At 38.2% G+C, this 70,914-nt stretch overlaps 6 protein-coding genes across 7 annotated transcripts; 2 read left to right on the forward strand and 4 right to left on the reverse strand.

The window, feature by feature from the left end:
• Positions 5,975–11,955, forward strand: LOC109223830. The gene is made up of 10 exons (XM_019388270.1): positions 5,975–6,335; positions 7,076–7,186; positions 7,469–7,567; positions 7,759–7,845; positions 8,011–8,119; positions 8,275–9,047; positions 9,817–9,981; positions 10,068–10,310; positions 10,536–10,754; positions 11,543–11,955. The coding sequence occupies exons 1-10, from the start codon at positions 6,096–6,098 to the stop codon at positions 11,786–11,788; spliced, it is 2,292 nt and encodes a 763-aa protein (XP_019243815.1). The 5' UTR covers positions 5,975–6,095; the 3' UTR covers positions 11,789–11,955.
• Positions 12,323–28,184, reverse strand: LOC109223831 (signal recognition particle 54 kDa protein 1). Its single transcript, XM_019388271.1, has 9 exons — positions 27,662–28,184; positions 27,470–27,569; positions 27,156–27,309; positions 24,930–25,080; positions 24,715–24,863; positions 23,722–23,822; positions 23,471–23,628; positions 12,939–13,053; positions 12,323–12,851 (listed from the first exon to the last, which is right to left on the reverse strand). Exons 1-9 carry the CDS (start codon positions 27,890–27,892, stop codon positions 12,526–12,528), a joined length of 1,485 nt encoding a protein of 494 aa, XP_019243816.1. The 5' UTR covers positions 27,893–28,184; the 3' UTR covers positions 12,323–12,525.
• LOC109224673 lies at positions 29,404–30,336 on the forward strand. Its single transcript, XM_019389206.1, has 2 exons — positions 29,404–29,738; positions 29,917–30,336. The coding sequence occupies exons 1-2, from the start codon at positions 29,463–29,465 to the stop codon at positions 30,106–30,108; spliced, it is 468 nt and encodes a 155-aa protein (XP_019244751.1). The 5' UTR covers positions 29,404–29,462; the 3' UTR covers positions 30,109–30,336.
• LOC109223832 (chaperone protein DnaJ) lies at positions 31,003–45,749 on the reverse strand. The gene is made up of 11 exons (XM_019388272.1): positions 45,295–45,749; positions 44,381–44,449; positions 43,880–43,972; positions 42,616–42,734; positions 41,647–41,842; positions 39,696–39,871; positions 38,070–38,199; positions 37,277–37,437; positions 37,103–37,194; positions 31,868–31,973; positions 31,003–31,413 (listed from the first exon to the last, which is right to left on the reverse strand). Exons 1-11 carry the CDS (start codon positions 45,622–45,624, stop codon positions 31,368–31,370), a joined length of 1,518 nt encoding a protein of 505 aa, XP_019243817.1. The 5' UTR covers positions 45,625–45,749; the 3' UTR covers positions 31,003–31,367.
• On the reverse strand, positions 46,759–50,899 carry LOC109223833. Of its 2 annotated transcripts, none has more exons than XM_019388274.1 (5): positions 50,400–50,899; positions 49,932–50,052; positions 48,965–49,185; positions 48,464–48,637; positions 46,759–47,129 (listed from the first exon to the last, which is right to left on the reverse strand). In XM_019388274.1, the coding sequence occupies exons 1-5, from the start codon at positions 50,604–50,606 to the stop codon at positions 47,043–47,045; spliced, it is 810 nt and encodes a 269-aa protein (XP_019243819.1). In that variant the 5' UTR covers positions 50,607–50,899; the 3' UTR covers positions 46,759–47,042. The 2 variants fall into 2 exon arrangements, with proteins under 2 accessions (XP_019243819.1, XP_019243820.1); XM_019388275.1 differs by having other exon boundaries at positions 46,763–47,129; positions 49,965–50,052.
• On the reverse strand, positions 51,516–53,204 carry LOC109224674. Its single transcript, XM_019389207.1, has 3 exons — positions 53,037–53,204; positions 52,783–52,937; positions 51,516–52,476 (listed from the first exon to the last, which is right to left on the reverse strand). Exons 1-3 carry the CDS (start codon positions 53,063–53,065, stop codon positions 51,773–51,775), a joined length of 888 nt encoding a protein of 295 aa, XP_019244752.1. The 5' UTR covers positions 53,066–53,204; the 3' UTR covers positions 51,516–51,772.

Genomic DNA, 70,914 nt, shown 5'->3' on the forward strand with positions numbered 1-70,914 from the left:
CGGCCAGGTAGACGAGGAGGCATTTTCCAGGTTCTGCTTTGGAGAGCAGTGAGGGTGCCGATAGGCATGCCTTTAGCTCCTTCAGGGCGTCGATGCACTCGGAGGTCTGTTGGAGGCCGTTATTTTTTTTAGTACGTCAAAGAACTTGTGGCACCTGTTGGATGACCGCGAGATGAATCTCGATAGGGCGGCTATCCGGCTGGTTAGCCTTTGAACTTGATTTTTGTTAGTTAAGTTCTTGTATCCCTTCTATAGCTTTGATTTGGTTGGGGTTGACCTCGATGATTCGTTGTGATACTAGGAAGCCTAGGAATTCCCCTGAGGTCACGCTGAATGCGTACTTTTCAGGATTTAATTTCATTCTGTATCGCCTAAGTATGTCGAAGACCTCCTTCAGGTGATCGATGTGATCCTCTTTCCTTTTGGACTTGACCAACATATCGTCTATGTAGACCTCTATGATTTTGCCGAGTTGGTATTTGAAAATCTTTGTCACCAACCTTTGATACATCGCCCCCGCATTTTTTGGTCCGAAAGTCATCACCCTGTAGCAATACGTTCCTTGGTGGGTCATGAAGGTGGCCTTCTCCTGGTGTTCCTCTCTATGAGGGTCTGTTATAACCCGAGTATGCGTCTAGGAAGCTTAGTAGCTCGTTCCCGGCCGTTGCGTCAATGAGCTGGTCTACATGGGGTAGCGGAAATGAGTCTTTTGGACAGGCTTTGTTCAAATCTGGAAAGTCCATGCACATCTGCCATTTTCCATTCTTTTTTTTCACCATGACCACGTTGGCGACCCATTGGGGGTATTTTGACTTCCTGATGGAGCCGTTTTCCAGCAGTTTTTCAACCTCCTCGCGAACTGCATCGTTTATTGCATAATTGAACTTCCGCCTAATTTGTCTTACTGGGGGTAAAATGGATCGACGTTCAGCCTGTGTATCGCTATCTCCTTTGGGATACCGGGAATGTCTGCATGGGAAAAGGCAAACAAGTCTGCGTTATTAGTGAAGAAATGATGGAATTTACTTGGTTCCTGAAGCTTGTGGCCGATGTAGGCTTTCTTGCTGTGGTCGTTATCATCAAGTTGGACGGGGTCGGGGTCTTCAATGGTTGATCGCGTGGCTTCTATGATTTCGGGGTCCTTGATCACGTCCTTCCTTTCATCACTGCTCGACCTCGACCCTGTTGATTGCTATGCTTCTTTGGCTTTGCCCTTCATTTGTTAGGTGTATGTACAATCCTGGGCGATGCGATAGCATTCTCGGGAAGTGCATTGTTCTCCTTGAATGCATTGTTCTCCTCGGATGCTGCATACCCCCCATGGGGTGGGAAATTTGATGACTTGGTACAAGCTGGAGGGAATGACCTTCATGTCATGTATCCAAGGCTGACCTATTATGGCGTTGTACGCCGTGTCCTGATCCATAATGTGGAATGTGGTTTCCAAGGTGACGCCGCCGGCTAGGACGAGGAGTGTGATTTCTCCAGATGTTCGGTCAACTGCATTGTTAAAATCGGTTAGTGTGATGCAGCGTGACACTATCTTATCCTCGAGTTTCATCTATGCAAGTACTCGAGGGTGGATAATGCACGCGTCGCTTCCATCATCCACCATAATTCGTCTCACATCTTTATCTAATATACGTAAAGTGATAACAAGAGCATCATAGTGAGGAAAAACCAAACCGTGGGTATCCGACTATTAAATAGCTAAAATAGCTAAACATCTTGGTCCTTTTCCGGTAAAAGTGGCTGGAAAATTCCAAATTTTTTTTAATTTAAAACTTAAAAAAAGCTCCCATCATTAGTTAAAACCGGTAAAAGTGTGATTTCTCCAGATGTTCGTTCAACTGCATTGTTAAAACCGGTTAGTGTGATGCAGCGTGACACTATCTTATCCTCGAGTTTCATTTGTGCAAGTACTCGAGGGTGGATAATGCATGCGCCGCTTCCATCGTCCACCATAATTCGTCTCACATCTGTATCTAATATGCGTAAAGTGATAACAAGAGCATCATAGTGAGAAAAAACCAAACTGTGGGTATCTGACTTATCGAGATGATACTTTCTTTGAGTTCGTTGTACCGTTCATGAGTAATCGACCGTTTGAGTTTGTGGGTGGTGGTGAAATTTACGCTGTTGATTGATGCGTCATCGTCCCCTTCGATGATCATTTGAATGGTTCGAGTTGGAGAAGGTGGTTTAGGTGGGCCCTGGTGCTATTCACGTCCTCGAGCGAAGTTGGCTCTTCCTCGGTCGCTCAGCAGCTCTTTCAAGTGCCCCTAGTGAAGTATGTTCACGACCTCTTGTCTTAGAGCGATGCGGTCCTCAATTTTATTGACCTCGTTCTTCGCAAAGGGCGTTTGACTTCCTGGTGCTTGGGTCGGACCTCATCTTCTGTGGCCACTTTACTTTTAGGTCGAGCTTCCCCAATGCGTAGACTATTTCTGAGGGTGAAACACAAAAATTGTGAGCAGATAGTAAGGGAGGCATACCTCTCTCGTTTTGGTGAGTCCCTGTTCTTGGCCTAGATGGGCCTTCGTCGTGGCGAGAAGGCGGCATGATGGCGCCACTGACGTACGGTTAATGTCTTTCTTGGTTGGGTCGGGACCTGCCAGATCCCTTCTGTTGTCGTTTCTCCAATCCTTTCTGGACTCGGCTTGTATTGAGGTCGGGGACCTGCCAGATCTCTTCGAATGTTTCAATAGAGCACGCAGGTAGCTGTGAATACCAAGTTAATGCACCCCCGGTGAGGGTTTCGCCAAACTTTTTCAATAAGATGGAGGATACTTGCTCTTTGGCGAGGTCGTTGCCTTTTACTGCGGTGACATAGTGAGTCACATGATCCTTAGGGTCTGTCGTACCGTCATATATTTTTAGTTACAAAGCATTTTGAAGGTTTTAGGTATGGAATGTGGTGCGGCTTCATCGTTGTACGGGTGCTCAACGAACCGGCCGGTGTCTCTTTTTGGTAAGAGTTTTGAGGCGCTTGGTGTTTTGTCTACCCTTTCTTGATGCTCTTTTATTTGGTCTCGGAGCATTTTGTTTTCAGTTTCCATCTCTTCCATTTTCCTTAAGATGGCTGTGAGGCTGTCATTACCTGCATCATTAACATTATGAGTGATACCTACTGCGAGCGGAGGGGGGTCATGCTGTTCGACTGCTGCTGTTGGTGCAACGCAGGTCCTTGCACCCTCTCCGATTGCCTTTTGAGCGGGTTTGTCAAGGTTGCTGGTCAACGTATTCGTCAGCCAAGCTTCGAGTAGCTTTTTCACCACTGATGGCGTCTCTTTCGTTGTGGACGTGGAGGCTACTTTACCGTGGGACATTGTGATACTACCATGAGGAAGGGGTGAGCCACTTCACTTGGGTGAGGCGTTTGGCGTTTCGTCCTCACCCTCCGTTTCAGAGACCTCGTTGATGGTATTTAGGAACTTGGTGGTGAGATCGGCTACCGCCTTCATCCATCCTTCTCCGTTACCTGCCATGTTAGATTTGTTTGCACAAAAAAGTGTAAGGTTTTTGTGTTTTTTTGCTAGTTATAGATCTGAAGGAAACTACAACTTTGACTAGGAAATCCCCACAGACGGCGCCGAATTATTTGACCAAAATATATGAAACTTTGGTTAAACTAATTAATTAAAAAGATAAGGGGTTAATCCTAGTTAAAGATAATAACTTCAGATCTAAAATCGGCCTACGGGGATTACGTATGACAATGTCGGAACATATTTAATGCAATATATATTAAATGTTCAAGGTCAATAATGGGATGAGAGTAACAAGCATTAAATAATAATAAATGGCACTAAATGTAAATAAGGAGAATGATTCACCCAATATTGAATGAGGTGGATGATTCTTCCTTCTGACAATGATGTATGACAAATAACTATGGGAATATTGGAGACTTTCTCGGATCTGATGTGAAAAGTGTAGAATAAACAACAAAACGAATCTCTTTAGAAAAGTGGTGTTTGTATTTATCTAGAGAGTCAACTTTTCAAGAGAGTTCTTATCAGAATCAATAATACATGCCTTTCACCTTATCTGTCTTTCTATTTATATGGGACATACCCCTCATTAGCCCTAAAAGTATACGTATAGAGAATATCCTATGGAATATTCTCCTAAAAAGGTCATATTACAAAACTAGCTTTTAGTGTTGCTCTAAGCATTTGACCTCGGCCACGATCGACTGCTCGGCAGTAAGTTCCATTAATCATTAGTCAACCTCGGCCAAATCACTTCTAATAATACCTCTTCCTGCCGAATTCCCTTAGTTAGATTTTGACCCATACAACCATGACTTCATAGATAAATATTTTAGGAATTTTTACCACCTATAGCAAAGGTTAACACCTTATTTATTTTAAATAAATACCATCTAAAAAAATTATATTCTATAGATACCTTTTAATGTTTAAAGCAAAATATCTAATTTTGGTTACCTCCTACCCTAAGCCACTAAATACGCTATTGAGTTACACTATTTTCTTTCTCTCTCTACTTTGATACATGCCATTCTCTTCCCCACACGATGCTCAATCTCAAAATTCCTCTCACCCACATCACCTACCATTAGTCACAAGATGGTCACGGGTCCCCAAGCAGTGTTAGTAATTTCTGCAATCGAAATTGAATCCAAAGGAGATGAAGCCTCCGATCGATGGTGGCGTGGGAACAGTGAGATTCAGGGTTTTTGCTCGACGGCGGATTCGCCGGAAATTAGGGTTTGTTCTTGAACAAAGACGATGGAGTTTGGTCAATTTGTATTGGATTTTAATTATTTTACTAATGTGTTAACATTCGTTCTGCAATGGTAAAGATGCAATTTTCCAGAAACCTTTGCTACAATTTGAGGAATTTTTGATGGAAAACTTGAAGTCATTCCGTTCTTGCGCGCATCTCTGTTCAAAGTCCTCCTAGGCATATGCTTAGTTGACTGTATCCCCTCTTTTTCTTTCTGCAATTGGACAAAGATGTAATTTTCTATAGAGATTTCCAGAGAACGATACAAGAACTATTACTTATGATTCAGAAACAGTGTGATTCTGGCATGATCTTTAGTAGCTACTTCATGCAATTGGACAGATTTTCTGTTAATATATTTCAATATTTTTTCAACGTATCACACTGTATTTTCATGTATTTCATTGTATTCATTGTCTTTTTTTCATTGTAATTCAATGTATCTCGCTGTATTCCATGTATTTCATTGTATTCACTATTTTTTTTTCTGTTGTATTTCAATGTATCCCGCTGTATTCTATGTATTTCATTGTATTCACTGTCTCGCTATATGCCATGAATGTATTCATATGTTTTTTTTAATTAATATAATTTATGTATTTAGATGTATTATATAATTTCTCTAAAGATTGCTATATTTTTGGGATATTTTTCGATGAGAATTTTTTTTATAACTGGAAATATAAATTTTGTGTGTTATAATTGAGTTTGTTGAGTTATATTAGGAGTCTATTATGTTAATTGATTCACTTTCCGTTTAAAAACAGTGTAATCCCCTGTTTCACACCGTGAATACAGTCGAATACAATAATCTGTCCAGCTGTAATCCCATGTTTCACGCTATGAATACAGTCGAATACACACAACAACCGATTAGCTGGACTTCCCTGATTCACGCCTATTTTTGCTACTGTATTCATGAATACAGTAGCTTAAATATATCAAATACATCTTATAACAAAAGAAAAAGTATCTACAATCTGTAATATAGCAAATGGTATCTATAGATAGCTAATTACCACTAAAAGATAGTATTTTATGAAATCATTCTTATTCTTTTAAGTTGGAAGTTGGAACTAACCATGGGTCGTTGCCTTGGGTCATGGAAGTTGGAACCGATAGGTCCGAGATTAAAACGGGTCGGTCCTGGTCCAGTCTCTCTCGGTTTTGCTCCGTTTCATTTTGGGAAAATAACGGGATTTTAATTCTTGAGGATATTTTAAGTCAAAGAGACAGAAACAGGAGTACAGGACCGTTAGTTGAGCCTAAGGAAGAGAAGAGAGCTGCCGGAGCTGAGTTGAAGTTTACCGCGAAAGAAATTGAGACTTAATTTGTTATTTGCGATGAACCTCTATCGTAATTACTCATTTCTGGACTTGGGATTTAATGATCCCACTTTCATCGAATCCCTTTCGCTTTCTCGCACTTCGTCGATCGTTGACGACGATGAATTACAGCCGGCGTTGATTTCTTCATTGCTTGACAAAGCTAGCAAAAGTCTAAGGAGTCCACCTAAGCATCGGCACGACGGCACCTCGCCGCTTCCGTTAGGGATGGATTGGAGTCCTCCCCCTCGCGTTTGGGTAAAAAAATTCTCCGTTTTCCTCTTCGTCAGCTTTGTTTCTGTTTGTTCTCGATATGCGTATTGATGTGCAGTAATATTTAATTTCGTGCCTGGAGTTTCGTGTAGGTTCCAGGCTATATATGATTATGTTATTATCTAGGAACATAGTGTTGGTTAAATGAAAATTTAGCTGGTTTGCAGTAGCATATACATGTTTTTTTCTAGTTGCTTAAGGAAAGTTAAATTCTTCTTGGCACAAGTGTGAAATTAATGATATCCTTGAACTGCATACCGTAGAAACAGGAAAAGTCACTCAAGTTTATTTAACTTATTTCTTAAGAGAAGTGAGTTGCCAGGATTATGGATAAAGACATTGAGTTATCCAGACAAGATAAAGACACTGTTTCAGCCTAATTGAGGAGTATCTATGCGTGTTACTTCTCTTTGTTTTAAATTTGCACATTGAGGCAAAAGTGTGATCCACTAGGTTTTCTCTAAGCAGTAGGTCAATGCTAAAATCTTTCGGAAATCATTAGCTCCTTCAAATCTGGACAAACTATTGTTAGCTTGCTCTGTCATATTTGAAGATTCTATTGGCAGTTTAATCTGATTTGGAGTTTGTCTAATCTTTTGCTAATACATATGGGTCCCTGATTAGTTGTGAAGATAAGCTTGAAGTGATTGTCATAGACATTTGGTTTAATTTGGTACAAGAACTTTCATTTCTTCTTCAAATGAGTGCTCCCGTATTTTACACAGGATGGACATGATACTATTTGGCCACATGATTCTCATACAGGATGGAGTTACTGTGCCACTATTCCTTCTTGGACTATCTTGTCACGCCCAAGAGGTTCAGCTACTGTAGTGGTATTTCCCTGTGAACTTTTTGAGTCAGGTTCTTTAATGCATTGAGCACTTAAAAAGGAATAAGCTATATTAGCATTCAAAAAGGGCTGTTATTTCCATCCAGGATTGGAGTTTAACTTGAAGATCTTTAGGTGTTTTCTTTTTCTTTTTAATGGTGAGCTGTACCTGGTCAAATGGGGGATTACCGTAGTGTATTTTCTTTCAGGAACGAAAAGAAACTCCGTAATAACTTGAACAACTTATTGTTTCTTGCTTGAGATATTGACATTCGAATTGGGACAGTTGTACAGGGTTCAAATTGGTATACAATCACCTGATGGATTCACAACCACGCGAGAGATACTACGAAGATTTAGTGATTTCTTAAAGCTATCTTCAGAGGTAAGCTAGTTTCTTTGAGATCCTGCATAGTGTAACAAGTAGGATAATATTTCTACCCTCTATTTGTGCATCTATGGCTTCATTAAGAATTGATTGGTTATTGGACTAAATCTCCATACTTTCTAGATATGGTATTAGTTGACCCACTTGATCACTTAAAATTGTAGTTTCACACCTCTCATTTGTTGCAGCTGAAGAAAGAATTCCCAAAGAAAAAGTTGCCCCCCGCTCCTTCAAAGGGGCTTCTGAGAATGCGAAGCAGTGCGCTTTTGGAAGAAGTTAGTAACATCCTATTTCTATCCTTCTCTTTTAATTTTTAAAAATATAGTTGCATGATGACATCAATCCTAACCTGATAATTATTCTTGAGGAATGAGCTGGTATTAGGTGGTTCTTTAATATGGAATAAATCTTGGTATGTGCTCAAGCTGGTTTCATCTCAGCGTAGGTGTTTATTGGAGGATTGGATGACGAAAGTATTGTCTGACATCAAGTTATCAAGAAGTGCTCGCATAGGGATCTTTCTTGAGCTTGAAGCAGCTGCAAGGTCATGTAGGTGTCTCCTTGCTCAAGTCTTGTGCTTTTTTCCTTGTACTTCCACCAAACAGTTGAAAGTTGTGTAATCAACCAGTACGCTATGATTTATCAACCAGATCTTTGTTGAATTGATGTAAACCTTTTTTTCTTTTCTTTTATGAACTTCTCAGCATTCACTGAATTGAATCAGAACGCTGCCGATGTGAATTCATCCATCAGCGTAGTTCCATCGATCCAATTCTCAAATAGTTCAGATGTTTCTTTGCTTGCTGGTCAATCATCATTTGCTTCTGATTGCGGCAATGATTCTGCTTATGGGACCCCTGAGCTGGGATCACCAACAGAGGGCATGAGCAGGTTCCGTGAACTTGACAGCGCAGCATTTTACCAGGGTTTCACCCCTTCAGTTGAAGCAATTTCTGAAGTTTCCAGGTTAAAACATGGTGATAGCAAGCCAGCAAAAGATTCTGAACAAGGGAACCAGGAGAATCGTTTGAAAATGCCTTACACAGGAGATACCGCTGACGTTTCCGCCAAGAGAATCATAGATAATGCTCAAGTCATATGCAAGGATGAGATGGAGCTTTTCTCCGGGAGAGAAATTCTTACAACTTTTGGCCATGATAAACAGACTCTTGAAACTGACATTTCTTCAGAAAGAATCTCTGACCTCTCAAATTTCCTGAAGCTTGAAGCATTGAGGAATACCTCATATGTCTCGGCTGAAGGTGCTGAACTTTTAGAAGGACTAAATGCACCGGCAAGCTCCGACTTACAGTTCCCCGGCCACTTAAAAGTTGTTATTCAATTGGAAGAACAAACTAAAATGGATAGGATTCTTAGTGCTATGCAACTGAGGCTGGCCACAGCAAAAACTGACATGGAAGATCTCCTGATGAGACTGAATCAAGAACATGCTGTAAGACAGTATCTTGCCACAAAGGTGTGATTCTTAGTCCAAAATTCTGCAATTTAGACATGCAACGTTACATTTTTTTTCTCTAATCCAGTTACTTTAGCTGTTCAAACCATGTAGTATGTAGAATTGTGAGATTAAGATATATTACTTTGGATAATAAGCGACCGAGTATATTGTCATACATTACTCAGCAAATTCTCTTTTGCTTACTGCAGTGATGCATCACGAGATGTCCTCTGTTTGCCCTTTTCTTATATCAATATTGGAAATTTCAGTTAATTCTTTTAAAGTTTCCAGAATAACAATTGGTTCCAACAATGCCCCAGAAAGCCAGTCTTCCCAACCTTTTGTCTTCTGCCATTCCTCTCCTCTAATATCCTATCCCTAGCTAAGCTCTCTAATGACAAGCTCCTTTCCTATGCTCATAAATTTTCAGCCCCTACATGCTCGTGACTTTTTCCTCCTTGCCATGCCACCACTCTTTCCTCACTGTAAGGAGAGCTTCATTCAGATATTTCCTTACATAATATGCCGCACTTCCCTCTTCCTCCTCATTCCATCCCAAGTATAGGTGGACAATAGGAAATAGGGTTATGAAAGGGCCAGGTAACTTTAACGGATATAATTAGCAAATATTTTAACACTTAGAAGCTTATCTCAACCTGTAGACCCATACTTATTTTAACGGCTTACCTCTCTATTTGATGTGTGGGAGTTATGTTACTCCTGGCTTCTCTATTTTGCGTTATGATAATGATGCTATGAATGTTACCATCTGGTTGGTCTTTGACAGGTTAAAGATTTGGAAATTGAGCTTGAATCTCTAACACAGAGTGGCAAAGAGAACCTGCAGCAAGCAATTCAAATGGAGAGGGAAAAATTTACTCACATGCTATGGGATATGGAGGAACTTAGAAGAAAGTGTGTGGAGATGGAATTGAACCTGACGTCTGAACAGGTATACTGTCACTCTCTTCTATTACAAAATGGAATATTTCTTCTATATCTTGGACAATGAGCAAGTTCTTCTTGAAAATTGTTAAGGCTGACAAGGTTCAAATGGAATCAACTCAAAGAATCACAATACAAGAGAATGAAAGACTGTACGAAGAGTTGAATGCTGCTCAACAGCAGATCAATAGCTTGCGGAAACACCATTTGGAGTCGGAGTCAAAGTCCAAAGCAGAGGTCAAACTTTTAATCAAGGAGATTAAATCTCTAAGAACTTCCCAGACAGAACAGAAGCAAGAGCTCTGCAAATTGGCAAAAGAGAAGGCAGAAGTAGAAGTAATCATTCACTTGATCAGTTCTTTACTAATGCATAGTCATTCTCTAAATGAGCTGGATGAGTAAAAGTGTAGTTGATTTGTTTTGTTTTTAAGGTGAAACCAAGGTTTTTTATGTGCTTTTCACATTCTGTTCCTGGGGGGAGGGTGAGGTTGTAAATTTTTCTTCAAACAACCATCCGTTACTTCAATAAGCTGTGCTTATGATAATGTTGCTTTCTTTCAGAGGATTCTACAGGAGGAAAGGCAAATAAGGGAATGTGCTAATGCTGCAAATATTAAGCTGCTGCATGAGTGTGAAATTGTTCGCAGTAGACTTGAGGAATGCAGCGTCAGTTTCCTCATCGAGGAAGAAAATAAACTGGTCCTGGAGGCATCTAGCCCTTCTGATGCCATTGATATACTGTCAACATCTGATAATCGAATAGGTTTACTTCTTGCTGAGGTATGTCTCTTTCCTTTGTGTGTTTACCTTTGAGTTACTCTTGGTGGCTTTTCCTAAATGCTCCAAATTGTATACCATTTTCACTAACAGAAGTATTCTACATACAATTTGTGTTCTACTTATCAAAAAAACCATAGTACATTTTATGTTCTACTCAGATGCTTGAGATCATTTACGTCTCTTCTTAAGGTATAGATAGACATCCCAAACATCTCAGCAAAAGGGAAAATGAATACGAAGGAATTGATTTCCTGCCCTAAACGGTATTTATTGAACAATTGGAGTAGGTTATAAACATTTCCTTTGCAGCTTGTGCGGACTGAGCGTTTTTTTTAACTGGGTTATATGAGATAATATAATAGTATTATATCGTGTAGAGCCATTTTTATGTTGACCTACCAAACTAGCAATATGAATGTCCGAGATCCAGCCCTATGTGGATGTCTATCAGAATTGACGAGCTATCCTTTACTTGTAATGTAATGTGCAACATAATTGAGTTATATCTTGCACTTGTACCTTGTGTTGGTTGGCCGAGTCATTATGATAATGAGAGAAAAGCTATAACATGTTCAGTCTTTCTACTTACACGGCTGACGTACACAAATAGTCCTCAAAGTGGATAGTCTTGAATCTACCCCCCCCCCCCCTCCCCAACACACACACACACTTGCCCCATGGGCAGAACTTCAAGTGTAAGAGGGAAGCATAGATCAACAGTTAAAAGACCACACCAGGAGGTGTCATATTTCTGCAATTTTGCTTTATCTTTTTCTTGACTTAAACAGGCCCAGCTGCTTGCAGAAGATGTTGAAACTACTATTGCTAGTAGAAATCTTGATGGAGGTTATTCAAGGACAGCAGTGGATGAATTGAGGAAACAGCTAGCTGATGTTTACGTTGACAATGCCAAATTGAGGAAACAGATGAACTCTGTCATTCGTTATGCACTTCAAACAGCTAATAGATTGAAGGACAATGAAGAAGAAAGCCCTCCAACAAAGACAGCTCTTACGAAGTTTTTAGAGGGATAATTTATAAAATGCAACACACGTATCTATAACCTGTAAATAAGCTTGTTTAATTTCTCCTCCTTTCTCTTCTACTTCTCTAATAACCTTGTATATATGGCTTACTCCTTCCCCATCATGTAATCCTGACTAATTGGAAAATTGCAATTGAAGATGTAAGTTTGAAATAAGCTTTCAAATGTGCTGCTATAACCCAAGACTGCAGAGAACAACCAGTATTTGTGAAAGGCCGGTGATTTTTCGTGTTACGTATAATTGTACTGTATAAGTGGGTGGCTATTGAAATGTTTTACCACGCTCTGCAATAGAAGTTTGTGCCACCCTTGGAAATTCAAGAGCTTCACGCCTTCTCTACCAGGTGCAGCTCTATACACGTACGTGCAGCTCTCAACGACGAATGTCATCAAGCTTACTGAAAATTTACAAGCAGAGCCCTAAGCTTTATTAGCACTAAACGAGTTGAAGCTGCTCAAAAGGATGACTAACACGCCACCCTCCATGAGAAATTGAAAAGATCGCACCTATAAAAGTGGATCATCAAAATCAAGCAGTGCAACAAAATTATACCACATTTCATCATTCTAAATCAACCAAATTCACCAAATACATCTGATTCCAACAAATCCCAAAGATGGGGAATGGCATCTCTGGTTATATTCTTTACTACCAATCATGGATTGACAATGTAACTTCCCTATATATTTAACTGGTAAAACTGTACGTTGATTGTGATCACATTATTACTCCCCACCACCAAACATACCCATCATGTCCTTCGCGGAACCCATTTGTTTCATCAAGGTCTGTAGACCACCCATACCACCTATTTGTTTCAACATCTGAGGGGGAAGAACTTTGCTCATGTTTTGTGCATTCATGTTTCTGGACAAGGAACTCATCTCTCCCTTCTTTGGAATCTTAAGCCCCTTCATCTTGCTGCATATCTTGGCAAGTCGTTTGTATTCTTCCAACATCTCCATCACCTCCTGCACTAGGCGGCCAGATCCCCTAGCTATACGCATGATTCGAGATTCAGTCATAAGCTTTGGGTTGGTACTGTCCAATTCTGCAATTATGTTATCAATTTCAAATGAGAAGGTCGTAGCATTACTCTAACTAGCTTAACTGAATCAATAAAATGTAGCTCACTTGCCTTCATTAGTCATGGAGTCCATCATTGTCATATACCGCTTAATTTTTGCCTGACTTTCCTTTTCGCGACCTTTTGGCATCATCTCTGCACTAAATCCGGGAAGCATTGAAAAAACCTATACCACAAAAAAGGAACATAAATGATGTACAACAAGAATGATGTCAACCAACCTCTAGAAGGAAAAGCAAGTAGGCATGCACATGCTTTGTGAAAAAAGAAAAGAAAAAACAGACACAAAGAGTGGGGGGAACAGGAGACGAATTCCCATCCAATTAAACTAATGTTTCAAGGGTTAAAAATACTTTCGGAAAGAAAATCATTGCTCAGACTAGATTCAACTGATTTAAAATCCATAAATTTATTACCAAGAATAAGCTTCAAGATGCTTTAAAGTCAGTATATCAATATTTCATTTCGAGAAGCATCTAGTCTCCGATGGGCAAGTCAAGCTAAAAGCTAGGTCGTCCGGGAGCCAATTTAATTTGAGTGCACATATTAACACGAGTTTAAGTCCCATTGCTAACACTAATATTTGACCATAAATAATTTGCAAATAATGGAGGGGACATCCTTATTTGCAAATACTGAACTTCAATATTTGAAATATTGGTAAAACATTGAAAAGCTTGTTAGGAGCATTTCAAGTGATAGAATGGTTCAATCAAACAATAATTAACTTTTTTCAAGTGAAATTCATGTCCAAACACAATAACTTTGAAACTTTTTTTTTTAAACTTCAACTTCAAAGACTCTTCTTTTTTTTTTTTTTAAAATTCATCCAAAATATTGTCCAAACAGAACACTTTCAAATAATTTTTTTCAACTTCAACCAAATATTGTCCAAAACCCTACAAAGTGCTTTTTGTGATGAAATATAGCTCAAAGTAGCAATATAGAACAAGGAAAAACAAGCTAAGAGATATAGAGAGAAAGAGACAATTGTGTTATATTTCCTATCTATTACAAGGGCTTTATATAGGCATAAAAAGTAAAGAACCACTATTGTAAAATAGTGAGTGGGAATGGCCACTATTTAGTGGAATGGCCACTATTGAGAGAAATGACCTGAGTGGAATGGTTACTACATAAATACCCAGCATCGGTATAACCAACAAGATCAGCAATCATTGCCATAAAATAAGCCCATATCGGTAGTCCCTTTTAGATACCGCAATATGTGTTTGATTCCATTTCAATGTCTCCTTGTAGGAGCAAAGCTATATGTTCCTAAGACATTAACTGAAAAGGTTATGTCATAACTACAAGGCCTGACCATTCCACTCAATATTGGTCATTCCATCCATTTCAATGTCTCCTTGTAGGAGCAGAGCTATATGTTCCCTAAGACATTAACTGAAAAGGTTATGTCATAACTACAAGGCCTGACCATTCCACTCAATAGTGGTCATTCCATCAAATAGTGACAATTCCACTCACTATTTTACAATAGTGATTCTTCACTTTTCATGTCTTATAAAGACCTTGTAAAAGATAGGAAATATAACACAGTTGAAGAAGAACTAAGAATCTCTCCTCTCTTTCTCTCTAAATCTCTTAGCTTGTTGTTCCTTATTCTATATTATCACTTTGAGCTATATTTCATAATACATTGGAATGGAGCTTGAGTTAATGTCTTAGCAAGATATAGCTCTGCTCCTACAAGGAGACATTGGAATTGAATCAAACGCATATTGCGGTATCTAGAAGGGACTACCAATATGGGCTTATTTTATGACAATGATTGCAGTTCGATCTTGTTGGTTATGCCGATGCTGGGTATTTATCTGATCCACACAAGGCTCGATCTCAAACAGGCTATGTATTTACATGTGGAGGCACTGTCATATCTTGGCGATCGACTAAGCTATCAATCGTGGCTACTTCATCTAATCATGCTGAGATGATTGCTATTCATGAAGCAAGTCGAGAATGTGTATGGTTGAGGTCTATAACACATCTTATTCGAACCAAATATTTTGGTGTGCGACAAATATTTGCCCAATGCCCTTTTCCACCGCAACATTAGCATTCAGTTTTCTTAACCCTTTGCCTTCTCATCTTTCCCTTTCCACTTTTGGTAGTTATTTTTCTTTGGGGAATGATTAACACCAGGAAATTTCTTGCCACGACCTTTTCCATGCTTAGCATAATGAGAATACACCTCATCCATTTCAAGCAATGGTGTAGACCCAGTGGGTCGATTTTCGTGATTTCTCATAAGCAAGTCGTTGTTTCATTATTCAGCCACAAGGAGAAGAGAAATCAACTCAGAGTACTTCTTGAAACCTTTCTCTCGGTACTACTGTTGCAAGACCATATTGGAGGCATGAAACGTTGTGAACGTTTTTTTCAAGCATATCATAGTCAGTGATACTATCTCCACAGAGTTTCAACTTAGAAGTAATTCTAAACATCGCACAATTATATTCAGAAACAGACTTAAAGTCTTGGAGCCTCAGATTAGCCCAATCATATCGTGCTTGTGGAAGAGTGACCAACTTTAAGTTGTCATATTTTTCCTTTAAGCCATTCCACAAAACAAGTGTATCTTTGACGGTAAGATATTCTATTTTCAACCCTTCATCAAGGTGATAGTGCAAGAAAATCAAAGCCTTAGCACAGTATCTGGTAGATGTTTTATTTTTATCATTAATGGTGTCTCCAAGACCCATTGCATCTAAATGGATTTTTCAGCATCCAATACCCAGGTCATATAGTTCTTGCCCGAAATTTCAAGAGCAACGAACTTTCTTTTCATAATATCAGTCATAATTAAAAGAGGAGAAAAATTATACCTTAGGAGCTTCTTGAGACGGTAGAGTTTCGTGCTGATAACGTGTTATTGTTATAAGAAAAATTAAATTATGGTGGATGTCTACTCTTCTCCATTATCTCCATAACCTCCCCCGTGATCTTCCTCTCAAATGCTTAATGACATATTCAATGACATATTTATATAGTGACCATTCCACTCAATAGTGGCCATTTCTCTAAATAGTGGCCATTCCACTAAATAGTGGCCATTCTACTCACTATTTTACAATAGTGATTCTTCACTTTTCATGCCTATATAAAGGCCTTGTAATAGATAGGAAATATAACACAATTGAAGAAGAAATAAGAATCTCACCTCTCTTTCTCTCTATATCTCTTAGCTTGTTTTTCCTTGTTCTATATTGTTACTTTGAGCTATATTTCATAACACGTTATCAGCACGAGACTTTACCGTCTCAAAAAGCTCCTAAGGTATAATTCTTCTCCTTTTTTAATTATGATATTATGAAAAGAAAGTTCGCTGCCCTTGAAATTTCGGGCAAGAACTATATGACATAGGTGTTGGATGCTGAAATCCATTTAGATGCAATGGGTCTTGGAGACGCCAATAAAGATAAAAATAAAGCATGTAGCCAAAATTGTGCTAAGGCCTTGATTTTCTCGCGCCATCACATTGATGAAGGGTCGAAAATAAATATCTCACAGTCAAAGATCCACTTGTTTTTTGGAATGGCTTAAAAGAAAGATATGACAACTTAAAGTTGGTCACTCTTCTACAAGCAAGATATGATTGGGCTCATCTAAAGCTCCAAGACTTTAAGCCTATTTCTGAATATAATTCTGGGATGTCCAGAATTACTTCTAAATTGAAACTATGTGGAGATAGTATCACTGACTATGATATGCTTGAAAAAACTTTCACAACGTTTCATGACTCCAATATGGTCTTGCAACAGCAGTACCGAGAGAAAGGTTTCAAGAAGTACTCTGAGTTGATTTTTCTTCTCCTTGTGGCTGAACGAAACGACTTGCTTATGAGAAATCACGAAAATCGACCCACTGGGTCTACACCATTGCCTAAAGTGGATGAGGTGTATTCCCATTATACTAAGCGTGGAAAAGGCCGTGACCCTGTTAGTGGCCGTGGCCAAGGAAGAAATTTTCCTGATGTTAATCATTCTCCAAAGAAAAATAACTTCCAAAAGTGGAAAGGGAAAGATGAGAAGCCAAAGGCAAAGGGTTCAGAAACTGAATGGTCTCGTTGCGGTGGAAAAGAGCATTGGGCAAATATTTGTCGCACACCAAAACATTTGGTTGAGCTTTATCAAGCATCTCTAAAGAATAAAGACCCTGAAACTAATTTTGTCTACGACAATGTATTTGACATCACCCAAGGTGGATGTGTCAGATTTCTTTGAGCACCCTGATGGAAAAATAGACCACTTGATCAGTGGACTCGTGGTTAAAGATGATTGAGTAGTTTGATTAATGTTTTTTTTTTTGCATATTCGTAGTAACCAGTGAACAAACATTATATAATCACAGTTCTTTAAATGAGTAGTAGTCATTAGTATCAATTAGTACTATTTATTTTATGGAATAGTTTTAGCTCGTGTTAATTAAATATAGTTCTAGTATTCTATAACATATTTGTCCACACTCATAATATTTGTGTTCAAGCAAATGGTTTGTCAGCCTATAATATTTGTGTTCAAGCAAATGGTTCTTCTAAAACATACTTTATGGTAAAATTATTTGACACTGTTTTGTTTCAAATTGTTTTCTTAAACGCAATATTTATACCAAATGAATAGAAATGACTTGCGTCATATTCATAGCGTCATGGATTCACGTAATTAGCTATTTTTCTCTGCACATATATTTAATTCTTAATATATATCCCTTAAGTATTTCAACCAACATATAACTTCTATACCTTTGAGTATTTATACTGGTTGGAGAGTTTGACTTGGTATTTGTAGTCATAATCTGAGTTTGCTCGAAATTGCATTAAAAGGTCATTATTGAATAATTGGTTTAAATTTATTTCTTTCCTTTTTCTCTGAAAATACTACTCCTTACGTTTCAATTTATGTGAACTCATTTGACTGGGCACGGAGTTTAAGAAAAGAGAGAAGACTTTTGAACTTGTGGTGTAAAACAAAGCACATATATTTTGTGTCGCTATAAATCATTGCATAAAGGTAAATTGTTTCTAAATAGAGAAATGGATCATTCTTTTTGGCACGGACTAAAATGAAAATAGGTTCACATAAATTGAAACGGAGGGAGTAATATTTATTCATCTACTTCTTTTTATATGTCAAACCATGGGAAGCAAACACGGATATCTCTCAAAGGAAACTTGGATAAAAGTTCAATCGTAAAAATATTTGCTTAATTGATTCATGTACGACACGTACAATATTCAAAGAGAAGAAATATTTCTCTCATTTAAATATGAATAAGGCAGATGTTCCTACAATTTCTGGTAGTAGTAATCTAATTAAAGGCTCTGAAAGAGCTACTATAACTCTACCTAAGGGAACAATACTTATTAGAGAATGCAATGTTCTCCTCCAAGTCCAAGAGGAACTTGTTGAGTTCTAAAGATATCCGCCGAAAAGGATTTCATATTGAGACAATAGATGAGAATAACCTCGAATATCTCATCGTTACCAAGAATGTTCTGGCTAGAAAAAGGTTATTGAGAAGTTCCCATCTTTATCTTGTGGCCTGTATTGGACAAGAATTAGTGCAATGAGGCACATTCTGCCGTAAACCAAAAGGTTACTAATTCAAATATTTTATACTTTGGCATGATCGATTGGGACATCCTGGATCAATTATGATGAGACAAATTATAGATAACTCAAATGGGCATCCATTAAAGAATTTAAAGATTCTTTTAAATAATGAATTTTCTTGCACTTCTTTTGTTATCAAGGCAAGTTAATTATTAGACCATCACCAACAAAGGTTGGGATTGAGTCCCCTGCGTTTTTGGAACATATATAAGGGGATATTTGTGGGCATTTGCAAAATTAATGGCACAAATAATCCGATCACGGGCACAATTTCCCAATAATCCAATTAAGTCTATTAGACTTGATAATGCTCCTGAATTTTCGTCCCAAGCATTTAATGATTATTGCTTATCAATTGGGATAAAAGTGGAAAATCCTATAGCCCATGTTCACACTCAAAATGGCCCTGCAGATTCTTTGATTAAACGTCTACAATTGATAGCAAGACCGTTACTCATGAAAACGAGGTTACCCACTTCGGTTGAGGGTCATGCCATTTTGCATGCAGTAATCGTAGTTCGTATCAGACCGACAAATTATCATAAATATTCCCTTTTATATTCCCGTTACAATTAGTTTTGGGTCATGAACCTAATATATCCCATTTAAGAATTTTTGGGTGCGCAGTATATGTGCCTATAGCACAGTCATATCGCACCAAGATGACTCCCCAAAGAAGGTTAGGAATATATGTTGGGTTTGAACCTCCCTCCATTATTCGCTACCTCGAAACATTAACGGGAGATTTGTGAGATTTGTTCACTGCCCGATTTGCAGATTGTCGATTCGATGAGTCATTTTTCCCAAAATTAGGGGGAGAAATTGGTGAAACCAAACGGGAAATTTTGTGAAAAAATCCATCATTATCTCATCTTGATCCACGTGCCTCTATTTGTGTGCAAAGATTATCCATTTGTAGAAAATAGCGAATCAAATGTGAGATGCATTTACGGATTTGAAAAGGATAACGAAACCACATATCACTGCAGAAATGTTCCAATCCGTATTAATGTCCCTGCTGGACAATCTTCTCTTCTCATAGCTAATGAGTCAAAAGCATGCCTAAAGCGTGGCAGACCATTGGATTCTAAGGATCGAAATCCTAGAAAAAGGAAAATAAATGATCAAGATGACACTACGAACGAGTCTCATAAAGAAACCCATGATTTAACCAATCCTGAAATTCATGAGGAAATCAATGAGCCTGCGATTCAAGAAAATAAGAAACTATCAATAAACCCAATCGATATTGAGACAGATTTGAATCGATTGAATATAGTGGAGGATTATGTTTTTGTATACAATGTTACATATAGCATTATGCAAGATAATGAGGATCATGAACCTTAATCTGTTGGAGAATGTCGACAAAGACGTGATTGGCCAAAATGGCAAGAAGCAATCCAATCTGAGTTGGATTCTCTTGCGAAACGTGAAGTTTTTAGGTCTGTAGTCCAAACACCTAATGGTGTTAAGCCTGTTGGCTATAAATGGGTCTTTGTACGTAAAAGGAATGAGAAAAATGAGGTACAAAGATATAAGGCACACCTTGTTGCACAAGGATTTTCACAAAGGCCCGATGTCGATTATGAAGAGACGTATTATCCTCTTATAGATGTTATAACGTTCCGTTATCTCATTAGTTTTGCTGTCCATGAAAAGCTTGACATGCATTTAATGGATGTGGTTACAGCCTACCTTTACGGCTCACTTGTAATGAGATATACATGAAAATTTTTGAGGTATTTAAAATGCCTAACGCACATAATTCAAAGTCCCGAAAAATGTTTTCAATCAAATTGCAAAGATCTTTGTATGGTCTTAAAGCAATCAGGAATAATGTGATATAACCGCCTTAGTAAGTATTTCTTAAAGGAATGTTATATAAATGATGCCATTTGTCCATGTGTTTTTATAAAGAAAACAACATCGGAGTTTGTTATACGAGTTTGTTGTACTTGCTGTATATGTTGATGACATAAACCTTATTGGAATTGTAGAGATCGAAATTTTAACGGATCAAGCTAAATCCTAAATTAAAGATACTACAGGACTTGAGAAATCCCAGGAGTCTATTAGGGCTATTGGGAGGTTACTCTACCCTAAACCCTAACTCACACCTGTATAAAGGGATACATATTCCCTTAAAGAGGCGTCTCAAAAATCCCATAAACTCTTGGGATATTCACAAAGAGATCAAAATATGGCAGGATACTTCTTGACAATCAAATAGTTCAAGAAGCTGGAGATCAAATACATTTCCAGGAGGTCTGCACATCCTACATTCGAGAAATCGCTGCTTCAGCCTTTGAATCATGGAGATAATCAAGAGAGAATAATCAAGGGAGAAACAAAATTGTACTCACAATTGATTAGTAAAAATATTTTTCTTTTATTTTGTGATTGCAATTTCTTTTTCATATGCCAAAATTTTTATTGCAAACAGGAACTCCTACAGAACTCCAAAAGGCAATTGATAATTTAAAGAAGGAATTCCAGATGAAAGATCTTGGAAAGACAAAATTATGTCTTGGTTGGCAAATTGAACATTTGGCGAACGGGACTTTTGTTCATCAATCTGCCTACAAAGAAAAGGTATTGATACGATTTTACATGGATGGGGCACATCCATTAAGTACTTCGATGATTGTTCGATCACTTGATGTGAATAAGGATCCGTTCCGACCTCAAGAAAAGAATGAAGAGCTTCTTGGTCCTGAAGTACTATATCTTAGTGCAATTGGTGCACTAATGTATCTTGCTAACACTACAAGGCCTGACATAACTTTTCCAGTTAATGTCTTGGCAAGATATAGTTCTGCTCCTACAAGGAGACAATGGAATGGAATCAAACACACATTGCGGTATCTAAAAGGGACTAATGATATGGGCTTATTTTATGGCAATGATTGCAGTCCCAATCTTGTTGGTTATCCCGATGCTGGGTATTTATCTGACTCACACAAGGCTCGATCTCAAACAGGCTACATGTTTACATATGGAGGCACTGCCATTATTTGGCGATCGACTAAGTAATCAATCGTGGTTACTTCATCTAATCATGCTGAGATAATTGTTATTCATGAAGCAAGTCAAGTGTATGGTTGAGGTCTATAATACATCTTATTCGAGACAAATGTGGTTTGAAGTGTGACAAACTACCCACAATTTTATATGAAGACAATGCAGCATGCATAACCCAATTGAAGGGAGGATTCATAAAAGGAAATAGGACAAAGCACATTTCACCAAAGTTATTTTTCGCACATGATTTTCAAAAGAATGGTGATATCAATGTGCAACAGATCCGTTCAAGTGATAATATGGCTAATTTGTTAGCCAAATCTCTAGCGACGTCAACCATCAAGAAACGAGTGTACAAAACTGGGATGCGAAGGCTCAAGGATGGGAATTGATGCTCTCATCATGGGGAGTTAATACGCGGTGTACTCTTTTCCCTTACAAGGTTTTGTTCCACAGGTTTTCCTTGCAAGGTTTTTAACGAGACAACCAAAAAGCGTATTTCTAAACATGTGTACTCTTTTTCGTTCAGTAGGATTTTTTTCCATAGGTTTTTTTTTTCTAATAAGGTTTTAACGAGGCACATTATCTATGGACATCCAAGGGGGAGTGTTATAAGAAAAATTAAATTATGGTGGATGTCTACTTTCTCCATTATCTCTATAACCTCCCCATGATCTTCCTCTCAAATGCTTAATGACATATTTATGTAGCGACCATTCCACTCAATAGTGGCCATTTCTCTCAATAGTGGTCATTCCACTAAATAGTGATCATTCCACTCACTATTTTACAATAGTGATTCTTCACTTTTCATGCCTATATAAAGGCCTTGTAATAGATAGAAAATATAACACAATTGAAGAAATAAGAATCTCTCCTCTTTTTCACTCTATATATCTTAGCTTGTTTTTCCTTGTTCTATATTGTTACTTTGAGCTATATTTCATAACATTTTTCTTACAACATGTTCCAACTATTTTCAGTTGGATATCAAATTCTTTCAACATTTTTTTTGAAGACAAATTCTTTCAACATTTGGTGAAATCCTTTTGCCATTTAAAATCCTAACAGTTTTTGTAATGGATAGCAATATAGGAAAATAAAATCGCCATTATGAAAAAGTTTACGTGTAAACAACAGAGTTTCCTACTGACAAATTTAAATTCTTGGAAGGATTTAAGTCTACCAATCCAAATAGATCTTAAATCAACTAGCAGGCTCCAAATGATCTTCAATTTTCTCAAGTTAACAGATCAATTTTTATAGGTTTCCAAAACAGAACTAGGACAAATGGAAACAAGCCTAAGAGATTTTCTAGAAGAACTATGAACAAAACAAATTGTTTTGGAAACAAATGATTTTAGGTTTGGCTATCGAAAACAACTGTTATGAACTTCTGAAATGATATTACTAAATCCCTAAACCATTGTAACCAACTTCATATGGTTAGAAATCCCAGAAATATTAGGAAATCGTCTTCATTTGCAACTAAATTTGCCATTGAAAAACTTAAAAAACAAAGCAGGAAAAAAGAGGAAGGTAAAGGAAGGGAGAAAGAAAAGAGGGAAAGAGAAATGAGGAGGGGGAGGGACTGTTTGCCCATAAGGTTCAAAAAGCATAAAGTAATAAGAATTGGCCTAGAAATGTCGCAACCTCTTACCTCAATGAACAAAAAGGGGGCTGAAATCAAAATTTTAGAAATTAGAAACCAAGACTGAAATCACTGATTTCTATTACCAACTTGTATTTTCATGTTGTTTTTAAACCCAACACCAAAACTGTTTGTTCCAGAGAAAGCCAGGAAACCAAAAATATTAGTTCTGGATTTGTGTCATGAATGGTATAAAATTCAGAAAATTTGCCAAGTTTCAAAAGAGAAGGGGGGGGGGGGGGGGTAAGTCAGATTAATGTATGTGAGTAGCAAACCTGCCCAAGAGGACCCATTTTTAGCATGTTCTGAAATTGCTCGTACATAATCCTGAAGGTAAAATGTCCTTCAGATAACTTCTGAAGAAGCTCAGGCTGTTGATCCATTGGGACCACGTCTTGTATCTTGTTCACCAATCCAGACAAGTCACCCATGCCTGGTAGATATTTCAGGAGAACAAAGTCAATGGCGGTGGAAAGAGGAACATAGTCCAAGCAAAGTTGACAATATCATCAGAAGAGATACAAACCTAAAAGACGGCTGACAAATGGTTTAACATCAAAAGTTTCAAACTCGTCCATGTGTTCACCAGTTCCAATAAATATGACCGGACTTTTAGTTGCAGCAACTCTGCATATGGAAAGAGCAAAATAGCAAATATATAAATCAAAAGAAACAGGTCATAAAAATTCACCAGAACATTTGGAGAAAACTTGATCCTACTTATAATTTGAGAATATCAATAACCAAATCCTTGTGAAGGCCCCAAGGGGATATGTCCTAGTGGTTGTGGCACAGAGTAACAATCTGGATATCCAAAGTCTGTATCCCAGTTACAGCACTAGATGTGAGCCCATCTGCTCCTGCCTTGGTGAGCAAGACTACCACGCTAACTTGTGCCCGTGGGCTGCACAGGCTGTCTAGTGGATTAGTTGAGGCGCCCGCAAGATAGCAAACTTGACCCAGACACCACCGATTTTAAAAAATCCGTGTAAACAAAAGATACATATATCTGCTACAGAGGCAGTGAAGGTTTTTTTTTCCATGATGCAGTAAAAGTTGCAATTTTGCTGCTTTTTGAACCATAAAGCAACTTTAAAATTCAAGGCTTCAAGATAAGTGATATTGTCGTACCGATGTACAAACCAAATCATGTGTTGAAATTTCAAGGCTTAAGCAGTAGTTCAATTGTTTACGGTTACAAATGCGCATCAATTGTTCAGCATCAATTTCTAGATCTTGTTGGATAAAAAATAATCATTTTCTGCAGAGTATCTTAATGGTTTACTAGAGTATTTATGAGACAGGAACTCATAACCAGAAAGAAGCAAATTAACAGCCTGTATCACTCCCAAAAGCAACAACAGCTGCAGCAGCCTGCAACTTTGAGCTACCATAGGTGAAGTTTCTAATCTTAAAGAACTGACATCATGAGCTTAATATATGTTCCATATTTGGCAGCTTACCGAGAACAATAAGAAGAAAAAACTTTAAGGCTACATCCAAGTCATTAAATACTTACGCACTTAGAGCACCACCTCCTTTTGCATGGCCATCCATCTTAGTAATAATCACGGCTCCAACTGCAACACTTTGCCTAAATGCTTGAGCTTGATCAAAAGCAGCTTGTCCGATACTACTATCCATAACAAATATCACGAGATCTGGTTTCTGGAGAAAACGATAAGATGAGCATCTAATGAAAGGAAACAAATATTAGAGAAGAGTAAAACATACCGTTGCTTCAGAAACTTGTCGCATCTCTTCAAAAAGAGCTGCTTCTTGTTTGTGGCGCCCACTGGTATCCACAATTATTAGATCACAATTTTCCTTCTTAAATGTTTCTACACCGTCCACAGCTATTTTCACTGGGTCTGATTCTGTATAGCTGTTGCAGAAACATTTATTCAGTTTAATCAAGATGGCCTGAAGTGCTGATTAGAACAATGATGCAGTTCAAAATGACTTGATTGTTAATTACAGGTTCAGTCCTATTCAGCAAGAGACACAAAAACGGTAGATTCTACTCAAAGCAGGTAAACTTTATATCCCAATAACCTAATAAGAATAGGAATGGCTTTTTCCTCCCTCCTCCTTTACCTTTTGGGGAGAATTCGGCTTAAAAGAATTTTAAAGAAAACGTTGACGCGAAAGGTAGACTATTTTCTGCCAAATAGGAGAGGCAATTTGATGGCCAGAAATTCAACAGTGAATTATGCAATATGCTTTTTTTGTTCCCTTCTACCACTCAGAGTGCCATATCATTAGCTAATGGGGCACACTCGATGCCTAAAAGTTTAGAATAAATTTTCGGTGTTCTTTCACGGTCATGAAAAAGGATTTACAAATGATAGATAGTGGACTAGGAAGTAGGATGCTCAAGTGTAGTGGAGAAACTATTTAGAATGCTCAAGTGTAGTGGAGAAACTAATTACTAGAGACAGAGGTAACTATAGATAGATCATCTAGTTGAGTTTTAACCAATATCATCCTTATTGTTTCACCTAATTTTCATTACATCCTTATAGTATCCCACTTAACAGAAAACATCTTTTAAGTATTCAAAACCTGGCCAAAAACATCCCTCCGTTTATTTTTCCATCTTTTCTAACGGAAGTTTCTCTTTTGTCACGTGTAGTGCTTCTTCAACTTTTTACTTCTTTTAAAAAATTTCCAACAATCTGTTCAAAGAATAAAAAAAGCATTGTCTGAACATTAAACCTAAGCATCTTCACCGAAGATTTATCCTTTCTTCTCTTTACATTCAAAACCTCGCAGATCCAACCTATATCACTAGATTCCTCTCATATTTTCAGTGAGCTTACGAGAGAAAAAGAATGGGAAAGGGAAAGCTCAATCCGGAGAATGAGACTGTAGAAATACATAGCAGAAAACCCTGTATTAAACCTTGCAGATATATGGCACTTCGTCAAGAAAAAGGACACAATTCTGTGAATTAAAGAACTAAAGCCCAGTTTGTATTCTTCTTCTTTTCCCTCATCTTCCCAGAAAACTCAACTTATTTGTATGGTCAGTTTGTCTTAATTTAGCTACTAACAAAGAGATGCAAGCTAAGGAGTATGAAGTGATGATTTTGATCGGCAGTTTGGAAAATACCACCCAATGTTGAAGCAGTTTTGTCGAAATATAGAAATGTCACTTAGCAACAAATTAAATAAGGTTTGCGTTTTGGTTGATGCTGCTTTCATTGACTACATTCCTGAACTTCGAAAAGAGATCGCCGACTTTCCAGAAATACGAAGGAAGCTCACTCGATTGAGAAAGAGCTAAGAGCAATAATTTTTTGAAGAAGGTGCTACAGTGTTGCTGATTTTATGTCATTCAGCAATTGTTTTTGTTTTCTAAAGAGTTTGTGCAAAATTTTGTAAGGAAAACAAAGAAGGATACATGAAGTCCATGTTCCATTAGAATAAAATGAAAAAGTTAACAGAGGGATTTTTTGGATAAGTTTTGAAAACTTAAGGGATGTTGCCTGTTATGTGAGATAGTATAAGGATGTAATGAAAGTTAGAGTGCAACAATAGGGATGATATTGGTCAAAAACTCTCATTTAGTTACTCTAACGGATTGAGATTTATTAGTAGTGTAGATGATGACTCTTGGGCAACCGGCAGCTAATCAACTTTAATCTGGTAACATTTCTTAGCAAAGTACCATTCAATTTTCACTATGCACCAGGCAATGCTTCTCAGATTTCATCCCACAATTACCTAATCTAAATGCATTAAAATTGGCAACTCTTATGGACCTATGGCATGGTTTATTGATTGAATTAACCAAGCAAAAAATGACTAATTTCAGCTTATTCTGTCAGGAAGAAGAACAGAGTAACATTGATCATCATTACTCAATACTCATAAGATAGTAGAATGAGCATCATGCTTCTAAACGTGTGTACTGTGGAGATAAGAATAAAACTAACAGATTCAGAAGAGGATATACCTTCCATAAAAGGGAATTTTAGCTTTTGTTGCATTCTGCTTCAATTGATCGAATGCACCAGCTCTGAATGTATCTGCACACACTAGAGCCGGCTTCCACCCTTTTTTCTGGTGGTAAAAAGCATATTTTGTACATGTTGTAGTTTTTCCAGACCCTGCCCGGAATTACAAATAAATAAGAGTACCCTCTTGTAATTGAAAAATAAACGAGCTTGTAATTCTTCATTATAATAAAAAATTAATGCTAGCTCGGGTATTAGCTTTGCTACAATACCATAGAACATAAAACCAAAGTAGAAAATCAAATGAACACACCTTGCAAACCAACAAACATTACAACACTAGGTTTCCCTTTTTTTGGTGTAAATGAAGGCTTCCCAGGGTCCAATATCTTGCACAGCTCATCGAACACAGCCTATACAATTGAAAAAATGCAGTTAATTTCCAGCCTGTTATGAACAAGTTTCAGCAATTGATATAAAACATTAAAGAAAAAGAATATTGAACCTTTTGGATGATCCTACGCTTGTTGTGTCCAGCGGCAAGATCATCAAGATTGACAATTTTTTTGATATTTGTGGACATATCGCGGACAAGTTTAAATTGAACATCGGACTGGAGAAGAGCACGTGTGATCTCATTGAGGCATTCGTTAAGGACCTTTTCATCAATGATTGTGGCATTGCTCATCTGCTGGAGAGCACGCGAGATGCTCCCCCCTAATTGTGCTAACACCATCTTGACGTAGATCTAGAAGCAGATCGATTACTGAAATCAACAACTAGAACACTGGGCGCTTAAGGGAAATTAAGTTCGTGAAAGGAAATTGATTAGGGATACGTCTTTGGGGAGGAAAATTTGTTCACCGGCGGTAGAGTTTCCAACGGTTTACTTATAAGGATATGCTTTGGCGAGAGAGAGGAGGAACGCCGTCTTTTTGGGACCCGGATCCGAGAACTCGAACCAAACCCTCTTGTTTTTGTGGGCCCGGACTTCAGAAAATATAAGAAAAGAACTAAAATTGTGATTCAGTTAAATATATGTTTCAAGTATTTCAAAATAAATTGTTTAAACCTTTTATATAATGAATCTTTTATGATACTGTTTTCGAAATATATGAGATAAATGCGAAAATAATAAAATAACATAATTTGATCTAATCAAAAAATAAATTGATGAAAATTCTTATGTTTTCCTATTTGATATCATAAAATTTAATAACAAAAATAATCACATTATATCATATAGAAAATGCGATGATAATTTAGTACTTGATAATTATATTTTATCTGGAAATTTATGATATTTCATGTTTCATAGATTTGAAAATTGGATATTTCAAAAATCTAATTATCTTATGTAATAAATTTGTAAAAAGGATTATTCATTTTTGTATTTTATATTTCATAAATTTTATTCAGTCTATTTCATTTTATGCTATACTATTTTCGTTTTAGCTTTTAGAAAAATAACATCACTTTACACGAAAGCATCTCGCGTTCACGAATGATTATGAAAGAGGTCACACCCCAAGGGTGTGAATTTGATAGACTACCCTAATACAAACATTGATGGCTACTTCAATAGTTCGAACCAGTGACATATAGATTATATGGAGGCAATTTTATTGTTGCTTTAAGGCTCCCCTTCGAAAATGACATCTTTTTATATTTAAAAATAATTTAATTTTTTATTTTTCTTTAATAACATTATTTTATTTCATGATATATTTAAGATTACATACTAAAATAGTTTTTCTTATTTCCACTTTAAAATGAACCAGTGAGAGTACTTTGTAGAACTTTCAATTTGTTTATTTAATTTGTAGTTTAGAGCCCATTTGGATTACCTGATTGTAAATAGCTGATAAGTTTGGAGTGCCGAAAAGCATTTTTAAGTGCTAAAACTGCTTTTTTTAATTAAGCATTTACGTGTTTAGATACTGATAATAAGCAATTAATGTGTTTAGCAGAAAAATACTGATAAGCAGTTCTTTTATTAAAATGACTAAAGTATCCTTAAAATTTTCATAAAAGATTATAAATTAAGAAGTTTCTTTGCAAAGAAAAGGATGAAAAACGAATATGGAACGAAGAGAAAGTTAGAAAATTTATTTTAGAAAAAATATTTTGTGAATTAAAAAATATTATAAAGAATAAACTAGTAAAAACATGATCAAACTAAAAGTGTTAAAAAGTCATAAGTTGGGCGACCAAAACTGATTTTAGTTTAGGAGCGGCTTATAAGCAAGTTTTATAAGCTTAGTCAACGCCCTCTTCTGCCCATTGGATGAGTAGTAGTTAAATTTATGTGGCTGTTGTGTATACTTCCAGTGGAGCTTCAGTTGCCATTTGAGGACATGGAGGCTGCCGCATTGCGACCTACAAAATTTCCGGCGAGATGTTCCGCCTCAACCTCAATGTCGTCTCTTCAGCCGCCGTCTGCATCCGTTGGATTCCTCGTTCCAAAATCTTTCAGAATGATTTCCTCCTTTAAGACGCCCATAATTGCCCGAGCTTCCGACCCCAAAACTGACCAACCAAATCCCAGCACTGATGAATCTGGCTTTCCTTTCCTACCACAGGTTACCCGCAGTCTCTCCCTTTAACTCCTCTCAGAACAATTAACTTTTCGTTAATCACAATTTTCACGATCATTTTGGCAATATTTTCAAAATCTTAACGAGTAATTTATTGTATCTTATTTTACTATACATACTACTACTCACTTGTGATGTCGTTGTGAAATTTTATGACAAGCAGGAGGATGTAAACTTCTTATTAAAACTGGGAGTGGGTTCAGTCGCGGGAGGAGCTGCAATAAAGTACGGAAGCGTTATTTTCCCAGAGATAACAAGACCAAATATTACATTGGCTCTCTTGATGATATCAGCTCCGGTGGTTGTTGCCGCTGTGCTCTTGTTTTTGCAAAGTCGTGCAGATTCAAATGAGTAACAATCACGCTCATTTTTGGATGAACAAGCTCTGCAGCAATCTCTTGGACTGTACCAAAATGGAAAGTCTGGGCAATGGGCGTTAGGAACTCTGTAATTTGTATCCAATTGTTTTATCCTATTCAAAATGGTCGGATATTATTTTCCATTCATTCTTAGTTGTTTACTTTTTGACTTTGTAATCCCGTAGAAAATAGACGAACCCACAATAATGATAGCATTTACAAAAGTCTTTGGAAATGGTTCGGGCAATGAGTAGTTAGTTAATGATAAGGTTAAACATAAAGGAAGAAAAATGTCTTTCTCTTGATTTAATATAGTAAACAAGTAAAAATAAAAATATATTTTTAGCGTAGTGGACAAATAAGAATCAACGGACGAGTAGTTCGCATAATCTTGTGGTTTCTTTTTTCAGTGTAAAGCATGCGTGGTGAAACTCTGTCACCAACAATTGGACGGTAAGTATTATGGGGGACGCAATTATTACGGTGATGCCTTTTTAACACCGAGTTTGGGAACTGATAAATCTACTTAACTTACAATTAGGCAGGATATCCGCAAAAGATATCAGAAGTTCATGCTTTATTAATGATGATTTATTTGGGTTTTAGACATTCGTCCACCTCATACATTTGCACTTTCAACAGTCTGTTGATGCACTGGAGATAAATGCTTGGGCATCGTAATACAAAGTTATGTGGCTGTGACGTATTTTATCTGCAACGATGCAAAGATAATTATCGGTATTTCACATTTATGTCCTGTGAAGTACTAGTATTATAAGTAAAATACAAATATTTTTTAACAATTGCAAACATCAGATGAATTTCGTGTTTCCCTCAGATTCATGAGTGTTGTGTTGCCCACGACATATCATTTTTAATGGACAAAGATAGAAGCAAATAGCAATCTAACTCCATTAAGATACAAGGAAATCCAAAATGCTCCGACTTTTCTTCGTTTCTGGTAAATGCTTGTGACATACAAATTTTCTTACATAACAATTTAGCTGTTAGAATCCAACTCATGGACCTGTTTGAGGTGGAGAAGAAGTATTGCCAAAATTTACAAGGGCGAAGAATCAGGTTTCCTAAAAAAAAATGGGTGGCTGGATTCAATTTCTCGGGCAGAATCAACAAAAAGTTATTCTAAGAAATAAAGCGCCGCAAGATCCTATAGAGGCTATTCTGAGGATCATAAAATTCAATGCCACTGCTGTATAAAAGAGGATTGTATGAAGCAGTATCCCATAACTGAGGATTACAGGTTGTCTCTTAACCATTTTAGTGCACCATTCACGACAGACCTGCAATCACAAGCCTTTACTTAGGAGCAAGAAATATGGAAACAGGAAAAAAAATTAGAGCGCTTGAATTTTAAAGGAAACTAAACCAAAACGTGGATAAGATTAATTATTGCAGAATTAAGGGCGATGCTAATAAGAAGTGTCAGGGATGGTGCAAATTTTATTGGTAAACCAAAAAGTCCAACACCGAGCTAAAATATACGCCTGTAAGTAAATTTTCATTCTACACTCTGTGAATGTAAGTAATGTGTATTTCCTAGCACGTTTGCGCAATTCATACAGCAAAACCACTTATATGGTTAATGATCATGGACTCTACCATGGTTTTAGACCGGAAACAGGTGATTTCCATGGTTCTAACAACATAAGCATCTTTCACGTGAAGGCTAAATTACCAAGAACTAAATACTTTCTAAGAAAAATCCTAACTAAAGAGTAATGTCAAGAAATTTACCCAGCAAAATCTGTTAACTTCTTCAATGGATCATCTTGATCTTCCGATGACTCATCGGTTTTTGCTGTACTTGAATCTGAATCTACTGGAGTTTCTGTAGTTTTAGCTGCAAAGCAGAATAACATGGGTCAATTCTTATGCTAGAGGAATGGACCGACTATAAATGAGATATTCATTTTGACACCCAAGCGCAATGGCTTTTGGTTTACTCAAACCTGATTATGATGTTCCTACATTTAGAGCAACAGGTGTTTTTCTTTTGAGTGAGGAGAATTTCTAACCTTTGACACTGAGAGTGATTCAGAACATGATTTTCTTATCCTCGGAGTGAAAAGTACTTTTTTGGGATAGTTGTACAGAGGAAGGGTTCTGACACCTGACTGTAGTTCCTAATCAAGTGCTCTATATTGTTTCCGAGAGCACTCTCAGAAAAGGATTTCCTCTCCCACTAATATTCTAGGTTAAGAAAACGTGAAGGATAATTTATATACAGGGGTGGACCCACATTGTTTCAAGCGGGGTCAGTTGAACCCGCTTCGTCAAAAATATCATTATTTTTATGGGAGAATTATTTTGGTCAGATACAGATCACGTACAAAAACAAAAAGTTGAACACGCTTGACAGATACAAAGTCTTTGGCGTGATGGCTCAAGTGGGGTCATTTTTACTTGCAAGTCTCAAGTTCGAGTCCGTGCTCCTACAGTTTTTTTACAAGTCCTTTGTTCTTATTTTAAAAATGGTTCCTGTTGTGTTCACTACTTCTGGACTACGGATGTCTAAACATATATAATAATTTTCTTTATGTTATATATAGAATTTTATTTATGGTGAATGTCTATATTTAGAGAGATTCTAGGATTCATTGCTTGGTGGCTAAGTCACCCTCTCCCTATAAATAGAGGGTTCTATTCTATTGTAATTCATCCCAAAATCAATAAGAATTTTCTCCATCTACTTTTCTCTGCAATACCTTCTTCTTCTTTTATTGTTTTATAATACGTTATCAGCACGAGACTCTAATCAATTGAGTAGAAGCTTTGGGATTGATCATAATGATTGTCAATTGTTCTATGAATTTCCTTCATGATTAAATTCTGGATTTAAGGTGTGTATATTACCGTATTTTTCTCTTTTATTCTGGAATTTAATTTTAAATACAAGCAAAGACAATAAATTTTGATTACAACTCTAATGGAGTTTGTAGAAATTATAACCACCTGAAGTGGTAAAATTTCTATGTCTTGCCATGATCAAATTCATGTATGATTATGAGCACAAGAAGTGGAAACCCGTCCCATTGAATTTGCTCCATTCTCATTCCCTTAAGAGAATGTGATAGCAGTATGTGATAAGTCTGAAAAAAGACAAAATTATTACTATGAATGTATCAATGGATATGGACGTGGCAATAGACGAAATTATAATCGTCATCATTTGTGGTAATGAGAACAATAAGGATTCTCAAAATAATCTTTCACTCTGTGAAAAATATTTGTCATCGATTTGACATGAGATTTTGTAGAGCACATATAGATGATTTTGGTCCATTCATGATGTGAATGTGACAACATCTGATTTACGAATACATATTCATTCTTGGAAGAATATGAACGTGCTAGTGGAAATGAATATACCACACTCACCTCTAGAAGGAGGTTTGAGATGATACAAGAAAATAATGTCATTATTATGGCATGAATGGTCATTGATTGTATGCCAAAATATTTTGGCATTGTGATTATTAAAAGACAACAGTAATATGCAAGAAACAGATCTTGCATACAATTTTGACCATAACCATAATGGTATAACTTTCTCTTTAAAAGAGATATTCACCATATGGGTGTTGATGAATATGTGGTACTACAAAATTAATTGAGAACTCAACCAATTATACTATTTTGGAGAAACACAATTAATTACCAATATGGTATTGTGTTGTAGTAAGTCTCAAAGAAACTTATTCAGTTTCCAAAGTATACGCGAAAGCGGTTGATTATATTGAGACTATAAATAAAAGAAAAATTTAATATCTTCTATTACTACAACTTGTAACTGGGTAATATGCATGTGAAGAGCTACCCGCTTTATTCTCCAATTTGTACTACATAAACAAAAGAATACCATAATGAAGTGAATATTTATTGATATAAAAACCCATATCATAATAAACTTGGAGTTTATTCATAATTGCACACATCATGGTGTAAACCTGAAGTTTATCAATATTGATAATTTATCCAGTTGGCATAATTGGTTTAGCCATGTTAATTTCAAGTATGATGTGCAAAAATAAAAGAGAATTCACATGGGTAAATATTAAAGAACTAGAAAGTTCTTTACGAATTCTCTTATGTTGTATGTTCTCATTAATTAATATACCAACTAAAATTGGGATTGAATCCCATGAATGCTGGAAATATCAAAGGTGAATATTGGCCCATTCACCTGCCATGTATACCACATAAGATGCATCTATGAGATGGTTACATGTGCGATTATTATTAACCCGCAACACGGTGTTTGCGAGGTAACTTGCTCAATAATTTGATTTAGAGCATAATTTCCAGATTTTTTATTCAAGATAGTTTATCTTGATAAGTTGGTTTACATCACAGTTGATTTAGCAAAATAATTTATTGAGTGCCTCCACTTAATAGCTAAACAATTGCTTATGAGAACAAAGTTATCTATATCAATTTGATATACGTTATATACCAAAATATATTATGTTCTCCCCTCACAAGTGGTTCAGGGTCAGGAACCAAATAATTTCATCTTATTATTATTGATGTGCGGTGTATATTTTGATTAACACCATAACACACAAAGATGGGTTCTCAAAGTTGAGGAAACAAGTTAGTTTTTCTAACATGAGGGGGAGACAAGATACAACAGTTGGGAAAAAGTTACATGGAATGAATTATCATTTATACATCTAGATCCCCGAATAAAATAATATGAACTTGAAGTGCATAAAAGGATAATTCATGTGCAATTTATTGCAAAGCATGCCAGATGCATTTGCTGACCCAAAGAAAGTAACTATATTCTCATTGCAAATGCTCCTATTAAGTCCTAGAAGGACGATCATAACAAAGGAGGCAAGTGATCTAGAAGATCATATGACATAACACTTCATAAAATCTCAGAGAGATTCAGGTACCTGAATATATGAATGAAGAGATCTCTATGTTATGTCTTTATGAAGAAAAAAAAGGAGGTCGGAACCGATATAAAATATTTGTCGACGACATTGATTATAGCACTAAATATATATGAGGATCTTAAGTCTGGAGAAACAATTCGAATAGAATTGGTTTCATACGAAAGACATGTAGTTTTGAACATGTAGTTCAAATACTTGAAAGTATAAGTCAATGGTATGTGCAATCAGTTTTTGATATCTTATATGTCTAGCATGACATGAAAACTTGACATGCATCTAAAGTCTATTATATGGATTATATGACTTAAAAATCCTTAAAGGATTTAAATTGCTTAAAGCATATAGAATTCATGGTCATGAAGTACTATATCCTAAATGCAATTTGTGCACATATGTATCTTGCTATAACTATAAGCATGATAATATGATAGCAAGAGTTTTCACCCCTGTGTGAAGATATTGAAATGATGATTCCAACAAGATCATATGAAGACAATACATCTATCAGGGATGATTTCAAGGTGAAACAAATTCGTTGAAGTTAATATGGCTGATATTGTTTATCAAATATCTACCAACGATCTTTTGAAGATGGTGCACAAGATTGGAATGCAAATGCTTAAGGATGTGAATTGATGCTCATCAAGGGGAGTTAATACGCGTTGTACTCTTTTTCCCTTACAAGGTTTTGTCCCACTGGGTTTTCCTTGCAAGGTTTTTAACGAGGCAACCAAAAGGCGTACTGTTAGATATGTGTACTCTTTTTCCTTCTCTAGAATTTTTTTTCCCACTGAGTTTTATTTTAGTTAAGGTAGACATTCAAGGGGGAGCGTTATAAATAGAATTTTATTTATGGTGAATGTCTATATTTAGAGAGATTCTAGGGTTCATTGCTTGGTGGCTAAGTCACCCTCTCCCTATAAATAGAGGGTTCTATTCTATTGTAATTCATCCCAAAATCAATAAGAATATTCTCCATCTACTTTTCTCTGCAATACTCTTCTTCTTCTTTTATTGTTTCATAACATTTTATCTTTTCTTCAAATATTCTTATGTCTTAAATTTACACCTTTTTAATTTGAATGTTTCAAATATTTTAAACTGTTTTACTTACCTATTCCTCGTCGTTGCATCCTCACAGTTTCTTGTTTTATTATTTGTTAAATTCTTATACTATTAAAATCTTTAATTTATGTTAGCTTTTAATCATTTATATTGTTAGTGATAGCACTGATTAGATTTTAATAAATGTTTTAGCACTTGTTAATTGTTAGATTTAATAAATTAAATAAGAAGATTACTTAGTATTTTGGTAAAGATTGAATTGATTTTAGTGAAGTGAAAGAATTTAAAAATAAAAATTGAAGTTTTAATAAATGGTTATACTTTAAAAAGCACATATGAAGATTTGTTGTTATTTTTTTTGTTTTTTGCTTTTTAGAGCACGACCTCAAAAGAAAATAAAGAGTAGCGGGCAAATACTTTATGAGGTTTGCTATGAAACAACATAAAGAGCGGAGGTTAAAACTCGTTTGTTATGTCCAATATTATTACTTGTACGGTTAGACAATGTCGATGAATTTAATATCTGTCTGAACCCGCTTACACAAAAGTCTGGGTACACTGTTTATATAGTATGGGGTGGAATCAATTACTTCATTTCTCAATTCACAAGTAAAATAATATATTCCTCTTGTTCTCCGTATTTTGATTTTTGCATCAGTTTTAACTTCTTGAAGAATCTCACAAATTTCCAAGTCAAACGTAGTGATTGATCTGGGGGTGTTTAAGTGACTATCCAAATACCACACTTCCTGCTGTTGCTGTTAAAGTAGCCAAAACCTATAACTGAACTCGCAAATGATTCATATTCATATTTATCAATAGCATCGCTTGCAGAACAGATGACCCAGGTCTACTTCCAGACAAGATAAGAGGTAGCATTTATTTGGAAGGATATATACCATCAGCCAAACAAGTGAAAAATCACAACGCATTATTCATTATCTCTACCATTCATGTATAGATAATTGAGGAAATGATGAATCAAGAAGTAGTCATATACCAGTTGGCTGAACTGTTGGTCGAGGTTTTGTACGAATGCTTGATGCCTTATTTAGGGATGCAAGTTCTTCAAGCAATTCACGTTCCTTCACACTGCAAAATAAAGAAGAACCAAGTAGATAAGAGAACTGACATGTATAATTAGTTCATCATCTACGACTTAACACTCGCACACCTGATGCGTTTTGGTATGCTAACTTTAATCGTGAACAAATGATCGCCACGTATTGATGGCCTATTCAGCTTCGGTGCACCTTTTCTTGCCAAGACAAGCACATCACCAGGTTGAGTGCCTGGAGGAATCTGGAGATCGGTCATCCCTTCCACTGTTTTAACCTGATGAAAACATCAGGAGAAGCAAAAGCACTAAGAAATATGATGTCAATAAAGGCAATTGAAGGAAGGGCAAAATGAGGTGGCCTTTACAGATGCCAGGCGTTAGTTCTTTCTCTCACACCTTCTTTCCCTCTTTCACCGAGGAAGAAAGACTAATCTTCCAAGCGGACAAACACAGAATATAGAAGGATCTTGTCACATGGCAGGAGAAGTTGAGTACAGCACTATCATGCCTTTGTTGTGTGAAGAAATTTAAAAACTTGTGAAACTTTCAGAATCTTTTATTCATTTCTGTTTCATATTTCAAGTAGTTAGTAGATGTACCTAGCCCCTGTAGGAACCCCCTGGATCTGATAGGGGAAATTCCTTCAAAGAGGCTCATTTGAAAGGAGCAAGCACCAATTTCTATGAGAACCAATTTGGGTTCATACTAAAATATCAGAATTCCTGATTCACCTAGGCTCTTAAACAATACATCGACACATACTTTATTTTGAGGATAACATAATTATTTACATTGAGACAATTATAGTAGCGGTATAGAGACATAAGGCTATAGTGCATCACTATCTTATTTCACATTCTTATCAGAATATGACGGGAGTCAAGGCAAAAATCATGTAAATGTTTACCTTAACAACAGCCCCAAGTATAGCATCTAGATAACCAACTGAAACTGTTGAAAGCAGATTTATGCCATCTCTTTGGATCTCAGGTATCTCTTCAATGTCAAGATAAACAAAAAGATCTCCAGGCGGGGCCCTGCAAAACAAAGACAAAGATCAATAAACAAGTGATAGAGTCGGTGTCTCAGAATTCACATTAAAGGTTTATATCTTTCCCTTTTCTTCTATATGATTAGCATATTCACATTTGACAATGTAAAGCCCAGCAGAAGAGTACTACGCGATTGCATAATAAATGATAGGACAGATATATTAGGCTATTGGCTCTCTTGGCAAATTATCACATCCGACAGAAAGTGCAAATAACACACACAGAAGACAAAATGACATGCCCCCCTGAGATGGTTATCATATCCTTTTTAGACCTCCATGTGCACCAGTCCGGAGGTTTCACACCATGATGATTCAAGATGTTAGTAGAAGACGAGGTAGACCTAAAATCACATATAAGGAAATTTTCTCAAAGATCTAGAATCTCTAGCAATCTGTGCAGACTTAGACGACTTAGAGAATAATAAAACAAAAATGGAAGCAAAAGGTCCATAGAGGTGATACAAAGTATTTGGAATTAAATCTTAGTCATGTTTGTACACTTACTTTAGGTTCAATATTTGCTAGGAGTCCTTTTAAACTGATTAGAGATTTCTATATTACGGAGGACCTATGTTGCTCGGATCCTCCAAATAATGCATCTTTTGAGAATATGAGATGAGTGCTGTAATTTGGAGGATTTGAGCAACATAGTCAAGGACTAAGGAGTATTTGCTGAATAGTCATCCAGACGTGCTAGTTTTAATCAAATAATGTCACTTGCATTCCTCACATGTCCAAACAGCAACAGGGAACCCCTACATTTACCAAGATCGTGACATCACTTCGACAGAAATGGCCCACTAAATGCCCCACTGATTGTGTAGAATAACTAAAATTAAACACACTATAATACACTCTTAAATCGGAAATCATCTTAATAGCAATGAAAAGCCTCATACTATCATTCTTCATCTTTTATCTTCTCTAACCCAACCCAAACCAACCCTTTTTTAAATCAACCTGGTATTTGACAGATGGAATTTGGAAAATTATAAGCATGGTTGAATGGATGAACATGGAAATAGTGAGCATAAGTTTAAGAAGGGAAGCTCAAACTTTTCTTCTCTTATTCTCATCTTTTGAGGTGTTGTTACGGGTTTACTTATTTATAGCAAAGTAACAGCACATATCTGTAAAGGAGTCAAGGCAGCAGCTTCCTATTTCTCTTTCTCTTTCCAGAGTGAGCAAAGCATATTTGGAATATAACGCTCAAATTTGACTCAGTTAAGAAGCTACAGTTGGATGAAAGATTACCACGCTGGAGGTGTGTATGTAGGTCCTCCCTGTTTAACAACACCGGGGATAATTACAAAGCCATTACACTGATTCCAAAAGACTAAAGAAGAAAAATCATGCAAATAATTGTTAATATGTTTTACTGAACATACAAGAATCCCAGAGATGTTTTACTGACCATAACCCAGGACAATTATGCAGACGACTGTTATAGATATGCAACTGTATAGCTTGAATACATACCCCCTAGGACCTGCATCACCCTCACCAGCAACTCTGAGGATACTGCCCTTGCTCACTCCAGGAGGTATCTTGACTTTTATGTCTTTCTTCACTCGAATCCGCCCCTCGCCAGAGCATTTACGACAAGATTCAGAAATCATTTCACCATCCCCACCACAGTTTGGGCAGACAGAAACCTACATATAGTCCAAATAGGTGGAAAATGTAACAATGAGTATGGACATATACATTTCGTATAACGAAGATAAGAAAGCCAGGCTATGTTAGAATCTAGAGGACAAACAACCAATCAGCAGAAAGATTAAAGTAAAATAAATATATCATATCTGTTAACAAACTGGACCTCGGGCCTAACTTAACCCCAAAATCTAGCTCATCATATAAGGAGACAACACCTCATTCCATCAACCAATGTAGGACACTTAACACCTCCTCGTACATTCAGGACTGGAGATCTAGTGTGTGGATAATATAATATGGGGGTCAATAGATCTGTACCATGTTAAGAAAATGAACACTTGACATAACTCAACCCAAAAACGAGTTCATGAAGTGTTTCCCAAAACCATATAAGGAGAAAACAACACATTCCCCAACCAATGAGGAACAATAACAATATCCAGGCAAACAAGCAATCTTTTAACTTACAGATTCCTCAACCATTAGCACATCCTTGTGCATGGAAAGACTGACCTGGGGCACTCATCATTTATCTGTAGTAGTCATGTCATATAATGTATATTGCTTTGCTACATGATTTCAGATTATATTTGACTATTTACTTTCAAATCAACTAAAGATGCAAATTAAGGCCACCTTACCCATGGTTTCTTCAATAATGAAAACTATCATCACATTCTAGATGTTAGCTCTTTGAAAAGCAAGCTAAAGGATTTTAATTCAGCCCCAATTATTTCTATTAAGTATGATGTATTTAATTTCAATTACTGATTGCAAAAAAAGATATATTTAATTTCAATCACAGATTTAGCACTATCAGTTCAGAAGCGCTTCGTGTTGCCTACCTAAATACTCCACAGTAGATGGAAAGACATTATTATTTCAAAACTGCTAAAGAAATTGAAACCTCTTTGAGTCATCCCTTCACTGTATGTCTTTCTACAAATTTTCTGAGCCTCTTTGAAGGTGGAGCTATCCCTAAATAGAGAGTTGTGACCACTACCCAGAAACCACCTGATCTCCTCGAACATGTACAGTCAGCCTCACAGTTAATTCTAGGCAATATCAGGGTAACAGTGCTCAGATAAAACCCAGTGTTCCAAAAGTGACCCGGTTAAGGTAGGAGCGTCAAATTGGCAAGTTGGACCAAATTTGCGCGGGTTAAAACAGGTTGAGTTAACATATCAATCATACCTAAACCACCCAAAGTTCACTTGTGTCAAGATAAGTGTGTCAATTTGGCCGAACATTTGGTCATAACCGAATCTGCCTAATTCAAAATCATGTTTCATTTGCTTGTTTGTTCGTCTTATAATTTAATTACAACATATTCTTTTCTTTATAGAGAGAGAAACTGGATGAACACAAACATATTCGACGAAAAATAATTCTACTTTTTGAAAAAGTTTAGACAAACTTTTAAATCAATGAAATTATTCCCAACCCACCTGAACTAGACAGCTTGGGAAGGTTATACTAATATGGGCTAAGTTTGACACCCCTAGTTAGCAGCTGATTCTCTCTACATGCAACAGCAAACAGATTGATTCTCTTAAAAATGACTCAGGACTCCTGAAAACATGCTCATGTTGTAATATCAGATAAGGATGCTCTAGAGGATATGGTCCAGTAACTCATTTTTTAACAGAGAAAACTAATTCTGTCATCAACTGAAAGTGATAAAGAAATAATAAGTGAAACCCCAACAAACTTATAATTAAATAAAATGTAATCTAAGAGCCAACCAAGGAATAGATTTATACGCTATTACCTGAGAAAACATGCCAAAAGGTGTTTGTTCAGTCCTCATAACTTGACCTCGGCCACCACAGGTTGAACATATCCTCATTTTGGAGCCTACTTTTGCTCCAGTTCCCGCACAAACTTCACAAGTTTCAAGATGTGAAAGCTCGAATTCTTTTTCTGCTCCAAAGATAGCCGCTGAAAATTCTAATGTCATGTCGTAACTGAAAGGCATTGAAGTGTAAATGAACTCTATTAGGCTTGCCAGTATATTATTTAATCTGCCAACTTGAAGTTTATATCAGAAAGTGCCTATTTCTACTTTTATGCTTCTAAACTATACATTGTTCGTAGGATAATATTGTACGCTTCATTTTGTGCAAGTATACACAATCCAATTTGAACTTGGCATACTTCTTTATGTCAGGGGATTGATATGTTAAAGAGATGGAAACCTGCAATTCATGTAAAGACCATTTCAAGCACAAATGTATGCTGATATCATACTCAGCTTTTTCTTCAGGTTGTAAATAAAGATCAGTAACATGAATATAAATATCTGATAGCACCTGATTCCTAATAAAGACTCCAGCACTATTTTGAACTGGAGTTAGAGACTTTGCTGTTCCAGAGTTTTACCAATCATACTACGTAACTACAAGAGACTATCAGTTGTCAGAATGAGCTTTGCCCGCATGGTTAGCAAGTCTAATTGTAACCATGATTTCGAAGAAGTTCCACTTGATACTACAAATTATCATTCTAACGGAGCTATGTTCCACCACTGCTATATGATAGGTTAGAGGCTATACTCTTCCTATAGTTTACCTGTCATGCTATGGTAGCAATGCATATTAGTTATCAGAAACAGTTTCCTCCTCATGATTAACGAAGTAGACCCGTGACCAAAACCTTTTTAATAAGTATACCCGTGACCACAAATTAGTGTAGGCTTTTATTTTTATGATCAAATTATTCCAATCAGCTTCTGACTCACCGTAGATCTTCACCCTTGGTAGCAGTACTGCGGCGACGCGTTCCAAACCCAGATCCATCCATTCCAAAACCACCCATAGAAGGTCCAAAGAATGTTTCAAATAGATCAAAAGGATTTGTCTGCAGTAGAATTCACCAAAAAAGAAAAAGAAATAGATGAGAGTTAAAGACAATTTCCATATAACCATGAAATTATTGTGTATCTTCCCACTTTCTTCTGCAACCTACTCATTTTACCATTTTTTTTAGAAGTAAATAAATTAGAAGAATAGCATATGGGCATGCTACCTGTACACATTGACACATTTACTTAGACTCAAGTCCAACTGCCATTCCTAAATCAAACAGAACCCAATCTATCGGCTAGCATGCAAAAAATAGTAAGTACACAGACACCATCACCGCGATTCAACTTCTTCCGTTCGCATTCCATTTATAAAATGATAATATATTTATCTTCATAGGCTATTTTTCTTTTAATACATAATCTTGGTTGAACTAATACATTTTCTGCTTTTTAAGTGGTGGGAGGAGGAATGGCAAAGTTTGCTGATATTACCTGTGTCATGCCATTCAACATAACTGAACAGCACTCTTTCCCATTTGAAAATTGAATGAAACCAAAAGAATCTATAAACCTTCTCAATTCACAATGTAATATATTTTCTTCTTCAAGTAGGGTGAGACGAGGAAAAGGCAAAAAATTAGCACTCACAGTTGCGGGAAGGGCAAACACTGGCAATCTGTAATTGCCAAAACTTGTAGATATTGTATATGTAAGCTTAGTACAAGAACATGGTAGAACTGCTTGGTAAAATAGATGGCACGCCTAAACGTCACCAAGGAAATAACTACTTCCAGACCCTTTCATACTTGGAGAAAAGCATGAACTAAACATACGATATTGAGCAAAGGAAATGTCAAAATTTCCCATCAAAGGAGCCAAGTTACTACGTGACAAAATTTATCATCACGATATTTGGTACTTCTTTTTTCAATAAGCCATGATTTTTGGTATTTTCTCTGTCCCATTTCCATAGTCCTACTTGGAATTGGCAGGGGAACTAAGAAAAAAGTTGGAAATGAGTTGTTTATTGGTAACACACTTGGTGCATAAGAAGAGTAAAAGTTGGTCATACGTATTGTGTTCAGAAAACATGAGTTGAAACTTCCCCTCTAAAGAAAGTGAATATTAATTTCTGGAAGGACAAAAAGAAAATTATGCTATCTTTTTGGAACACAAAAACTAAGAATTTATGGCATACCGTGTAAGCCCCTGCTTGGGCCCCTACCGTACTTTTCACCCCGGCTTCACCATATTGATCATATAATGCTCTTTTTTTGTCATCCGAAAGTACCTGGAAAGTTAAAACTTCAGAATCGCATGAAAAAGTTAAAAACAAAGGAGAAATATGTCAAGATATTAACAGCAGGATTCTAAACCTTTAGATAGTATGAAAGATAAAATATGGCACTTCCACCTTAGTTAAAAAGCAGACCATTTGCAAAGTACGTGAGAAAATGGATCATTTCGGATTTAGCAGACAGACGACCATTGCAGTTTCAAAGGTAAATACATGAAGAAACAGATTGAATAAGTGGATAAACAGTAATTCCACCAAGCAAAGGGGAGAGGGGGGAATATAGAGATGACAATACCAGAATCTGTATAAAAGCCACGTATACCAGAAGATCAATATTTTCAGAAGGAAATAAGAAAAACTGCCTGGGATCAGATGTTAAAAGTACTAAACTTCCATATTTACCTCATAAGCATCCTTAATCTCCTTAAACTTTTCTGGTGCATTAGGTTCCTTGTTGACATCCGGGTGATACTATAAAACACCATCAAAGTTAGTAACAGATTATTGGGGAATAGAATAATGTATTGCTGTGGAACTATCTTAATAGTGAAGGCCCAATGAACTGGGCAAAAGTGTAGCTGTAGTTGTAAGACGAGCATAAGATTCATCATCCTACTAGAGTATGTATGTTATGGACGCGCACAGAAAGTAAAGAATAAAAAAATACAAAGAAAAAGATGCCATATGCAGACCAACGATTCATAACGCGTTACTAACATCTTTTCAGTCTAAGCTCCATCACAATAGAGACAGTCCCAACCATACAAAATCAGATTGAGTAGCACAAAATAATTGAAATAGAAACGGAAATCTATAATTAGCAACTTGCGCTATCCAAAAAAATGCATATATTTTATGGCCCGCAACTAGGTTACTTATTTCAAAATCCTATATACAAGGGCAATATATCATAATTCTTCATGATGTGTAGTGGCAACGCTCCCTCCATCTGTGATCAAAAGTAAGCATTAAAGGTGCCAACTATCATCCAATAAGGGTTCATTGAAGACTAAAAATCAATTAATCTGCTAATTCACGAGTTCAGTGCAAATATCCATTATCAGAATGTTTGCAAACCCAATCTACATACATTCTGGACTTGAGTTACATTATTCCCGGGCATGTCCCTAGGAATCTTCAACTTCCCCTCTTGTTCCCATTGAAAGACCACTGAATAGTAAATAACCTGCTAGTTCACTTCTTAAACCTTAAATTAATTTTACCAGAGATACACTTATCCGCTTCCGCAAAAATAAACAGGAAATATGTAAATAAATCAATGCCAATATCTTGGAACAATACGAAAGATTCAGTACCTGGCGAGCTAACCTTCGATAAGCGGCCTTAATATCTTTACTGCTAGCAGATTTTGGGACCCCAAGAGTGGAGTAATAATCAGCGGCAGCAACCACCACCAATCTTCCAAAGCGTCGTGCTGAAATCTTCTTATTATACTGTGAGGAAATAGAAAAGGAAAGAGATATAAGCTTCTTGTGAGTCCACAAAGGGGTCCCACCGGAGAAGAAACTAGAAGAGGAAGAAGGTGGAAGCGAGGGACAATGGGAGGAGCGGTCGGAGGTAGTGAAGCTGAGAGAAGAAGGGCGGAGAGATAGAGAAGCTGTGCTGGCCATTGCCGTAGAGTTCATGGGGTAGAATGAAGTCGAGAGTAGTTAACTGTTTCACAAGAAGATGAAGAAGAGAGAGAACCGTTTGATTTTGGTCATTCCGTTGTTACTATAGTACCGAATTGGTATTTGGGTAATTGGGGAAAATAGAAAAAAGAATATATAAAGGAAAGAGATGAATGGTTTTCCTATAGACACAGGAGGTGAGAGCCAAAAGATGTGGTCCGATATTGCGACGCGCTTCAATGCCCATATGCGTTTCTATTATACAACACGTTTTATATTGCACTGTGAAATACAGTAGAAATTCTCACCAAGTTACATTTACTTTTTAACACAACTCCTCTACGCTAAATTCAGTTAATCCTTTGAAACTTTTGAGCAAGAAAAAAAAATTTATTTGAATTATAATCTTTCGATGACAACAAAATTTCAAAACCTCTCAGATTTATATACTATAAACTATTTAGACATTCACAATTGTTTTTTCTAACTGAGAAAATGATTATAAATGCAATTTTTTTAGATAATTGTAACAATAAATATTTGAGAAGAACGTGAAAAGGACAGGCTATTCTTTTATGTGATTAGCTGAGTAATAAAAAAAAATTCATAAATTGTACTATGATATTTTGATCTTTTCAAAATCGGAGATAACTCTCATTTTTTCTGTTGACTTTAGATTCAAGACCATTTGCTGCCAAAGTAAAAGAGGTTAGTTTCTTTTCAACTGAATTTACTCCAACTTTAATCGCCCTCTGTAACTCTACCACCAAATAGAACAAGAATCAGATACAACTAAAGGGACCCAGAATGCAGACGGACTTTCTGTTATCAATTTTCTCCCGAATCCAGCAATTCTTGCTAAAAGAAATTTTCGACCAGAACTCATACCAGGTGCGTTATTGCCATAAAAGAGTATACTTTAGTGCTTCATCTGCCTGCCAAAGTACATGGTTACTAGTTACTACCATTGAACTAAATGAGGGTAATTTTTCTGATTTCACATTGGTCCAACACCACTAATAGGGAAACAATTACGATGGAATGCAACCCATCCATCGAATAAAATTGTGGATCAGATTGAGCCTATTATAAAGAACAGGTTATCAAGTGGATGATTTTGAATATGAAATAGCTAGAGGCATGGGAAAATGAATATCAGAAAGCAAAATAAGACATTTTAAATCTCCAGTTTCCTGATATCACTTATACTAGCATATTTGAGGCCTTCACCCTTTGAATAATGCCCATTCCAACACTACTTAATCAGGATCATCAACCAAAGTGGCCTTAACTCAACATGCAAATCATTTCTCAATCTAAAAAACAATATTAGTATAGAATTCGCTTAATACATCCTATATCACGGCTGACAAGATGCCAACGGGCTTTGATTCTTTGTATGTTCCACATCTTTATCTGAATGTATCTCAACACTAGAAGATATCTGGATGGAAGCGTCCGGGAATAGAGTTGCCTTGCTCAGCCTGGCGCAAATGCATTTTCAAAGCATAATTATTCACCTGCAATGATGACCACTGAATTAGGAATTCTGACGGGACAATCTCGTTCCCGTTCATTCCATGGAGAACAGAAAGAGGAACACACTCTTTCCCATTTTTATTCATGTTTGCATATGGAAGGGGTCTACACAGTGGTTTGCAAAATTTCTAAAGCACACCGAGTCTAAAAACAAGGACGAAAGTAAAATACATGTGAACTGCAAAATAGCAGTAATGCAAAGATCTTTATCTCAATATTTTGAAAATTGTTTACGTAAAAATAAAGGTGCTACTAGCTTGGAGTAATGACATAAAATGCTTCACCAAACAATATAGATGTATAATATCCAAAGTTTCAATCATTTTTAAGTGAAATGTTGCATTTTTCTAGATTATCTCTGCTTCCAATATAAACAAGTATAGCAGGCATTCTCAAAAGCAGAATTATTACTCTGAAGGCCTAGAGTATGACATATACTATACCAGTGTTATCAAAGGCAAAAAGCGCAAAAAAAGCTCCAAGGCCCATTGGGGCTTTAAGCGCAAAGCGCAAATAAAGTGGAGGACTTTATTTAATGAAAAAAGGCGCAACTGAAGAAAAAGTAAAAATATGTATATGTAGTCCAAGATCAATAATTATAAGCATGAATAACAAATATATGGACAAAAAAATTGAAGAAAAAATAACGATAAAGTAAAATATCAATTGTTCAGTGTCGTCGCATTTTCAGGATTACACTCGTTGAACAGGAAAAGTATGCCTCAGAGCCTTGATGCGACATTGAAGCGCCCTCAAAGCGAGGTGAAGCGCTCAACATGTTTTGAGCCTCGCTTTAGGTTTTAAGCGCGCTTTAAGCGCACCTTTGACAACACTGTATTATACTCACTCTTATCCCACTTTATAACACTCTTTGCATTCTGATACACCAAAAATATTTGCAATTAGATATCTAATAATATCATTTAATACTACTTTCACAAAATTCAAAAACGTAAATCCATTTACGTGTCAAAATTAAAGATCGTAGCCTCTCTATCAGATTCAGTCTCACCAACAATTAAATAGGAGTAGGTTTTGAACCACTATTAATGTAACACAAAATCCAATTTAACTTAGACTACCTATGCCTAGTTTCATGACATGGGATGGAGGAGGTATATTATTGCAATGCAGACTATATAGTATTAACCAACTACTCCTAAAAAATATGAGAATTAAGTGTTTGTTCGATAATATGAGAACCAATATGCAAAGTAAGACCACCACCAGGAAATATCAATAATAAACTAAAAAGGTCAGATGAAAAAAGTGAGCCGCATCAGGAAAAGTTAGTCTCTAAAGCTCCAGTTTTTACCTCAAGCGTTTTTAATTGTTCTTGATATTGAGCGATCAACTGCTTCAATTGCAGCACTTCCTGATTTCTATCATCATACTCCTTTTGCCGTTCATGCTGGATGGAAACAGCACGTTTGAGAATTGCATTTTCTCTAAGAAGCACCTCAATTTGCTCCTTTAACATCATATTTTCCTGAAAAAGAAGTGACATGGTCAACATCCAAAAGAATTGTAGGTGAATGCCAGTAAATTAGGACAACATGGTAAATTACTGAACATGAGTAGCATTGTTGTACTCAGACCCACAAAGCACTACAGTACCACAATAAAGCAAAAGACATAGTGCACTAAAACTGAAGCAGCACAGGCATACTCAGTATATCTTTTTGTTGAAAGCTTAGCAAATATAGCAGAAAAGAGAAGTATGTGGAAGTCAACAATTTCGTCTCCTACAATGACATCAAATAATTATTCTAGCTCAAACCTACAAATCTAACGGTCACACAAATCCAATACCAACCTTGTGAACATTTTGAGCTGCTCCTGCACCGGCATGTGCACTAATTGATTGCTCTAGGCTCTCCAACACTCTTGTGGCACGAGCCCTAGCATCATCTATGCTTGTAGCACTCATCATTTCCCGGACCAACAACTCCACCCATTCTGCACCATCAGCTGGAAGATTATTTTGGAAAGAAGGACCTTCAGATCGAACATCTGGGCCACTAGCTGGTTTTTCTCCTGCAAAGAGACTTGATTGGTAAGGTTTATAATTCAGGAGAAACAGCATGGTATATCAATAAGGTCCAAAAAGTGGTGGACAAACACGGGTGGTCTTAACATTTTTATACAAATAGATAAACATAAGAGGGCTACTTATCTAAAACACCTGAGAGCTCACATAAATAGTTTCATACAACTTCATAGAAACAAATATAGGTATAGACATGCAGTTAGGGGGATAAAAAAGCACTTACTTTCCAATTTAAGTTTATTGCTACCTTCTTGCTCATCTATTGGAATGAAAAGGCTCGAATACAGCTGAACAGATATAGCCAACCCCAACTAGTTTTTTTTAGGCTCCATCTACTGTTTTTTTTTTTTTTTTTGACAAAGCTAGAAACTTCTCATAAAAGTGAAAATGTTCTCTCAGTGACCATAAAGAACTACAAAATCTAATGTCCAGCGTCCATATGAGACAGCAGCAAAGCACCATTTTAGGAATATTAATGTTGATCCGACAAAATTAGTTATCAACAAAATTTTGATGATCCAACCATATAATTTTTGCTGATGCAAGGCATAGAGTTGTAGTTTCCCAACAATCATGCAACAACATAAAATTAATGAGGCAATCAACCACATTCTCATACATATATCTCGTTCCAACCTCAGAAATGGGATAACAATGTCTAATGCAAGAAATAATAAACATGAGCAAGAACTAAAACTTTGGAGCATCAAAGTAGGGAAAAATTATTTTGTACCATTATCCATCTCTCCATCAGTAACTGACTTACCACCAGCATACACAAGGCGAAGCTCATGTAGCCTCTTAATAGCTGCATCCAAGTCATTGCCACCCTCTTCAAGAGCTTTCTTAATAAGCTGAAAAGTAAATAAGAGATTCAGAACATCAGAAATTCTCTTGGAGAACAAACAGCAAAACAGAATAAATAATCAATTGGGTCTAAGCACCTAGACAGTCATAGCCAATTGCATCTTTGCCATTTTTGTAGTTAAAATGTTGATTTAAAAAGAACATTATTTGTAGTAAACATAACCGAAGCAATTACTATAAGCCTTTGAAGATTCAAATTCATTTCACATTTATCGGAAATGAAAGGTTAAGATAGCAGTTCAATCGTCAACTAGAAAAATGAATTTGGAATTGATTACTGAAAATGAACAAATACTAACAAAATTCTAAAGATTTAAAAAGAAAAAGGGGAAACCTGACTGTCCATATCAGGAAACAAAGCTCTCAGCTGATCGATGTACGTGGACGGGGACGGCGGCGGCGGCGACGAAGAGGAGAATCGGACGGGAGAAGTGGAGGAAGAACAGCGAAGCTTCTTCGAGACAGGCGGCGACGCTGAAGTCGGCGACGGCGATTGTAAATCATCAAAGAAAGATCTCTTGCCGCAAACAATTGCAGACATTGTTTAATCTCCGTGTGAAACAATTCGACTCACAACAATCTTTCAATCTAATTCAAAGTAATTGAGAAAGAGATTGATTATACGATAGCCGATTTAAGAGATTAGGTTTAGGGTTTTGTGAGTTGCATGTGATGTAAGGTTTTGAGATTCGAAGCTTTTCTTGAGGGATACTCCTTTTAGCTTGGTGGCTTTGGTTTGCATTATCGTGGTCTCCTTTTGTGGTGTGCTTCTCTTTTTATATAGTGGAGATGAGGAATTGTGTCCCTTCGGCGACATCAAGATAAAAAAATGAAGGAAAAAAAGAGATGGGAAAGTTTGATGTGGGCAAAAGGAGTACAAACACGCGCTAAAAGGAGAGCGTTTGAATGTCCTTCCCGAAATTCATGGTGGAGGTTGTGAGAGTACAACGTCATGTTGCCGCAAATAATGTTTGTCTGGAATATAAGGATTTATATGTCTTTAACGCTAAAGAGATCAAAAATGAGTCTTTAAACTTAACCAAAAAATTCACACTTAAACTAAAGGGAGAACATATTAAACATCTCAAATAGGTTGAAAATGTACTTATTGAGCACTTTTTTAGCCAAACATTTAGATGTAGATAGGGCGGAGCTAATATGTGAGATATGAAGTTGGTTATATCCCGCAATTTTAGTTCAAACTATATATTGTCTTAAGAAATTTATTAAATATATACGAATTTTTTAATTTAGAGCGCAGAATCTCAAACCCATAAACTTCAAATTTTGATTTTGCCTCTGGATATAGAGGCATGAGATTCAAAGTGTAAATATTCGAAATATGAGAGATCACGGTACTAATTCTAGTAAGAAATTTCTCATTTTCAATAAAGCCAAGATTAATGATATTAATACGTATACAAAACTATTCAAGTGTTAGGAATTGAAATACTAGAAGTATATACGCAATTACACTAGATTGTTTAAGAGTACAGTTCAAAAGCTTCTGCCCATAAAAAGCTAATGCTAAAGTTAAGGCATCATTCCAAAAGATACAATAAAAATCCTAAACGCATACAACCCCTAAAAGTGCTACCGAGTACTAATTGTAATTTGGAAAAGCATCAATCATCATATGATTAGCCTTTACTCAAATGGGCCTACTTTACTGAGTTAGAACTGCTCTAAGTTGGATCATGGGCCGTCTTATTGCGTCTCTGAGCCACCAGATTTCAGGGCTTTAGTACGTATACAAACTGGATCTTTGCGCATTTTCTGTTGGGTAGCCCATTGGTGAACTAAGTCTTGAATTCCAGCAAATGCAACCAAGAATTCTGCTGCATCTGTTCTGCTTAACACTTTCTTCACCACCATTTCCATTGCCTTTAGCCTCAGGTTTTGGGCCTTAGTAATAACCCTGTGGATCTTCTTAAACTCAGATTGAATGCAAGCCATTGCTTGCTCTCTATTTTGGGCTTTCTTTGGGCCAAATGGTAAATGGAAGATACAATTAGCCTGGATTTCAGCCATTTCCTCATCAATCACTGCCTCTTCAATTCGAAACTCGTTGATCAATTGCGGTAACGCCACCTCAATGGCAACTGATTCTAAAGCAGAAGAGTGAGCCAAGTGACAAAGAAGATCCAATATTGTGGAGGGCCGCCAATCGCCTAACCAAGTCAATGTGGCTAGTTCTGGTGAAGGAGTCCATTTAGGCATGATTAATTGGGCCATATCTTTGAGCTTAGTAGGGACCATGGCTGTGTTGTATTGGGCCCGAAAACGATTAAGTTCTTCCTCAATTAGCCCGTCGACGGCCCATCTTGCTTTTAGCTGTTTCTCTAATCTAGCTGCTCTGTTTATCTGCTCTCGCCTCCATATACCCTGTTTTTCCCAAGAAAACTCTTCCCCTGCTCAAAACACGTATACCCAAGTTTCATAAAACAATGAGATGAATCAGTCTGGAAAAATTCAAGTAATGAGAATCTTGACACATTAAGCCAGAATTAATACTCTATAACGTGGGCAACCAAGAACTTCAAACAATTCCTGAATTTGATGGGCTACTAAAAAATTTCAAGAGAACAGAAAATTCCCTCATTCTGGTGGGGAAGCTGGATTATATTACACCACAAAAACCACATTCTTGATACCAAATGAGAGGAAGAAAAAAGACAGAGATAAACAGAGGAGGAGAAAACAGTAACTTATTCTACCTCGTGAAGTGGGTTCCCATTTTTGTATTGTTTTGCATATGACAGGTTCGCTAATTTTCTCGGAGTCAATGATCTCATCGTCATCGAGTTCATCATCAAGTATTGCTTTCCCTTTGTTATTGACATCTACGTGATGAGTTCCTTCAACAGTTTTCCTGTCAAAGTAAAAGAATGGTGGAGAACGGAGCGAAGTAGAATTAGTATAATGCAAAAGAACTTGTCGGGAAAAAGGGTAAGGGTTAACAAGAACGTACAATATGGGCAAAGACGAAGCTCGCTTCATTCTTTCTTCCGTTTCCTTTCTGAATCTTGGTTCGTCCCTCTATCAGGAGTCGAAATTGAGAAATTTCAGTTACATGGAGCTACCAACAGAGAGAATGAACCTGCTAACTGATTTTACCGACCTTTTATAGGTGGATTAAGCGCGGGCCTGTATTAGTAAACAAGAAATAAGATATGATGCGGCGTTAAATACCATTCGTTTGCTTATAAGTAAAGAGGCATAGATGAAAACGAATACATCCCCTCAAATCTAGAGAAAATAATTAGCTCAAAATGAAAACGAGGTGCCTATTTTTAGCCGGTTGACATTGATAATGATAAGCTTAATAGATGCATGATATTTGTTTGACCAAAAAGTGTTAAGCTTTCTGTTAAGCTAATTAATGAGAAAATAGAGGGTGAATCCTGGTCAAGGATAATTAACTCTAGATCAAAGCATGTTAAATACGAAAACAGAAATACAATCGAGTTTATAACTTTTTTGAGACTATAAAAGACATCAAACGTAAATGATAGGCTTACATTCTTGGGATACCTTCCGTAATAAAAGAACAAAGAAGAAATAGAAAAAATACCGTTGGCGGCTACGGGATCTATATTGATTTGACGATGATGATTACAAATATCTGTAACCAAGATCTAGACCTTCGCTTGTTTTCCCTCCCAGATCCTCTCTGGTTCTTCTGTCTCTTTTTCTTTTAGGTGGGAGCCCCCTTTTTCTGTCTTCTTACCTCCTTTATATATTATCAGTATCCCCTTTTGTCCAACGGTCCTTAGCCAGAATACCCCAATCCCTTGATTGTACTCTATGTCGCTCCCTCTAAGTATCACGGCATATATATTGTCGTACAAGCTTTCTGATGGTTCGATCTTGGCAGCGGACGAGATACTCGTCGTTATTACGCCTTGTAGATGCGACCACAGATTAGTCGACCCCTTGCCATTCCTCTAAGCGCTAATCTGCGTATGGTCAGATTTTGACCCACACAGTTAGTCCCTCCGCCCGTTGGGGTCGCCTCTTGGCGAACTCGATGGGTGGACTCTGTCGATCCGAAAATTGGGAGAAATCTGAACGCTTTTTGCGAGGGGCGAGCACCTCATGGCGAGGTAGCGACGTGACGTTTCGAGAGCTGCTTCGGACCGTCTCGTTAGTTTAGAATGTCATCAATATTCCTCATGCGTCATTATGGTGCACATTTTCTATGCATTGTGTCGTTTCCCGTGCCCTTCCCGTTTTCTAACTGGCGGCCCTTGGTTTTCCTGCTCAGGGCATTTTTGTGCCTATAAATAGGGGAGGCCTCTCATTTGAATGTTACGCTTTCCAATTGCTTAAGGAAGAACTTTACAAATCTTCTTCTTCTCCTTTAGTTTCTCATATTTCTGCTTCTATTACGATTAGGTGTGATCATTGTCTTTTTCCTTTACCATTTTCGTTTCCTTTGATCAAAGAAAATATGGCTAGTGCCCCTTCCCGCTCTGATAGACCTGTTAGTGCTCCGGCGCCGGAAAATGACGTACCCCTGTCGAAGGGGGAGTGGAGATGGCGGAAGACGAGGGTTTCCCGACGGTAGATGAGGTGGTTCCCCGCCCTGGGAAGGCGAGGACAGACTTTAACAGCCCTACTGGAGACGAGCCGGAACCCGTCTTTTCTACGATGGATGTTGCAGCGCTTACGGCGTTCAAAGCCAAATGGGGGATCCCTGATCAAATTGAACTGGTTCCGGCGAGTCGGGACATAGTGCATATTCACCGCCAGGGCTACTGCGCTTTTTATGCTTATCCCTTTGTCATCGGGAACACGTTTCCTCTACCTTCCTTGGTGGTGGATTTTTGCCGTTTCTATGAGGTGCGTCCGGCTCAACTCTCTCAGTATGCGTACAAGCTTTTTCTTATGCTTATCAAGTACGCGGAGCTGGCCGACCGACCGAGGGATTTCTCTACAACACTTGCTTCACCTCTTCGCCCCCCATTTTCTTAGAGGTACGATGATTCACATATGCCACCGAGGAGCTAAGAGCTTGGTGGTGAAGATGGACGATAAGGCGAATCGCCACTTTTGGGAGAGCTTCTTCTACGTCCGAACAGAGCACGTCGTGTCGAATTCGGTGAGGTTTCCTGAGACGTGGAATTTCGCTCGTAAGCCTTTCTTCTTATTTACTTTATGCAATTTTTCTTAAGATGGTCGCCGGTCGTCTCCCTTTATTGATCTCATTGAGGGTTTGCTTTTGCTTTTGTAGCCGAGAGAGTACCTCCCCCGCTAGTTGTTGATATCCGCGAGTGGATGAGCGCAATTCTCCCCCACACGATGGGGATTCGTGAATAGGCACCTTTCCATGAGAAGTTTGGGCGCAACCCTCTTGTTGGTGAGTTGGCTCGTGTGGTCTTGCTTCGTTCTTTGCTCCGTAGTTTTTATAACCTTATCTTTGTTTGACCGAATCTCTTCACGTTAGCAGGTCGGAGATGAGTGAGAAGGGCGAGGGCTCCTGCGCTTGGATTCCGTCAACCGGCTCCTTCTACCCGACCCATATCAAGAGCCACTACGGAGGAAGATGTACAGAATTTGGTTGCTCAGTGAAACGCACCTGCGGCCGAAACCGTGCTCTTGGAGGTTGCTCCTCGCCAGGAGACTCCGGTCTCCGCAGTCCATGCGACAAGTGAACCTTCTCGCGTCGGTAGCGGAGAGGCCTCATCGAAGAGGCGAAGGATAGTTTTGGAAGGGGCTTCTTTAGCTGAGACGCCCTCAAGTGGTGACCTTGTTTTGATGGTGCCCGAAGCTGGGGGTGGTGCCAGGCTGGGTGAGGAGGCGATGCTCGTTGCAAGCGTTCAAGAGGCTACCGTAGTGGAGGGACGGGGTTCCGAGGCTGCCGCTACAGTTCTGAGTGGCTCATCGTCATCTCAACCGGGTTGCACCCCATCTTCGGCCGGTGAGAGATTGAAGGGCGTCGTGGTGGATGAGTATGAGTCCGATTCTGACATTGATCCCGAGGACATGAGCATGTTCTAGGAGGGCTTTACTAGGGTCGACGTAAGAGCGGAGGGCCCTTCTTGCATACTCGAAATTCCATCGGATTTTAACCTGTTGGAGGACACGGTGGATTTGGTGCCTCAATTCGACCTTCTGTGTTCCGCCGCTGAAAGCGAGTCTCTTCGGGAGCTCAATGATTCCGCTTTGTCACATGGCGTGGCCGGGATGGCCTTGAGGGTGAGCTTCCTTTGGCCATTTTTCTTTGTTTTGTGCTATTTTGCCTTTGCTGATTCCTACCCTCTTTTTTTAGACTTACTTGATGAGATCGAGAGTGCTCGTAGGACCGAGACAAGGGTTGAGGTTTTTCTAAAAATGGCCGAGAAGTATCGGTGGTATCGCAATAGGTGGCGTGAGATGCACGAGCAGCTTAGGGTTGGCGTTGGTACCCAATCCATCAGGGAGGAATTGGAGAAAAGAGATGAGGAACTAATGTGGTCTATCCGCAAATGCAGCGAGCTTGAGAAGCTACTTCACGCCAAAGACGAGGAGCTCGAGGTGGGCAAAGCGGTTGTCGCGGAGTGCGAGGACCTTCAGGCGAAGGTTCTGTCTTTACGAACTGAGCTTGAGCAAAATGCTACTAGAGTCGCCGATCTGAGTGCAGTATGGACGGAGAAGGTGGCCGAGCTAGAAAAGAAGGTGGCCGAGTTGGAGAGATCCGAGGGGGCTCGAATGTCGGCTTTGGCAAGGGCGGCGGCACTAGAGGACACTATCCTCGTCCTCAAGTCAGAGCAGGAATCTGAGATGGCGACGGCCACACTAAGGGAGGCGTGGCTCGAAGAGCGGATTGGTGAACTTGATCGGGATGCCTCGAGCCTAGGAGACCGAGTTGCGGCTCTTGAGGCCGAGAAGGCGCAGTTATTAGCTCAGGCTTCCCCTCAAGAATCTGCCTCTACTACTATTCCCTGCCGTCTGTATGAGCTATGGGTTCATGCTGAGGCCCAACGAGATATATACAAGGGTTCGTAGGAAGCGGGGAGCGTCCATGAGGCCTCTTTTGAAGATGTTCGGGCGGAGGCACGCAAGGCTCGTCTTTCTTGTGGTTATGACCCTGTGACACTGGATGCCGGTGAGTGTGCTGAGATTGGAGATGGGCTTCTTTCTGATGACGACGATGCTGGGGAGAACGGCGGTGGAGACGATGCCGAGTGAAAAGATTTTTGCAGTTTTTGTACTTAGTTTTTGTTTTTTGTTTTCATCTCTTTCTTGGGTCCCGTTTTTGGCCTTTTGTAAGGTGCAGTTGTTGCGCATGTACATCTTTTGAATAAAATAGTCTCTTTGCCTTTGGTTACATATCTTTTGACCCCCCCTTTTTTAAAGAGATCTTCGGATTTCCCCACGATGAGTCCCTGATTTTCGATTGGGAACTCGAATGCAGTTCTATTTTGCTTGATTGAGTGGGATCGGAGTCAGAATTTCCCGCTTGGGTGAAGTCAGTTTTGACTTGTAAATTCGAAGTCAGTTTTGACTTGTAAATTCGTATATTACTTCCGTTTGGCGATGGCCAGGGGCCGTAAGGGTGTGAATTCGAGCGAGGTCGAATTTCACTTTTACTTGGCGATGGCGGGGGGTCGTAAGGGTATGAATTTGAGCAAGGTGGATTTTCACTTTCACTAGGCGATGGCCGGGGGCCGTTAGGGTGTGAATTCGAGCGAGGTCAAAATCGTATCCCGTTGTGAGTTCGAGTGAGGTCGAACTTCACTTTCACTTGGCGATGGTCGGGGGCCGTAAAGGGTGTGAATTCGAGCGAGGTCAAAATCGTAACCCGTTGTGAGTTCGAGCGAGGTCGAACTTCATCTTCACTTGGCAATGAGATTTGTCTGTTGCATTACTTATATTGGAGAACATTACTCGTTGTTGCATTGGTTATGCGGCGTCAGAGTGAGTCCCGCTTTGTTTAATTTTGCTTTCATTGGAGTGTTGTGCGTCGTTGCATAGTTCTTATGCGTCGTTGGAGTCTCATTTTATCAAGTCCCTTCATTGCTCGGCCAGGAGAGGCCGTTGACTGGACGGGCAATGAAATTATCGCTTGGTCCTCCATCAATTCAAATGACGATCGGTCGTGACTCGTAATATTTTATTGGCTGAATTGGCGTAGGATTGTCATGGCGAACATACGTGTAAGCTTTTCGAGTTCATGTTCTGCCTGTGTTGGAGAGATTATATGTTTCATGGACTTATTGCTCAGTCCCAGGTTATGGAGATTGTTTCTTAATGATGTTGGCCTGTCCTGAGTGGTTTGTCATTTGTAATATGGTTCGACGCAGAGGGTTTTGCTCGGTCATTGCCTGAAAGATGATGTGGTACGGAATGTTTTCCTGTGTTCGGTGGCATTTGTTCCTTGTCCGCGAACCTGTGAGAATGCTAGAGAGAAAATATGACACGTTAAACCCAAACAAAATTGCCTGTTACCTTGGCCTGCTAAGTCAGTAAGAGGGGGAAGGGCGCTGCGGGGCTACTTGCTCCGTCCCGCATTCGAATGGCAGTTTCAGACTTGGCAGCCCTGTGTTTGGCCTCGCTGTTAGTCGCATCTAGGCTTCTCGTGGGCTGAACTTCCCTTACCCGTCGGAATCTCGAGCTCGGGTCCCGATCCGATCCCATCCGATGCGCGCAAAGAAGAAGGGAAACATGTCATACTATTCTGTACATAAATCACGTAGCGCATATGGCTATAAAAATAAGGCAGGATACGCAGGTTATTCCAAAGAACCACACAGTAGGCTATCGTCCCTTCGTAGGAGGTGGAAATACAGATCAGCGCGTAACGTGTATACGACAGTTAGAATCGTGGTCGCGCTAAGTGCGTAGCGGCCGTGATTTCACTTTGAACACGTATATGACGTGCCAAGCCCGTCGCTATCGACGAGGCGTGGGTTTTGTATAGATATTGGACATAATTTCGTTTTCATGTAAAGATCTGACCCTGATTGGTTTGGTTATTTCAAAAGCTTGCCTACAATTTTCTCAAGTTGGTATTTACACAGAGGGTGGGGCTATGGCCACCGAGAAGCGAAACTCTGGCAGGCTTTAGAACTAGAGGAAACTAAAATTTTGTCTAAGAAGTCCCCACAGACGGCGCCAAATTATTTGACCGAAAACTGTTAAGCTTTTTGTTAAGCTAATTAATGAGAAAATAGAGGGTGAATCCTGGCCAAGGATAATTAACTCTAGATCAAAGCATGTTAAATACGAAAACAGAAATGCAATCAAGTTTATAACCTTTTTGAGACTATAAAAGACATCAAACGTGAATGATAGGCTTAGATTCTTGAGATACTATTCCGTAATGAAAGAACAAAGAAGAAATAGAAAGAATGTCGTTGGCGGCTACGGGATCCATATTTTGATTTGACGATCATGATTACAAAGATCTGTAACCAAGATCTAGACCTTCACTTGTTTTCCCTCCCAGATCCTCTCTGGTTCTTTTGTCTCTTTTTCTTTTAGGTGGGAGCCCCCTTTTTTCTGTCTTCTTACCTCCTATATATATTGTTAGTATCCCCTTTTGTCCAACGTTCCTTAGCCAGAATACCCCAATCCCTTGATTATACTTTACGTCGCTCCCCTTAAGTATCACGGCATATACACTGTCGTACAAGCTTTCTGATGGTACGATCTTGGCAGCGGCCGAGATACTCGTCGTTATCACGCCTTGTAGATACGACCACAGATTAGTCGACCCCTTGCCATTCCTCTTAGCGCTAATCTGTGTATGGTCAGATTTTGACCCATACAATATTTGTCTTCGCATAAACTATTTTTTAGTTAAGTATGGTTAATTAGTAAATGTTCTTAGCTTATTAAATTACTTAGCCATAACAATTTGGTTAAACATCCCATGCGCGTAAGTTATTACTTGCTTTGATTATTTTTCTTTCTTTTTAAATGAGATTATTCATGTCTTTACATAATAAAGCCCATGGTCCTTTTCAAGCTTAGGGTTGTAGGTTGGGGGTAGTCGAGCGTTTCTTCTCGTTGTGCCGGCTCGTCTTATAGTATTTTGTCTAGGACTGCTAGCGGTTTTTGTTGTGTTTCATATTTTTGTTGTCTTTCACATTTTGTCCTTTCTATTTATTTGTTGTCTTTTACAATGCTAATACTATTTTTCTGGTTTCTGTTATTGTTACGGATCTATTGTTACTGAGCTGAGGGTCTCCCGGAAACAGCCTTTCTATCCCTCTGAGATAGGGGTAAGGTCCGCGTATACTCTACCCTCCCTAGACCCCACTGGTGGAATCCTACTAGATTGTTATTGTCGTTGGTCTTTTTCAAGCTTGGAAGTTGGAAGTAGAGCAATTACTTAGCAAATCACAAGTCTACCTGAGATGAATTAAGTTAAGGTTCCTTTTTGTAGCTGTTTTTTTGTTTTTAATTATCAAAAGGAACCACCATTCCCAACATATGGATCTATTAATAACCAAATGTGAACACTAAAAATATGTAACCTAGTCACCTTCCTTCCTATTGAATGGAAACCAATTATTTACAATTGAGGTTAGCAAAAAAGGACCTTTTATGCACACTGCCTACAGGCCTAATAGTAAGAGAAGTATGAATTTCTAGCTGGTTGATGCTTAGCTCATATCTCTGCTCTAACTAGGATATAGTTGATAGCAGAAATGTCTTACAAGTTGCATCACTACTAGAAATCCGGTAATTAGCGATCAAAAAAATCGACCAACTTTGGTCGGTTATGACCAATTACCGACCAAAATGCGACCAAATACGCTTGGACGGTATTTTGGTGGTCGCTTTAGTATACCGACCAAAGTTGGTCGGAAATTACTGACCAACGTTGGTAGGTAAATTAAATTCAAAAAAAAATATTGCAAAAAAAAAAACCGACCAAAGTTGGTCGGTTTTATAAAATGACCGGCCAAATTTACCGACCAAAGTTGGTCGGTTTCTTGAAAAATAAATTTCGCGGGGCTCAAAAATAGCTTCCCGCATTTTTGCGCCAAAGAAATCGACCAAAGTTGGTCGGTTTCGTAAAAAAAAATTAAAAATTAAAATATTTTGAAAAACCAACCAACTTTGATCGGTTTTTGGCCGATTTTTTTACCGACCAAAGTTGGTCGGTTTTTGCCGAATTTCTAGTAGTGTTGTAACAAGGTAAACACCATATTCCTCAAGGGTAATTGGTTAAATAATATGGCCAAAATTATGCATTTATACCAAGGAATCTCGGTGAAGAGGAAATGTATAGTATTTGGGAGCAGCAAACGGATGATTGATTTTTTTTTTTTTTTTTTTTTTTTTTTTTTTTGTGGAAGTTGTATGTGGACTAAATGGTATTATGGTCCCTTGATTATTTCATTCAAACACATTGGATTTGGATCTTTGGATGAGTATTTAGTTTCCAACTGTAGCAGTTACAAGAAACAAATAATGTGCAATAGAAAAATATGCAATAAGCATTCTGTACCCAGTTTCTACCCTTTGCGGTTCTGACCTTAATTACGTTTTAATTTTCTGAAGACATGATAATCAAGGTCTCATTAACTAGCCTAATGTTAAGTTTGTCCTACAACAACGAAATTCTCAAAATGAATTAGTGGCATCTTATGGTTGCTAAAATTGTATTATTCAACCATCTTTTATTGCTTTGGACCTGCAGCTTCAATTTGCACAGCATGTGACATTACACGTAGCAGACATTTAATTGTGTGCTTTTAAAGACTTTCAACAGTACAGTTATTCGTCAAAATTTGAGTGTCCACGAGAAAAGCATTTAAAGGACCAATTCCTTTTCTATTGTGCTACACGTGAATCTGCACTACTTAGAAATGACTGCTAAAACTAGAGCTGATAAATTGATTAGGCATTAGGTAGTCTGCAACGCAATGCCGATTATTCTCGTGTCACCAGTATTTTGATCACAGACTCACAGCAGTATGATTATGTATGCAATGTGTGTGTTTATTGGCATAAACTATTACATTAATTCTTTGGAAAGGGAACATATAGGGTATTAAATTCACCATATAATGCTTTCTCTGATGGTTGCTTTCTCTCTCGGTGCATGTTAGCCAAACATGCGCCTACCATGAGTAAGCGAGCTCGCATCCCGTCACAAAAGGCATTAATGGCGGAGGAAGCGTCAACCTTGCAGAGTAACAACCAGCGAGGGCACAAATCACAACTAGAACTTGGAAAATCACTGGGTTCCAGTTCAACTAACCCTAAATCCAATGAAACGGTAACGCAACAACAGGAAATTGTGAATTCGGATCAATTTAAAGATGCTCGTCTATGGAATGAGGAAGTACTGACCTCGCCAAGTAGTAAGCAATCAGGATCAGCAAGCAGTGGGAAGAAATCATGAGCGGACGAGGTCGAAGAGGAACTAGAGGCACAACAAAAGCCAAATTCAGTGTGGGATAGCTTTGACATAGCTAAAATTGCAAACGCAGGCTACAAATTGGAAAATGTTGCCCCTAAGAAACAAGGTGAGTCCTCAATTGGAGAAATTAACCTGGATGACATTAGTTCTGAAATTGCATATTGGGGGAATGTTGTAATTTGCTATATCCTTGGGTCACATCCTCCTTTTGCGGTTGTACACTGATACATTCAGAGGTTATGGGGAAAACATGGGATAGATAGGATTGTTATGCTAAAGAATGGAGTAATTGTAGTTAGATTTGAAATTAAGATACGGAAACAAGAGGTGATTCAGGGTGGTATCTTCCATTTTGACAGCAAACCTCTCATAGTCAATGCATGGACACCAGATTTGGAATTCACTAGAGAGGAGTTGCAGACTGTTCGAATATGGATCAAGTTTCCAGGGCTGGATTTTAAGTACTGAAGTCCTTAAGTATTGAGCAAAATTGATAGTTTGGTTGGTAAACCTCTAATGGTAGATCACAATACAGAAAAGAGGCATAAACTAAACTTTGCAAGACTGCTGGTTGAAGTGGAAATGGATGCCAAGCTTCCAGATGTGATATTGTTCAGGAATGAGAAGGGCAAGTTGGTTAAACAGAAAATTAGCTATGATTTGAAACCTACTCTATGTGGTCATAGCTCAAAGTATGGCCATGCAGAAGAGGTATGCAAATTGAAAAAGAAAGCACCAAAAGTCCAGAACCAAAATGAAGAAACTAGAGTAAAGCAGGGAGGGGGGCAAACAGACGTAAGGAATGAACAACCTCACGTGCCAGGGGTTAGCAAATTACAGGAAGGAGACAAAGGAAAGCACCATAGCTCACCTACTAAAACTGGTAACATACAAACAACTAGGAAAAATAGGACAAATGAGGGGTCTAGTTGGCAGACTCCACTCAAATATGGCAAGGGTATGGTCAAGCAGACTACACAGATGGAGAGTTCCAACTCTTTTCATGTGCTACATAGGAATGATATGCAGGTTGAGTGTTCTAAAGGAGCAACAGTGTCAAATGTAGGAGGATAATTTATCCCTCAATTGGGGAATGAATAGTTTACTTAGTTGGAATATTTGGGGACTCAAAGTCCCTAATAAGTCAAAAGGAGGTTAAGCTCCTTTTCAATGAAGAAAAGGTTGTCTTAATAGGCCTACTTGAAATAAAATAAAATAAAAAGACAAACTAGATGGTATAGCAAAGAAGTTGTTCGTCGGTTTGGAGTACTTATCCAATCTAGAAACTCATTATAATGGTCGAATATGGATAACATGGCGACCAAACTATTATGTGATAAAACCTATTCATATATCTCCTCAAATTGTGACATGTGGGGTGTTCTTCATCCAAATGCACCTGAAGTTTGACATATCCTATGTATATGCTTTCAACACTAAGGAAGAAAGGACGGGGTTACGGGAAGAGTTGGTGAGGCATATCAGGGGATGTACTAAGACATGGCTAGTACTGGGGATTTTAACTCAGTGCTACACTCAACAAATAGAATTGGAGGGACAGTAACTTGGGCAGAGGTGATTGATTTCCAGCAATGCGTGCAAGAAAGTGGATTGATGGAAATGCTTACTCAAGGGAATAGATGTAACGACCCGGCCGGTCGTTTTAAGAATTAATGCCCCAATCCCCTATTAACTGCATTCCCCATGTTTGTTTCTGCTATTTTGAATTGCCGGGACGTCCGGTTTTGAGTTTCGAAGAGTTTTGGGATACTTAGTCCCTAAATGAGAGCCTAAGTTTTGGAAAGTTGACCGTAGTCGGAACAGTATGAAGATGGCCTCGGAATGGAAATTCGATTGTTCCCTTAGCTCCGTTGGGTGATTTCGGGGTTAGGAGCGTGTTCGGATTGTGTTTTGGAGGTCCGTAGCTAATCTAGGCTTGAAAGGCCGAAAGTCGAATTTTTGAAGTTTTCGGTTCGATAGTGAGATTTTGATCCGAGGGTCAGAATGGAATTCCGGAAGTTGGAGTAGCTCCGTAGTGTTGAATGTGACGTGTGTGCTAAATTTCAGGTCATTCGGACGAGGTTTGATAGACTTTTTGATCGAGAGCGTGTTTTTAGAGTTTTTGGAAACTTAGGCTTGAATCCAATGTGTTTTGGTCAATTTGATGTTGTTTGAGGTGTTTTAAAGATTGGTACAAGTTTGAATAAGGTTTTGGGATATGTTGGTGCCTTTGGTTGAGGCTCCGGGGCCTCGGGTGAGTTTCGGAGGGTTGATCGGACCATTTCATGCCTTGGAGGGTTGCGGATTTTGGAGTCCAGCTGTTGCAGAGTTTTAACTCTTCGCGATCGCGTAGGGGGTCTCGCGATCGCGTAGAGCTGTTGTGGGGGGCAGTCCAGTTTTTTCTTTGCGTTCGCGAAGGTGGAGATGCGATCGCATAAGGTTGTGGAGTTGTTTATCGCGAACGCGTAGTGAGGGTCGCGTTCGTGTACAGTTAAGTGGACCAGGGATTTTGGCTTGGAGTTTGTTCTTTGCGAACGTGGTAGCCAGTCCGCGATCGCGTAGGGTAATATGCCTGAGCATCGCGTTCGCGTGGGATTTTACGCGTTCGCATTGGGTTAATTTTGGGAGCTGAGAATTTGTGCTTCGCGATCGCGAAGGATGTCCCGCGATCACGATGAAGGAATTTAGGCCTGGGCAGAAGTTTTAAAAGGTCGTCTTGTCCGCGAATGTGGGGCTTATTTCTTCCATTGTTGGTCGTTTTTGGAGCTTTTTGAAGAAGATTAAAGAGGGATTCAAGGTGAATCACTTGGGGGTAAGAATTTTGGACCTAAAACTCGATTTTATTATGAAATCTACCTAGTAAATCATGGAATATAGGCCTAAAATAGAAGAATTAGGGCTTGAGTTTAAGAGACTTTAAAATGAGAATTTGAGGGGTCATTTGGACTTCGATTTCAGTGTTCTTGGTATGTGTGGACTCGTGGGAAGATAAGGATTCCGTTGATGTGATTTTTATCGTGTTTCGAGATGTGAGCCTGAAGGGCGTTTTGGTTATTTTACCTAATTTTGTGTATTAGCTTAGAATTTAATTGTAGAATCAGTTACTTGAAGTGTTATTTACAATATGCAATTGAATTGAATAGATTTAGGCCATTTGGAGTCGAGTACTCGTGGCAAAGACGTGGTTTCAGGTTGATTTTGAGCTGGTTCGAGGTAAGTGGCTTGTCTAACCTTGTGTGGGGGAAACTCCCCTTAGGGTTTGGTATTATTGATATTTGAAATGCCTTGTACGTGAGGTGAGGTGACGAGTGCGTACTTCTGCTAATTGTTGAAAATCCGATTTTCTTTAAGTAATTTTAATTATGTTTCTTTTTCCTGTTTATACTACTTGCAATTTAAGCTGTTGTTAGCTTAGGGAAGCATGTCTAATCGACTTAACTGCTTTACTAACCCAAACTGCCTTATTTGGATTTTGTGCAACATGCTAGGCTAGAAGTACCTGTTTTACTTTAGTATGGAATTTGAATTGAATTGTGTATTTCTTCGTGTTGTTGCTGTGTGTTTACTTTAGGACTATGGGACTGTATCCCGGTAGATCCCCCTGTACATTTACCTTGGGACTATGGATTTGTATTCCAGTAGATCCTCCTGCACATTTACTTTGGGACTACGGGATGGTATCCCGGTAGATCCCCCTGCATATTTACTTTGGGACTACGGATTTGTATTCCGGTAGATCCCCCTGCACATTTACTTTGGAACTACGAGACTGCACCCGGTAGATTTCCCCTGTACTGGATACTTACATTTGGGACTACGGATCGGATATCCGGTAGATCCCCGCGTATTATGAGTTAGACTACGAGACTGCACCCGGGAGATCCACTGGATATTTATATTGGGGACTACAGGACGGTATCCTGGGAGATCCCCGGTTGTTATCTCTGCGTTGAGTTGTACTCCTTTCTGTGATTATTTGTCTCTGTTATAGTTGCTGTTGTTCTTTCTATTCTATGTTATTCCTTACTGCTGCAATCATTTATATTGCTCTATTTTACATTGTCGAACTTATATTATATTTAATCTCAGTAGGGCCCTGACCTTCCTCGTCACTACCCGATCGAGGTTAGGCTTGGCACTTACTGAGTATCGCTGTGGTGTACTCATGCCCTTCCTGCGCATGTTTTTCATGTGCAGATCCAGGTACCTCTACTTAGACTTACCATCCTTGAGGCGAGGCGATCTTTCGGAGACTTCGAGGTATATCTGCTGTGTCCGCAGACCGAAGAGTCTCTCTATTCTCTCTTGTAGTATTAGCCCTTCTGTATTTCTGTTCTTTGTTAGACATTCTGGAGTTAGAGCCATGTAGTATCCTTAGCTTGTGATTCGTGGGTTTCCGGGTCTTGGATAGATGTATTGGTTTTGAGAGTTAAGTACTGTGTATGCCGAGTGGCACTTTTAAACGTTGTTTATTACTTTATTTCTGCTTTAAATTATTTTACTTCCGCAAATTTGGTTTTCCTTCCGCAATTTAGGCTTACCTAGTCGTAGAGACTAGGTGCCGTCACGATGGTTCACGGAGGGCGAAATGGGGTCGTGACAAGTTGGTATCAGAGCTCTAGGTTCATAGGAGTCATGAATCACAAGCCGGTTTATTAGAGTCTCGCTGATCGGTACGGAGACGTCTGTGCTTATCTACGAGAGGCTATGTAACCGTTAGGAAAATTCCACTTCATTGATTTCCTTGTCGTGCGAGATTTTTGACATCACAATCCTAAACCTCTGTCTTCCATTCTCTTACAGATGGTGAGGACACGTGCTACCAGAGATGATCAAACACCCGCAGCCCCTGCGAGAACCGTCAGAGGTCGGGGCCGGGGTAGAGGCCGAGGACGCGCACGCGGTGCAGCCAGAGCACCCGCGCGAGCTGCCACCGAGGAGCCACCAGCAGTTCCAGCCAGAGCCCAGGCACCGGATACGCCTACTGCTGCTACTACTCCAGCACTTCAAGAGATATTAACACAGTTCCTAAGCATGTTTGGTACATTAGTTCATGCGGGGTTGATTCAGGTTGTACTAACTACTTCACAGATCGGGGGAAGGACCCAGACTCCCGCCGCCCCCACTCCAGAGCAGCGAGTTTCCATTGGTCAGGTTCCAGGTGTCATAGCGACACAGCCTGTAGCCCCAGTTCAGCGGGTGGTGAGGACCTCTCGCCGAGTAGAGGACAGGTGGGTGTCACACCTGCTTTTTCGCTTACTACACCCCGTGAAGGGTATAATAAAGGAGTTTTTCCAATTAAAGGACAATCAAAACGGGATTTGTTTATTAAGAAGCTCAGAATCGCCACTTGGGAGATTTATGGTGTCCCAAGTCACCGGTTTGAATCCCGAGTCGAGGAAAGGGTTTGACTCTGTATTACAGTCCGCGAACCAGAAATTCGGGTAAGGAATTCTGTTAACCCGGGAGAAGGTGTTAGGCACTCCCGAGTTCCTTGGTTCTAGCACGGTCGCTCAACTGCTATATTCGACTAAAATCTGATTTTAATTCATGTCATCCTATAGTGCAATTTTGAAATTGATTAACCACTTTTAATTAGTTTTCATGAAAGTGAACGCCGTTTAAGAGCGTGTTTTTGGATCACGTCACATGAAATGCACCCGGATCCTCGACACCTCTTATTCAACGTTTTGGGATTTGGATTTGGGTCACATAAATGTGCACCCGTATTTAAGAAGGTAAAATTATTAAAAAAAGCGCGCCTAAAGTGGCTAGCGTCTTATTAACTTTGCGGGAAGCCATGAAAATTCGCTAAATGGCATGTTCCGGGTTTCTAATATTTTTATATAATCGTTTAACGAAGGCCCCGCAATTCATGCATTTTATTTGGCGAGGCTCGTCCCACTTTTATTTAAAGGCCAATCCTAAAGTAACTATCGATTTTCTATATTTCGTCTCTAGTATTAAAGAAAAGTCCTAATTGATTAATATTACGAATTTCGGGCCTTGAGTTCAAGTCCAGGTTCAAACAAAAGGGCAAGCCTTTTAATTTGGACCCGCTACTTAACCCGAAGGCCCAAGTTGTGTTTAAACTTAAAGAGAGGAAAAAACTGCACTTTTGCATTCATTCATTTATCGTGCTTATTTTCAACTATACCTTTTCTATTTTTTATTTATCTCTAATAGCACAAGAAAAAACCTAAATAATTTGTTATCAAACTAAGGAAAACTGAAGGGATAACTTGGTACCAAAGAATCCCATTGGGCCCTGGCCCAAATCCAAACGTAAGGAAATTAACACTGGACCTGGGCCTGCGTATCAGATATCCTGTGGCCCCAAACGTCTTGGGCCCTCGTATCAAATATAGCAGGTTTTTAAGAATATTCAAGAACAGGTTAACTAATTCAGATCAATCTAACTGATGATGCATGATTTAATTCAAGTAGACCACTGATTTGAGCCATTATCCTAAAATTATTAACACCTACACATTAACAGAAATTTGAATTACTGTATCACAACACATGTTCAACTTGAAATCAAACTAGTTTTCACGGTCGAATGCAAATTCAGCTATATTTAATATTTCTTTTGTTGAAATCGAAATAACTCTCAACTAAACATGTATCACACAGATTCAACCAGATCAAGCTGCTAACTATCGATCTCTCATAATTCTAGGCATATGTCTAATTAGTTTAACAGTCCATATTCAACAGTCCCAAATTATTACAGACTAGTTATAATGAGCAAACTATTGAATCACAAAATTCTAATATAGACTGAGCAAATACAGATTATAAATTTCCTTTTCTACTTTGATAGTATAAACACACAAATATCAGAGAACGAGTGAGTGTGCATTTCACTTCAACATCTCAAACTCAAGTGACATCCATTCATGGTTCAAATGTGTACCTGGTAAATTGAATCACAACAGAAGAAAGGAGATCAGCAGCAGGAAAACGACAGCTCAACTATCGAATCACTTCAAAACAGCACCAGCAATCACAAACAGCAATGAACAGCAAACAGGATTAATTTGAACCAAAATTACAGCTTCCAGAACCAGTAACACACTACCAAAGGATTATACCAACTGATTGGCCTAAAATGACTCAGTTGAACCTAAAAACCATTTGAAATGGAACCAATAGATCTCTGAAATTCCAGTAGCTAGACCTTGAACCCACAGAGGTGACTGAACAACTAGAAATCGAAAATATCCTGCAACATCCAATGGAACAGTGCACTTTTTTTTTTTTTACTGCATTTTTGTTTTGTTTTCTTTTTTTTGGATTTTTGAAAGTTTTCTAATGTTTTTGGGTTTTGAATATTTGAATTTCAAAATTCAGATCTGGAGATTAGAGAGAGAGCTATGAGGAGGAGTTCTTTGAGGCTTGAAACTTGTGAGTGAAGGCAAAGGTCATGCCATTTTTATAGGCACAAATGAGGGACAGCCTCAGATTTTCTAATTTCCCTTTAGTCCTTCTTTTTAAATTCAGTTCTACCCACATAGTCCCTTAGTTATTGACTTGTTACTCAAGTTAGTACGCTTAATGCTTGATATTTTACCAAAGACCCCCATCTAGAAGCTTCTAGGAAGTTGTATTTCAGTTATTACTAGATTCCCTGCATGAAATTCCCTGAACTACCCTTTTACTAGTCTGAAATTACTAAGTCTAGTCAAACTAACCCCTATCCTTCTTACCTTAGTCAAATAACTATGGTTAAGTGTTTGACAAGAGCTGAAAAATTCAACTAAGTTTAAACCAATCCTAAATTAAACTAATCATCCGAGCTAACTAATCAAAGTGTGGCAATTGATTTTAACTAAGCTGTTAACCCAAACTGAATTTATTCACTAAATCAAATAGCAATTCAATTGAAATTAATGTCAAATAGTCATGAACTACCCAAGCACAAAATCAAGCCTCAATTAACATGGAGAAAACTTGATCAAATGAAGAAGAACAAACAGAACAAACGTAAAAATGAACCTAGCACACTGAACAGGAATTAATGACAGAATTAAAAGAATAGATTCGTGCTATTAACTATCAGTGAATTAGAACTCAAACAAACATGAAAACGAACAAATAAGAACAAACGAATTCAATTACTGATACTAGACAGATTGTCAAACAAAACGAAAAGAACGAAACCTAAATTAATTAATCAGGAAGAGATGATAGTCGTGGAGGAAAAACTAGTAGAAGAAAAAGAAAACTTACCTATGAAGTTCTAGGGTTCAGCTGCTCTGAGATCTAAAATTCGGGCAATTCCAGCGATGTTTGAAGGAATCCAATTGGGGGCTCGTGAAGAGGAAGATGAGAGGAGTGTAGGGTATGACTTTGAGAAAGTTTGGAAGGCGGCGCCGCCGTGGGCGGCTGAGGCGGCGCCTAGGGTTTGGGTTATTTGACCAATTTGACGGGGATTTAGGGTAAGTGGGAGGTGGATTCGGAAAGAGGGGGACGAGGAGAG

This window comes from Nicotiana attenuata, chromosome 3 (genome assembly GCF_001879085.1).
Source record: "Nicotiana attenuata strain UT chromosome 3, NIATTr2, whole genome shotgun sequence".
Lineage (NCBI taxonomy): Eukaryota > Viridiplantae > Streptophyta > Magnoliopsida > Solanales > Solanaceae > Nicotiana > Nicotiana attenuata.

What these genes read in the sequence shown, in the direction of transcription:
- LOC109223830 (XM_019388270.1), top strand. Translation starts at nt 6,096, where the DNA reads ATGAACCTCTATCGTAATTACTCATTTCTGGACTTGGGATTTAATGAT. An exon ending in GTCCTCCCCCTCGCGTTTGG is followed by an intron (nt 6,336 to 7,075) that starts GTAAAAAAATTC and finishes TATTTTACACAG; the next exon opens with GATGGACATGATACTATTTG. An exon ending in GACAGTATCTTGCCACAAAG is followed by an intron (nt 9,048 to 9,816) that starts GTGTGATTCTTA and finishes GGTCTTTGACAG; the next exon opens with GTTAAAGATTTGGAAATTGA.
- LOC109223831 (XM_019388271.1), bottom strand. Translation starts at nt 27,892, where the DNA reads ATGGTGTTAGCACAATTAGGGGGGAGCATCTCGCGTGCTCTCCAGCAG. An exon ending in AATGTTTGTTGGTTTGCAAG is followed by an intron (nt 27,310 to 27,469) that starts GTGTGTTCATTT and finishes AATTCCGGGCAG; the next exon opens with GGTCTGGAAAAACTACAACA. An exon ending in AAATGGGTCCTCTTGGGCAG is followed by an intron (nt 13,054 to 23,470) that starts GTTTGCTACTCA and finishes TTTGTGGTATAG; the next exon opens with GTTTTTTCAATGCTTCCCGG.
- LOC109224673 (XM_019389206.1), top strand. Translation starts at nt 29,463, where the DNA reads ATGTGGCTGTTGTGTATACTTCCAGTGGAGCTTCAGTTGCCATTTGAG. An exon ending in GCTTTCCTTTCCTACCACAG is followed by an intron (nt 29,739 to 29,916) that starts GTTACCCGCAGT and finishes TATGACAAGCAG; the next exon opens with GAGGATGTAAACTTCTTATT.
- LOC109223832 (XM_019388272.1), bottom strand. Translation starts at nt 45,624, where the DNA reads ATGAACTCTACGGCAATGGCCAGCACAGCTTCTCTATCTCTCCGCCCT. An exon ending in ATCGAAGGTTAGCTCGCCAG is followed by an intron (nt 44,450 to 45,294) that starts GTACTGAATCTT and finishes GGTGTTTTATAG; the next exon opens with TATCACCCGGATGTCAACAA. An exon ending in GGTGATGCAGGTCCTAGGGG is followed by an intron (nt 38,200 to 39,695) that starts GTATGTATTCAA and finishes TTTGTTTTGCAG; the next exon opens with GGCCCCGCCTGGAGATCTTT.
- LOC109223833 (XM_019388274.1), bottom strand. Translation starts at nt 50,606, where the DNA reads ATGTCTGCAATTGTTTGCGGCAAGAGATCTTTCTTTGATGATTTACAA. An exon ending in TTCCTGATATGGACAGTCAG is followed by an intron (nt 50,053 to 50,399) that starts GTTTCCCCTTTT and finishes TTTACTTTTCAG; the next exon opens with CTTATTAAGAAAGCTCTTGA. An exon ending in CAGCTCAAAATGTTCACAAG is followed by an intron (nt 48,638 to 48,964) that starts GTTGGTATTGGA and finishes CTTCTTTTTCAG; the next exon opens with GAAAATATGATGTTAAAGGA.
- LOC109224674 (XM_019389207.1), bottom strand. Translation starts at nt 53,065, where the DNA reads ATGAAGCGAGCTTCGTCTTTGCCCATATT. An exon ending in GCTTCGTCTTTGCCCATATT is followed by an intron (nt 52,938 to 53,036) that starts GTACGTTCTTGT and finishes TTACTTTGACAG; the next exon opens with GAAAACTGTTGAAGGAACTC. An exon ending in ATGGGAACCCACTTCACGAG is followed by an intron (nt 52,477 to 52,782) that starts GTAGAATAAGTT and finishes TGTTTTGAGCAG; the next exon opens with GGGAAGAGTTTTCTTGGGAA.